The sequence below is a fragment of the Myxine glutinosa genome, chromosome 12, assembly GCF_964187855.1.
Source record: "Myxine glutinosa chromosome 12, kmMyxGlut1.1, whole genome shotgun sequence".
Taxonomy (NCBI): Eukaryota; Metazoa; Chordata; class Myxini; order Myxiniformes; family Myxinidae; genus Myxine; species Myxine glutinosa.
In genome coordinates this window covers 68,853,745-68,925,833 of record NC_136272.1, presented here as the reverse complement: position 1 = coordinate 68,925,833, position 72,089 = coordinate 68,853,745, and the positions used below count along the sequence as shown (strand labels likewise).

Here is a 72,089-nt window from a genome sequence, read left to right as displayed (position 1 = left end):
CGTGTAATTAAGCGTCAGTTTGTTCGAGACGTTGGTGCAACTGATGTACATTACCTGTAATTGATCGGATAATTGGAAGGGAAGAAACACCTTGGACGTCACACGCCGCGCCAAAGCAGGAGCGACAAAGCGAGCCCACGTGTGGCACCTCGTTAAATGGCGCGTCTCGCAAAACACGTGCATGCTAATGCTTTCCGTGCGACGGACAAGAGCCGCAATTAATCAGACGTCATGAGTTCTTTCCTGGAAGTCCTTGCTGTGTCCTTGTGTTTTATACTTCTCCCACCCCACCCCCTTCCCACGCCTCCTCCCCCCAAGCCCTCTTCCTCCCACAGATCTCCCGATGTCCCTGCTCTCAAATGTTGTGTTTGTGCTTCCCCTTCTCTCCCCATCTTGTCTACCGCTCCCCTTATTATATACTTTGTGTGTCTGTTTGATTTTTTTTTTTGCGTGATAAATGTTAGCTCTTTCACGAGCCTCGATCCTGTATCGAAAAAAGAGGAAAGGGATGTGTGATTTAGGGGATAAGAGGTCAATAAATCAGACGTCAATATTACAATCAGTATGACGTCATGCCGCCTCCATCCTTCAACTGTGACAGTAAGCAGGGACGATCGAGAAAAAATTCAGGGGGGCAGGGGAGGGGGGGAGTTCTTAAGGTTAAGATGTTTACAGATTGTGAAATCCACCACTAAACCTTATTACCCTGCGCTCGCGAAGTGAAAAGCGGGGTTAAGCATTCAGGTGTATACATGTCTGCTTTTTAAAAATTCATTTTCTCGGCAACCGTTGGTCCGATTGACACAAAATTTTACCATAGAAGCGCCCCCGCCTGTATAATATTTTTCATTCATAATTATGACGTCATAGGTCACGTGATACGGACGCCATCTAGGAAAAACCTCACACCTCTATATCTCCCAAACCGCTCAATGGAAAAAAATTGAAAGATGGCTCATTGTCAAGTACTCACCATGGGGAATAAGATATGTTGATGGCGATGTCATCGGTGCCTTAATTATGACGTCATAATTCGACAAGTACAACGCTTGATTTGATCAGTATGAACTAGAATCCGGGCACTCGGTAGAGCGCATACCTTCGCCGCAGCTACTGTTCTGTACTTGGCATGGGAGTGTATGCGATGTGAAACTTTATGTGAAATGCGATCGATTTTTAAAAATCAGAATTTGAGCAAATCTGTTTCATTCGTCTGTTAATATGCCTCCCCGATTGACAAATCTGCAATTTGAATTTCATTTGAGGTTGAAATGATTGCGGGAGATCGCGTTATAGTGATGACGTCTTGGATGGACATCCTCTTCTTCAGTCGCTCATAACTTTGAGTGAAATACGATCGAGTTAAAAATAGTCAGAATTTGAGCAAATCTGTTTCATTCGTTTGTTAATATGCCTCATCTCTTGACAAATCTGCAATTATAATTTTTTTTGAGGTTGAAATGATCGCGGGAGATTGCGTTATAGTGATGACGTCCTGGATGGACATCTTCTTCTTCAGTCGCGCATAACTTTGAGTGAAATACGATCGAGTTAAAAATAGTCAGAATTTGAGCAAATCTGTTTCATTCGTTTGTTAATATGCCTCATCTATTGTCAAATCTGCAATTATAATTTTTTTTGAGGTTGAAATGATCGCGGGAGATCGCGTTATAGTGATGACGTCCTGGATGGACATCTTCTTCTTCAGTCGCTCATAACTTTGAGTGAAATACGATCGAGTTAAAAATAGTCAGAATTTGAGCAAATCTGTTTCCCAAAATCTAATCAAATGTGTCCCGTATAATAACCAATCATCCCACCAAATTTCATGCAATTCGGTTGAATACTTTTTGAGTTATGCGATTAACATACACACACACAGACATACAAATAAATACACAGCGATCAAAACATAACCTTCCGCTTTTGCGAAGGTAATAAAGCAAAAATTCCTCTGCAACTGTTAGTCCGATGGGCACGAAATTTTCAGAATATGTGCGGCTCCTGTATAATTTTTTTATGATAATTATAACGTCATAGCTCACGTGGTTCAGACGCCATCTTGGAAAAAATCGGGAAAAGTTGCACCTCTATATCTCCGAAACCGCTCCATGGAAAAAATTTGATTCTGTTGTTGACCCTAACCTACCCTAACCCTACCCTAACCCTAACCCTATCCTAACCCTACTCTAACCCTAACCCTATCCTAAAAATCAAAAATTGCATGCACATATTTGACCCATTTGTATAAAAATATTAAATTTATGACATCACAGGTCATGTGGTTTGGCAGCCATCTTGGATAGAAAAACTAACTTTAACTGATCAACACGAAACTTCACAAACATGATCCCCGACCCATACATATGCAGAGTGTGCATTTTTAAGGTCATATGTCACGTGATGTGGCAGCCATATTAGCTTGAAAGTCTATATTTTAAAAATCCCTTCACCGAAACCACTTCACCGATCGATGTGAAATCTGTCATGTCTGGTAAAAATGTGATACTTGAGAACAGCTGAAGGGATTTAAATCAAACCTTTTTATTATTAAGACGGTAAATGAGCGCATTTCACCATTGTCGTCACGGGCAAGGACTACGCAGAGGCATATTGGCGACGCGGTTGAATTGCTCTAGTTTTGGAAGCAATGGGCTAGATGGATCAGAGGTGGGAGATGCGAACCTCTCAACAATGCAAACAATACAGTACATAATCGATGTTCCAACAATGCATTACATACAGTACACGACACAATCGATACAACAACAATGCATTGCGTACAGTACAGTACGGCACCGTACTGTACATAATACAACAACACATTACATTACTGTAAATAATCAGTACTACAACTACGCATTACATACAGTACCAGTAGTGTAAATAATCGATACTATCATTACGCATTACATATAGGCCTAGTACCGGTAGTGTAAATAATCGAAACTACAACTACACATTACATACAGTACCAGTTGTGTAAATAATCGATACTACAACTACACATTACATACAGTACCAGTAGTGTAAATAATAAATATTACAATTACACATTACATACAGTACCAGTAGTGTAAATAATTAATCGATACTACAACTATGCATTGCATACAGTACCGGTCGTGTAATTAATCGATACTACAACTATAAATACTATAAATAATAGCATTACATATACGATACTTGTTATTGGAGACTCGGAGGACACAGGAGATTCAAAGCGAGATTTTCACAGTTTGAAAATGGAGAAATATCATGATTCGGTAAGATCGATGAGCAATCGCCGCAGCTTTGCAGGTAATGAGCTTCACCGTACCTTTTCCTCCTTCCTTACACATCTTTACATGTTTATGTGATTCGTGAGAAAAATGGCTGAAAATACAAAATCGGCCGCACTTACGAGGTGTGTGTTGTTGTCTCGTTGTATATAATGTATGGTGTGGTCAACAAAGGGAATGCACACCGTGCAGGATGTACAGCGAGACGATGGAGATGGGTGCTGAGTTGTGCGGTTCGTGGTTAGTGGGTTAACCACGCAGTTTCACGTGGAGGCCGATTAAACTTGCAGATGGTGATGAACAGGCCCTCCTGGTGTTCTCGGGACGAAGACACGAGGGATGGATGAAGGAGTCAGGAAACATCGAATAGTCAATCATTCAACCCCAGGCGATGTCACATCGTTTTCTTGTCTTATAAAGGGCCAAATGAGTAACACGAATAAACTGCATTTCCCATCACAAGCGATTCAGGCGGGGGTTTGATGCCTTATATATACGGTACCCGTACGTGGTGCAATGGTTAGGGCGTCTCCTCTGAGTCTGAGGTTTGTGGTTCAATCCCCGGATGAGTCACAAACACTGTATGTCATGTGATGCTTCCTTACTTGACGCTCAGTATTTACTGTATTTGAAAATGGAGAGGTATCATTAAATATATATGACACATATCGTGTCAAATGGGGAGGTAAATATATATTGTTGCGGTTTTGAGTCTGTCAAGTGAGTTTAATAAAGTTTAAAGTCTGTCCCCCATAGTTAGTCACACAAGCAACATGTAGCCTCGCAATAGTATAGTTATGTCTTAGTATTTGTGAGCTTAGTTCCCTTTCAGTGTTAATTCTACGTTGAGTCGGAGCCAGGGAGCTAGGCCTTACTTGCCACCGATTTCCCAGCTACCCTAGCCTCGATCCAGTTTGTTAAGCATTGGGTGATCATTGGCCGAGTTAACACGAGGTAGGCCTAGGAAGGATCGGGGCGGAGTCGAGGTGGAGCGGGTGAAGTAAGCACGAGCCGCCAATCAGAGCTCGAGGGTGGTGGCGGCGGCGTGGCGTCAGAGGGCGTGGTGAGAAGAGTCTGGTGAGTTCCAGAAGGTTCAGGGGGCGTAGCTATAAGAACCCGCTGCGCAAAGCCCTCGACAGGACTTGCATCGGAGGGCTAAAAGGATTTGACTTGCTGCGAGAGAGAGCTAAAAGGACTCGCGTTGTACTGCCTGATGAACTTGACCAATGCATGAGAATGCGCGCGCTAACCAACACCAAGTGTATTGAAGAAGAGGAGTTGGTCGCTACATATACGTGGGCACAGCCCTGCGCATTTATAACGAAATAGCGCATTTCAGCCGCACGAGTGAATGAGGCTGAGTAACCGCCAGCCGCGCTAAAGTCCGCCCTCTACCGTTCCGCCCGATCATCATCCCTTTGTTCGAGAGACACGCTACGAGTCCCTGCCTTCGCCTACCACCATCTTCGCGGGACGTGCCGGGGACCGTGGAGAGCCGGACGGAGGCCGTCTCTGGACGACGACATCGACGCGTGGGGAACACCTGCCCATCTGCAATCCCCTGTGTGAGTGTGTGAGACGGGCCCGTTGTCCCAGGGATAAGTTAAGACTGTTTAAGGCTATTCTGTGTCTCTTCGTCCTTGAACTGTATATACGTGTGGGAATAATTAAACTCTTGTTCTTTCTTTCTGATTCGATCGTTCCTGTGGTTTCCTCTATTGACTAAGCGTGGCACGAATAAGATCGCTCCAATCGGGTTCCACTAGTTAAGACTGCGCGGACCACGTGTACGCAATCCGCTCGGCGTACCAACATCACACCTGGTTCGTGCGAGGCTTGTTTCCTCGCTCCCAGGGCAGCGCGGGTGCTTCGGTATGAGCGAGAAAGTAGTCCTGGAACCCTACTCCGCGTGTGTCCGGGAGGGACGTAATAAGTCTCGGTTCCGCCGGGCCCAGTAAAGACAAGGGGATTAATCCCCCCTTGATAAGGGGAGAAGGCCGGCGTAGAGAACCGCAACAATTGGTGTCAGGAGTGGGGATTTGGAACCTTGGACAAAAATTTTTGGGACAAAATGTTTGGACAAAATTTTGGACACCAATTGTACATATTGGCCGTAACAATTGGTGTCGGGGAGTGGGATTTGGAACCCTCCTAAATTTGTGTTGGACGAATTCGTCCCAAAATCCAGAGCGGCCAAAATTTAGTTTTAAAATCCAAAATTAAATTCGTGCCATGGCTAGCCAAAGTGATCGAATGCCGGTGGGGGTAGAGGAGGAGGTAGATAAGGAGGAATTAATGACCCAGGACCCACGGGAAGAATTGGGAGAAGAGGAGGACATTGATGAGGGACCAGCAGCAGGGGAAGAAAATGGCGGCGCCTCGCACGTGGCGGCGGAAGCTGAGCCCGCGATTCCAGGGTACATGCGATTTTTTATGGACCAAATAATGGCAAAAATGGATGCCCAAAGTGACAAATCCACCCGGAACATGAAAAAAATGGGTGGTCAAATGAAAGAAATGAAGGGCGAACTGAATGCGAAAATGGATGCCCAAAAGAACGACATAAATCAAATAAAAGGGAAGATGGACATCCAAGAGAAAAAAATGGAAGAAATGGGTGATCAATTGGAAGAGGTGAAAAATGAATTGGAAAGCAAAATGGGTGGCCAATTGAAAGAAATGGGGGAAAAAACCACTCGGGAATTGGAAAAGATGAGGGTGGCGTCGGAAAAAGAGATAAAGGAAATGGGGGAGGACATAAGGCGCGGGTTGAGTGAGGAGGTCGTATTGTTACGCGACGAGGTAAAGCAGTGCGAGGAGCGCGTGGAGAGGGAGTTGAGGAAGAGTACGGCTAGATTGCATGGGGGTATAGAGGAATTGACATGGGAGGTAGAGAAGCTGACAGTGGGACAGCAGGAATTAAGGGAGCAAGTGGGTAAGAACACGGATGTAATAGGGGGGCTAAAAGCAGCACAGAGGGAAATAAAGAAACAACTAATAGCGACGAAGAAGGAATGTGAAATGGTACACGAGGGGCTGACGAAGAGGGTAGATGACGTGGTTGAGACGTTGGGGACAAGAGAACGAGAAGTCAGGACCCATATAGAGACGACTAGGGTGGTCTTAGAGGGGGAAATTGCGGGGGCACACCGGGAGATAGAAGAGGTGAAACAAAAGTTGGAGGAAGTAGAAGAAGGGATGAGTGAAATTAAGAAGAGACGGAGGGAGACTAAAAAAGAAATAAAGGAGGAGGTGATGGAATATGTGCAAGGTCTGTGTTCACATCGTGATGACGTGCTTGCTAACCAAATAAAGAGTTTGCAGGTGGCGGAAGAGAAGCGAGGAGGAAGAAGCGCCGAGGTGAGTGGCGATATTGGCGGAAATGTATATGGTGCGAGGGGAGGTTCGACGAGCTTGGGGTTTGGAATAGCCCCAGTCGTTCGTGAAAGGCCGAGTGTAAGGTGTGCGACCGCCACAGAGGACGTGGAGAGAGAGTGTGTGCATGGGTGTCCGACAATGGGGTGTGCGAAAGGTGTTTGTGAGCTGGGGTGTGCGAGTATGGAATGGGTAGCGGGTTGCGAAGAGGCGGCCCAGGCATCGACAGTGACCGGAGTAGTTTTTAGTGGGACGAGTAACACACGCGAGCCCCTGGGGAATAGTGTACTATGGGGGCCCGAACGGTTCAGCCCCGCGGTAACCCCGCAAGGAGCGGCACACGGCGTCCGACCATCGGGCAGCCATAAGGTCCCACTCGCGCCATATGACGGCAAGAGAGATTTGAGGGCGTAGCTGGCGCAATTCGAACACGTGTGTAGGGGTAACGGTTAGAACCCGGACGAAGGTGGGGTACACCTTGTGGCAGCCCTGCACGGCGTGGCGGCGGAGGTCCTAACGGCTTTACCACCGGGTGCTATCACCTTGCCGGACCTCTGTGCGGCCCTAATTAATCATTTCGGCGTCGAACAGCAGAGCGAGCTTGTTAAAGCTCAGCTCGCGGTGCGAAAAAGGAAGCCCCAGGAGACCATCGGGGAATTGGTTTATGACATTCACCGCACAGTGGGGATAGCGCATGCGGACATGGCTGCGACCTCCCAAGAGAGTTTGGCGCTGGACCATTTCATCCAGGCCTTCCCGGACCCCGAGCTTCGGCAACAGCTCGCCATGTGGTGCCCGCGGACCCTGAGCCAGGCGGCCGACGCTGTGGCCCGTTGTGAGGCAGCGAGGCCCCTGGCCCGGGGGAGCGAGCGCCACGCAGTGGCGGTGAGACAGGTAGGGCCCGTGGCTGGCGGCAGGCCCCTGAGAGGGTCCGCCCCCGAAAGGGGCCCTGACCTGGAGAACATGGTCCGAAGGCTGGTGGACCAGCGCCCAGCGGGATCTGGACCATGGCAGGCGGCTCCGAAGGTGGCACATGGTAGGCCACGGACAAATGCTCCAATTAGGACTTATAGGGGGGGGGGGGCAATTTGGAATTCCGGAGGCAAGCACCTTACCAGGTGAGGTGCTTTAATTGTAACCGGGTGGGTCACCATGCGTGGGAGTGTCGAGCCCCGAATCGGGACGGACCCAGGCAGCCGGGACCATCAACTCCGCCTCGAACGGGTCGGGCTAGCCGACCCCAGACACCCCTCCGCCAGGGCCCGGGAAACGAATAGGTGCCGAGCATGCAGGGCCGTGTTCGGCAGTAGGGGATGGAGAAGAGCCCTCATTGACGCGACAGGTCATCTATTGTGGCCAAATTGGTACAGGTAGTTTGACAATTCAGTGCAAAATTGCCGGCGTGGGGGTAGACGCCATAGTGGACACAGGAGCTAGCGTCACGATCATCAGCCCTGTGGTCCTTGATTTGAGTGCAGACGGCTGGGATAAAATCCAGCGTCTGGAAAATTATAGTTTGCATTTGGCTACCGGAGTAACGGCCCGCATCATAGGGCGTGGTTTTGTAACCCTCAAGTTAGGGTCGGTAAAGAGGGAAATAGAAGTTTGGGTGGCAGAGGTGTGCGATCCATGCCTAATCGGGCTGGATCTGTTGACTGCCAGTGGTTGTAAAATCGATTTGTGCCGGGGGACCCTGCAAGTGGGAATAGATGAGCTGCCATTGGACGGGGTGAGCACGGCCGAGAGGACATAGCTGTAGGCTTCTGAGGCCTCTGAGGCCGTGACCATTCCCCAAGGGCCGAGGCCATAGTGCCGGCCCGATGACGAGCTCGCCCAACTTGGCAGGAGTCCTGCGGTCAAGTCGAACCGGTGGCAGCGCAGTCCAACCCGGGTTTAGTCGTGGGCCGCACCCTCATAAAAACGGACGGCCGGTGGTGGCTGTCCAGGTAATTAATGTGAGTACAGAACCACGCACTATATGACGGGGCACAAAGATAGCCGGCTGCACCCCAGTTAATGAAGTTGCGCAGTGAGGGACGAGAACGTCCAGCCGAGCCGGTCCCGGAGGGAGTCTCTAGCAAACAGTAGGAATTGGCCCGATCCCATTTGTGAGATGGTAAACAGGTGTAGCGTAGAGTTGGAGGAGACCAAGCGGGAGGCCTTACACAAATTAATAGAAACCCATTTGGATATCTTCTCCTTGTCCTCTGAGGATATTGGATGTACGGGCCTGGTGAAACATCAGATCCACACCGGTGAGGCCCGGCCTATTCGTCAGCCCGCCCGACGGCTCCCTTGGAGCAAGAGGGAGGAAGCTGATGAGCAGGTAGAAAAAATGCTCAAGGCAGGTGTTGTGGAAAACCAATCAGGTCCACACAACTTTAGTCCAACTTGTGGTTTAATTCCATTTAGATCATGACATCATCCTGTAATGCAGGAAATGCAATAAGTATACGATGTGGCATCACATGGGACCATTCATAACATTCAATGCAAGCAAGCTGAATATTCTATGCTGGCGTACCGTTAGCGAGTCTACCAGATGTAACGTGTCACAGGAGAAGTCCTCGGAGCACCGTCCGCAGCAGCGGGTTTTATAGTCACGCCCCTAGCGGTGTCAACGAGCAGCGAGCATCACCCCGGGTTCAGTACGAATACGATTTCACTACATTCTCCCCCCCCCGTCAGAATTATACGGCGGTGCGGCTAGAAGCGAGCGAGCGTCAGCACGAACAGGGTGCGGAACATCAGTCGACCCAACCGTATTGGGCCGGGCGGCGAATTTCTCTGCCAGCACGCGTCCGAAATTCCCCGGGTACGGCATCACGTATCCCTGTGTCCCCGGCGTCGGAGGCGCCATCAGGGTTGGGTGACGAAGGGGGTAACTCCAAGTCGTCGGGCCCAGGTAGACCCGGCGAGGGGAGAGTCGGTAGACTTTCGGCGATGGGAGCGTCGGGAGAGGCCATAGTCTCATAGATGGGTTCGGTCGGTCCGTCCGATTCCCTACTCAGGTCGGCGACCCCACAAGGGGCAAGGTGACGGACGGAGACAGTAGTCTCACGGCCATCAGTCGTCATCACACGAGCATGCTCAGGATTAGCCTGGGGAATCTGCACTTTGTCCACTAGGGGGTCGTACTTGCTCGCGCGAACCGCCCGTTTAAGGTAGGCCGGCCCGGGCCCAGCGAGCCAACTGGGCAAAGACCGTATACACCCCGTGCTCCTGGGGTGGTGGAAAAGTCGCTCGTGGGGAGTTTGGTTGGTTGCCGTACACAGGAGAGCCCTGATCGAGTTCAACGCCGCTGGTAGCGACCAAGCCCATTTATCGAGGCCCCGGCCGAGGGTCCGGAGGTTGAGCATGACGGCCCTCCAGATAATCCCGTTGAAGCGTTCGATCTGCCCATTAGCCTGGGGTCTGTACGGCGTGGTGTAACTAGAAGCAATGTTATTTTGGAGCAGATAGCCGCGCACCTCCTGAGACAAGAAGACCACACCCCAGTCGGTATGGACATAGGCCGGGTACCCGAACATTGAGAACAAGTTCTGTAAGCATCGCATCACCATGGCAGCAGTCATGTCCGCGCACGTATAAGCAAAGGGGAATCGCGAGTACTCATCGACGATAGTGAGCAGATAGCGAGAGCCGCTCGACACCGGCAATGGGCCCTTGAAATCCATCGCCAAGCGTTTCCACGGTCGCGTAGCCTTAACCAGAGTCCCCATGGGAGGGTTATAGAAACGCGGTTTGATTTCCGCGCAGATAGCGCAGTCGCGACAGATACGGCGGATATCGTCAATCGAGTATGGGAGATTGCCACGCCGCACAAAATGAGCGAAATGCGTTACGCCGGGATGGCCCGCAGTGGCATGCAGCACACGTAGGCCCTCCAAAGAGGTGATACCCGCGCATGTAGCCAGTCGTGATAAGGCATCGGCGGCCCGGTTATCCTTCCCCGGGCGATATTTGATGGTGTAACAGAAGTCGGCGAGTTCGATACGCCAGCGAGTGATTTTCTCATTCTTAATGCGCTGGGCGTGTAAGGTGTCGTACATGAACGCAACGCTTTGCTGGTCCGTGATGATTTGGAAGCACCGCCCGAGTAAGTACGGGCGCCATCGCCGAATAGACTCGACGATCGCATACGCTTCCTTTTCGACGGACGAGTGTCTCCGCTCAGCGGTGGTGAGAGTCCGTGAAAAGAAAGCCACGGGTCGCCCCCCCCTGGGAGAGGGTCGCCGCGATGGCCTGATCCGAGGCGTCACATTCGAGGACGAAAGATCCGCTCTCGTCGATTGTCGCCACGGCGGCTCAGGCGATGTCGGCCTTAAGGCCTTCAAAGGCCGCCAATGCGGCCGGACTCAGTGGGAAGGTGTCGCAGGCCACGAGGGGGCGAAGTTTCGCGGAGAAATTTTGCACCCATTTGGAGTAATGGGCGAATAGCCCGAGGGTGCGCTTCAGGGAAGCCCGATCACAGGGAGGGGCCATGTCGAGCAAAGGTCGCAGACGCTCCTTATCCGGAGCGACAGAGCCATGGGTCACGGTGTACCCCAGAAGATCTATCGTGCGTAGGGAGTATTGGCACTTATCCTCGTTCATAGTTAAGTGATACCTCTGCGCGACCTCAAGGAAGCGCTTCAGATTAGCATCATGGTGCCCTTGGTCATATCCACAAACCGTAAGATTATCGAGGTAGACGAAAACATCGGTTAAGTGCTCCCGCGCAATGAGGTCATCCATGGCCCTCTGGAAACAAGCGACCCCATTCGTTACCCCAAAAGGCAATCGCATAAATTGGTAGAACCGCTGCCCCGACTCAAAAGCGGTATAGATACGATCCGCCCTAGAGATAGGGATCTGGTGGTACGCACTATGGAGATTGAGAGTGCTATAGACCGAATACTGGGACACCTGTTGCACCAGCGCATCCATCCCCAGAAGGGGGTAGGCATCCAGCTGTGTAAAGCGGTTAATCGTTTGGGAATAGTCGATTACCATGCGTCTGCGGTGGGCCTCGCTGCGCACCACCAAGACCTGGGCACGCCACGGCGACCTGCTAGGTTCTATGATGCCGTCTTTCAAGAGCTGAGCCGTTTCGTCCGCAATGAATTGCATGTCTGCGCGAGAGTAGCGCCGTGATTTCACCGCGACAGGGGTACAGTCGGAGGTTAGATTGGGGAACAGCGAAAGCAGCTGGATGTCCATTTTCGCTAGGGCGCACACCGCAAGCGCGTCGTCCGCCCCCACAACAAGCGTGTCAGGCCCACCAAACTCCATTACCAGACGTCCATGCAGCTTAAGAAAATCGTGTCCTAACAGAATATCAGCACATAAAGCGGGTAAAACCATAAGGTGTACATCAGGAAAAACCCGTCCCTTTAGCACGAGTTTCAATCGGCATTCCCCCTTCGTGCTGAGTCGAAGCCCCTGGGAAGCCATGAAGATCCGTCTCGTAGACCTCCAGATCCGCCATCCATGCCTGAGCACAAGTCGCTGGTCGATAAAACTATCCGTAGACCCTGTATCCACCAAGGCCCGAACACAATGGCCTTCGACCATGAGGGGAATAAGGGCTTGAGCCAGGCCAGACGAGGCTGCTGGGAGTGGGACTGAACCCCCCGAATGGGTCGGACAAGCCTCGCGGGTGGATCCTATGCCAGCAGCAGTTTTGCGGTCATGGCCGGAGTATGCGTTGTCCATGGGGAATCCATTAATGCCATCAGAGGGCTTTCCCAAGCATTCCGGTGTTTCGCGATTCAAAATCTGACAATTCTGACGGGAAAAGGCCTCCGTAGTATATGAAAACGCCTTTTGACACTTTTGGCAGGAAAAGGCCTCGGTAGTATTCGAAATCGCCTTTTCCGGGGTGAGGGCCACCGTTAGCTCGTGGACGACACGAGGAGAACGTTCCGCTGGGGCTTGGCGAGGCTTCAAAGCCCCTTGCGTGGCCCGGAGTTTGGTCAAGGACACGTACTTCGTGCCCGATTGAGGATGAGACTGTGGTGGCTGTCCGGTGATGCCCGCCAAGGACGTCTGAGTGCCCCGGGGCCTGCAGAGAGGGGCCCTCCCCTTCGAAGACGGGTAAGGTGCCGGGTTTCGGGCTCGGCTCGCAGGCTCCGCAATGAGCCCATTCAAGGTCGCCGCGACCGCGCGACCGCGACCGCGCGATTCAATGAGCCGCGAGCCGCGTGCCTTTTTCCTGCACACTTTCGCATAATGTCCCTTTTGCGAGCACAAATGGCATATAGCGTCTCGTGCCGGACACATGGGCCGGGCATGGCATGGCCCCCCACAGAAAAAGCATGCGGCCCCGTGTAAGGCCTTGGGTCTGGCCGTAGCGGCAGCCGTCAGGACTGGGTCTTCCTCCGGAGCATCCCGGAGTTCCGCGAGCAGGTCCGCGTCCTCGGCGGTAGCACTCTCCGTCCGGGCGTGTAGTGTAGTGCCCGCCAAGAGGCGCGTGCGATCATAGGTGTTCGATTGCATCCGCGCTTCGGTGTATACTTTCCCTTGCTCGAGTGCCGTAGCGAAGGTCAGGTCGGTCTTCTCTAGGAGCTTGAGCCTTAGTTCCTGGGAGGAGACCCCTGCAATAAAGGCATCTAAAAGAAGATCATCCTGAGACTGCGCGGGAGTCCGTGGCTCCTTGATGCTGTCCAGCAAGAGCTGCCGGAGCTCCTGGGCGTATTGGTCCATCGCCTCGTTGGGTTGCTGACGTCGCGTTAGCAGCAAATATCGTGCATACACCGGGCTTTTTTCCTTTATGTACAGCCGTTTGAGCTCCGCGATCGAGAGGTCATACGTCGCGAATTGAGCGATGGAATTGTACACCTTGTAGTCGATTTTTGAATGAAGCGTTGCTAGCTTCGCTGCAGCCGTCGGCGCGGTCTCAGGCTCCTCGAAATGATTCTCCAATGTTCTGAGCCAGTGCTTCAGTTACAAGCCACCATCCGGGGCTTGCGGGTCGGCGCAGAATACGGCAACCGCCAGCGTCTTGTTGCCAGCCATGTCGGTAGATCTAAATGGAATTAAGTGTTGTGGAAAACCAATCAGGTCCACACAACTTTAGTCCAACTTGTGGTTTAATTCCATTTAGATCATGACATCATCCTGTAATGCAGGAAATGCAATAAGTATACGATGTGGCATCACATGGGACCATTCATAACATTCAATGCAAGCAAGCTGAATATTCTATGCTGGCGTACCGTTAGCGAGTCTACCAGATGTAACGTGTCACAGGAGAAGTCCTCGGAGCACCGTCCGCAGCAGCGGGTTTTATAGTCACGCCCCTAGCGGTGTCAACGAGCAGCGAGCATCACCCCGGGTTCAGTACGAATACGATTTCACTACAGCAGGTATGATTGAGTCCTCGGGAAGTCCTTGGATGTTACCAGTTGTGTTGGTTAAAAAGAAGGATGGGACCACGCGGTTTTGCGTGGACTATCGCCAACTGAACAACGTGACACTCAAAGACTCATATCCCCTGCCAAGAATTGACGATGCCCTCGATGCCGTTGCGGGCTCAAATTGGTTCTCAACCTTGGACCTTAAGAGTGGGTATTGGCAGGTGGAGATGGACAGGGCAGAGAAGGAGAAAACGGCATTTTCCACAGGTAAGGGGCTGTGTCAGTTCACTGTGATGCCGTTTGGTTTGTGTAACGCCCCCGCCACCTTTGAAAGATTGATGGAGCATGTGCTGGGCGGCATGCCATGGCAGTCATGCCTGGTGTACCTGGATGACGTCCTGGTGCATGCTAAAACATTTCCCCAAGCCATAGCTAATTTGGACCAGGTGTTTGGGTGCCTCAGACAGGCAGGGTTAAAGTTGAGAAGGATGGGACCACGGACCGGTGGTGCACTTTGTGCACTTTGTAAGTGTGCACTTTGTAAGTAAGTGCACTTTGTTTGCTGTGCACTTTGTGCACTTTGTTTGTTTTCAAAGTGCACTTTGTTTGCACTTTGCACTGTTTGCACTGTTTTGCACTGTTTGCACTGTTTGCACTGTTTGCACGTTTGCACTGTTTGCAAAGTAAGTGCACTTTGTTTGCTAAAGAGGTGGCCTATCTAGGTCACGTCATTGGTCGCGAGGGGGTAAAAACAGACCCAGGCAAAATTACAGCAGTAGAGGAGTGGCCCACACCTCGTAACATCAAGGAGGTGTGGGGATTTTTGGGACTCTGCTCCTACTTTCGGCGTTTTGTGGCAAAATTTGCAGAGTTGGCCCGGCCCGTTCACCGGCTTACGGAGAAGGGGATGAGATTTAATTGGACAAGGGAGTGCCAGGAGGCCTTCCTAGCATTGAAGGGGTGTTTGACATCCACACCCATTCTAGCTTACCCCACTAGTGACGGGACATTTACCCTGGACATGGATGCGAGCCAGGAAGGATTGGGCACGGTTTTGTCCCAGACACAGGGGGGCGTGGAGAGGGTGATTGCGTATTATAGTCAGGCCATGAGTAGGCCGGAACGAAATTATTGCGTCACTCGTAAAGAGTTATTGGCTATGCTGGCTGCCATGAGCCATTTCCACTTGTACTTGTACAGGCGGAAATTTCTGGTTCGAACTGACCATTCCTCCCTGCAATGGCTCCTCCGGTTCAATGATCCGGAGGGCCAAATTGCAAGGTGGTTGGAAAGTTGCAGGAGTACGATTTCAGTGTGACCCATAGAGCTGGGAAGGCCCATGGGAATGCCGATGCACTCTCTCGACGTCCTTGTTTGGGGGAAAATTGTAAATTTTGTGCAAGACACGAGGATAGGGAACAGTTGGCAGACTCTACCCCTACCCTCGTAGTCCGTGCAACCCGGGTGAGAGGGCCAATCTTGCCACTAACCGCCGATGAAGAATTTGGAACTTTGGCTTGGAGCACGGCCCAGCGGGAGGATCCCGTACTGGGACCGGTGTACGAATGGGTTCGATTAGGGAAAATACCTCATGGGGAAGAGGTGACACCCCTCGGGGTGCCAACAAAGGCATATTGGGCTCAGTGGCAAACCCTGGAATTGAAAAGTAACATCTTGTACCGCAAATGGGTAGAGATTCCCTCTGAAAGAACTTCCTGGCTGGTGATAGTCCCAGAGAAATTTAAAAACACCATATTGCAGTATGTGCATTTTACCCGCTCCGGCGGCCATTTTGGCAGGACAAAGACTACATCTCGGGTCCGCCTGAGGTTCTATTGGGTAAATATGGGGCGCGATATACAGGACTGGTGTCGGAGATGCGACACCTGTACTGCTAAATAGGGACCAGCATGGAGGATAAGGGCCCCCTTTCAATTACACCAGGTGGGGGCCCCCCTTGAGCGGGTGGCCATGGATATTCTAGGACCACTACCCCGCACCCGGCAAGGTAATAAGTACATCCTCGTAGTTATGGACTATTTCACCAAATGGCCAGAGGCCTATGCCCTCCCCAACCAAGAAGCCGGGGTGGTGGCACAGGCCTTCGTGGAAGGATTTGTATGTCGGCATGGGATTCCGGAGGAGCTGCACACCGACCAGGGTCGAAATTTTGAAAGTCAATTGTTAAAAGATGTGTGCAGGCTCCTGTCAATTAGGAAAACAAGAACAACGCCCTTGAGACCTCAATCTGACGGGATGGTGGAAAGGTTAAATCGAACCCTGATCCAGCAATTGGCATTGTTTACCACCACCCGTCAGGATGACTGGGACGAACATCTCCCGTATTTGTTAATGGCCTACCGAACCAGCCAGCACGGGGCCACCGCATGTGTTCCGGCGTTGCTTATGTACGGGCGGGAGTTGTGGGCTCCCGCCGACTTGCTATGCGGTCCCGTGCCAGAGACCCCGAATAGACCACCAGAGGAGGGCTATGCACGTCACCTAGAGGAAGGCATGGAGAGGGTCCATGCCTTCGCATGCCGCCAGCTTCAGCTGGCGGGTGCCAAGATGAAGCGCAGGTACGACCACCGGAGCCAGGGGAGTCAGTATTCTCCGGGGATGAAGATTTGGTTCTTCAATCCCCGGAGGCGGAAGGGCAGGTGTCCCAAACTCACCTCACCCTGGCAAGGCCCGGAGGTCATTCTGGCGCAAATTTGTGACGTGGTCATTAAGATCAAAATGGGGCCACGAGCCCTCCCTCGGATCGTCCATGCCGACCGGATAAGACTACACCAGCGAACAGGCGCCCTCATGGATCGCCTTGGTTTTAGAGGCCGAGGCAGGACCCAGTACCTCAAACGACGGGGGCAGCATAATTCAGAGGACTGGGGGGAGTAGTGTTGGGGAATGGTGCCTGGTGTGAAGGGATGGTAGCTTTACCATTCATCACTTTGGGGCTCATGAGCATTAGATTAGGGGGATGGCAGTGAAATGCACATGGAGGGACCAGCGATGGTTACCTCCATGGGGCACTGAAGCTAGCCGAGGGCGGGCTAGGTTAATGGATAGGGAAATTAGAAGGATGACAGTAGATGACATGAGAGTTAAGTAGTGACATTTGCACAGGTAGAGGGGACGTAGTTAGCTTAGCTGGTTGTTAATGATGAGGGTGTGCTTCGTGTAAGGGAAGACGGGGAAGCACGAGTTTTCGAGGAAGTAGTCAGCTAGATGATGCTGTGTGTGTGAGGATGGTATTGAGCAAATGAGGAATTGGTTGAGAATCACTGTGTGTGTGAGGATGGTATTGAGCAAATGAGGAATTGGTTGGGAATAACCAGGAGATGTGTTTGGAGAACCAATGGAGTTGTGTTGGAATGTATGGGAAAAGGTGTAAGAGCACAAAAGGTGTGCGAATTTGGTGTGCGAGGAAAATGGTGTGTGAGAAAATTTGGTGTGGAATGCTTGGTGTGAAGTAAAAGGTGTGGAATGCATGGTGCGAAGGAGTGAATGGGGGTAGATGGACCCCTTCACGAATACCCGGGGTGGGTAGTTTAAAGCCAGGTAGAGGGCTTAGGTAAATTGTTTGGATATTGACACCTGTGGTGCGGGAAGTAGCAAGAAGTGCTTGGTTGGGTGCATGAGTATGTGGAATGGCTGGGCGTGTGGGCTTTGTTGGTGCGTATGGTTATTGGAGCACTCCGCCACTGGTCGTTTGTCGGCCAGGTGAGGCCGCAGGTAGTCTCTGGGAGCCAGTTAGGGTTGTGAGTAGTTGTTCAGTGGGGCCCAAGGATCCAGGAGAAGGACCCGGGTAGCCCAATGCCAGAGAGGGCATCAGAGGGGTAAAGAGCCAGGAGGGGCCTTCCCCAGTTAGGTAGTCGCAGGAGCAGGTAAGCTCGGGTGGTGACTTCAGTGGCGGTGGTGCGCAGGTAGTTGGACCTGCTAGTGGAGCCACACGACCCAGTCCCCGAAATTGTGCAAGGGCACAGTGTGAAAAATTGGGAAGTGAGACCCAAATTCAGGGGCACCGCAGAGTGGTCAATGGGGAATTCGGTTTTTAGAACCACATCGTTTAAAGAAGGCCAATTGGCAGGGTATGACGCCGGATAGTGTAAGTGAGTTAATGTCATTATAATAGTTAGGAAGAGAATTCCTTTCGCGCCATCCACAAGCCATTCACCAAGAAGGACGAAGCTCCGCACCAGCACCAAGTGACTGATTTGAGTAAGTGAGACGCATCATGACGTGATGAGACAATGTGTTTGTTCCATTCCTTCCTTCCTGGGAGGGATTGGAAGACGAATTTGGAATTAGAGGGGGATATGGGAGACAGAACGTAGTGACGAATTTGTAAATATAAGGAAGGGCTAGGGTACTGTAGTATAAGCCGACGTTGGGGGGTATGGACGGTTAGGGACGAGTCTGCTCTGCTCGCCCCTCCGCGTCCCTCGCGTTGCATTACCTTGTGTTGATGTGTACCTTTGCACCCTTTCTGCTTTGCTGACCATGCTTTGTCTCTTCCCCCACCCCTGGACCCACTTTGGAGGAGGAGTTTGCAGCAGCATCAAACGGTGCAGCTGCACATTGCTACACATGTGCAGCACCCCTGCTGCACTTTGCTACATCTGTGCAGATGAACTGTGCGGCACTTTGCTGCCGTACCCATTGCATTTGTTATAACTTTGCTGCACATGTGCAGCACTTTCTGCCACAGACACTTTGCTGCACATTACCACATGACACATTATGGACCACAGGTTTTGTGGCCTTACACTTTGCGGTGCAGCACTTTGCTGCAGACTCACCTTGCATCTTCGGACCACTTGTTTTGAGTGGCATCAATGTCACGCAGTTGGACCACATAGGGTTGGCCCTGCTGGCAAATAAAACGAACACGTGTTTTTGTACATTTTTATTATTGGTGTGCGAGGAAAGAAGAACTGCAAGTTTTATTGCACAGAGAAGATGCAGGAAGACAGAAGATGCCGGACACCAGCAGCAAATGTGAAATGTGAACTTTTGATGACTGTGTATTTGTGCATTGCTGTGCTTTTCTTTTCCCCTCCAACTTCTTTCCAAAAAGGACAGGTCCTGGGTCATAGAACTGTAAATAAGTTAGATTGTGATTGTATATAAAATTCTGCCCACCGGCTTTATGTTTAGTTTGAAAATAATTCCGCAATTCGGTTAATTGTGGGTGCGAGTCTGATAGTTAGCTACTCAACGCAGTAGGTGGGACATATTTAGTGTTGTAAAACTGTCGCATACACAGGTTAGAGTAAATGTTAGGGGTAACCACATCTATGTGTCGCACATAATTAAAAGTTAGTCCCAACTCCTTCTCAAAACCGGTCGTTCCAGTAGGTTCAACTCGGGGACAAGTCTGACGAGGGAGATGGGCAGTGTTGCGGTTTTGAGTCTGTCAAGTGAGTTTAATAAAGGTTAAAGTCTGTCCCCCATAGTTAGTCACACAAGCAATATGTAGCCTCGGAATAGTATAGTTATGTCTTAGTATTTGTGAGCTTAGTTCCCTTCCAGTGTTAATTCTGCGTTGAGTAGGAGCCAGGGAGCTAGGCCCTACTTGCCACTGATTTCCCAGCCACCCTAGCCTCGATCCAGTTTGTTAAGCATTGGGTGATCATTGGCCGAGTTAACACGAGGTAGGCCTATGAAGGATCGGGGCGGAGTCGAGGTGGAGCGGCAGAAGCAATGACGGTAAGCACGAGCCGCCAATCAGAGCTCGAGGGTGGCGGCGGCGGCATGGCATCAGAGGGTGTGGTGAGAAGAGTCTGGTGAGTTCCAGAAGGTTTGGGGCTTAGCTATAAGAACCCGCTGCGCAAAGCCCTCGACAGGAATTGCATCGGAGGGCTAAAAGGACTTGACTTGCTGTGTGAGAGAGAGATAAAAGGACTCGCGTTGTACTGCCTGATGAACTTGACCATTGCACGAGAACGCGTGCGCTAACCAACACCAAGTGTATTGAAGAAGAGGAGTTGGTCGCTACATATACGCGGGCGCAGCCAGGCGCGTTTATAATGAAATAGCGCATTTCAGCCGCGTGAGTGAACGAGGCTGAAAAACCACCAGCCGCGCTAAAGTCCGCCCTCTACCGTTCCGCCCGATCATCATCCCTTTGTTCGAGAGACACGCTATGAGTCCCTGCCTTCGCCTGCCACCATCTTCGCGGGACGTGCCGGGGACCGTGGAGAGCCGGACGGAGGCCGTCTCTGGACGACGACATCGACGCGTGGGGAACACCTGCCCATCTGCAATCCCCTATGTGAGTGTGTGAGATGGGCCCGTTGTCCCAGGGATAAGTTAAGACTGTTTAAGGCTATTCTGTGTCTCTTCGTCCTTGAACTGTATATACATGTGGGAATAATTAAACCCTTGTTCTTTCTTTCTGATTCGATCGTTCCTGTGGTTTCCGCCATTGACTAAGCGTGGCACGAATAAGATCGCTCCAATGTGGTTCCACTAGTTAAGACTGCGCGGACCACGTGTACGCAATCCGCTTGGCGTACCGACATCACACGTGGTTCGTGCGAGGCTTGTTTCCTCGCTCCCAGGGCAGCGCAGGTACTTAGGTACGAGCGAGAAAGTAATCCCGAAACCCTATTCCGCATATGTCTGGGTGGGACATAATAAGTCTCGGTTCCGCCAGGCCCAGTAAAGACTAGGGGATTAATCCCCCCTTGATAAGGGAAGAAGGCAGGCATAGAGATCCGCAACAATATATATATATATATATATATACACAAAGAATTAAGTTAAGCACCCCCCCCGTTTTTTTACAACCTCGCACATTACAAGTTTGTTGTCGTCAAAACAGTGTAATATACCCATGATATTGCTATATTTTCTGGAGAAGTGATATTATGGTCACATAAAAACATAACAATCATGCCGTTTTCAATATTTTATTCTGAATAATTTAAGGTGAAATTTTTTGGGAATTTTAGGCATATTTTCACCTCAATTTAAGTATGGAGCTATAGGTCCATCACGGACAGTGTGGATGACGTTTATGTTTTCTAACGTACAGTCATTGTTCTGAGAAGACCTCTAGCGATCTTTGCGTCAATAACGTGTGTAGGACCCACGTGATCGGATCACTGACTCAACCCTACGTCTCATAGACCCTGTAAGCCGTCGTATGCGTTGCTGTGGCAGGTTGAACCCCCTCGAGCACGTTTGGGACATGTTGGGACGACAAATTGCGAAGATGGTCCCTCCAATAGCCAATCTGGATGAATTGGAACGTGCATTACATCGGGAATGGAACAACCTGCCACAGCAACGCATACGACGGCTTACAGGGTCTATGAGACGTAGGGTTGAGTCAGTGATCCGATCACGTGGGTCCTACACACGTTATTGACGCAAAGATCGCTAGAGGTCTTCTCAGAACAATGACTGTACGTTAGAAAACATAAACGTCATCCACACTGTCCGTGATGGACCTATAGCTCCATACTTAAATTGAGGTGAAAATATGCCTAAAATTCCCAAAAAATTTCACCTTAAATTATTCAGAATAAAATATTGAAAACGGCATGATTGTTATGTTTTTATGTGACCATAATATCACTTCTCCAGAAAATATAGCAATATCATGGGTATATTACACTGTTTTGACGACAACAAACTTGTAATGTGCGAGGTTGTAAAAAAACGGGGGGGGGTGCTTAACTTAATTCTTTGTGTATATATATATATATGTATGTATATATATATATATATATATATACAGTGGGGAGAACAAGTATTGGATACACTGCCGATTTTGCAGGTTTTCCCACTTACAAAGCACGTCAAGGTCTGTAATTTTTATCATAGGTACACTTCAACTGTGGAAGACGGAATCTAAAACAAACATCCTGAAAATCACATTGTATGATTTTTAAGTAATTAATTTGCATTTTATTGCATGAAATAAGTATTTGATACATCAGAAAAACAGAACTTAATATTTGGTACAGAAACCTTTGTTTGCAATTACAGAGATCAGACGTTTCCTGTAGTTCTTAACCAGGTTTGCACACACTGCAGCAGGGATTTTGGCCCACTCCTCCATACAGATCTTCACCAGATCCTTCAGGTTTCGGGGCTGTCGCTGCGCAACACAGACTTTCAGCTCCCTCCAAAGATTTTCTATTGGGTTCAGGTCTGGAGACTGGCTAGGCCACTCCAGGACCTTGAGATGCTTCGTACAGAGCCACTCCTTAGTTGCCCTGGCTGTGTGTTTCGGGTCGTTGTCATGCTGGAAGACCCAGCCACGCCCCATCTTCAATGCTCTTATTGAGGGAAGGAGATTGTTGGCCAAGATCTCGCGATACATGGCCCCATCCATCCTCCCCTCAATACGGTGCAGTCGTCCTGTCCCCTTTGCAGAAAAGCATCCCCAAAGAATGATGTTTCCACCTCCATGCTTCACGGTTGGGATGGTGTTCTTGGGGTTGTACTCATCCTTCTTCTTCCTCCAAACACGGCGAGTGGAGTTTAAACCAAAAAGCTCTATTTTGGTCTCATCAGACCACATGACCTTCTCCCATTCCTCCTCTGGATCATCCAGATGGTCATTGGCAAACTTCAGACGGGCCTGGACATGCGCTGGCTTGAGCAGAGGGACCTTGCGTGCGCTGCAGGATTTTAATCCATGACGGCGTAGTGTGTTACTTATGGTTTTCTTTGATACTGTGGTCCCAGCTCTCTTCAGGTCATTGACCAGGTCCTGCCGTGTAGTTCTGGGCTGATCCCTCACCTTTCTCATGATCATTGAGGCTCCACGAGGTGAGATCTTGCATGGAGCCCCAGACCGAGGGAGATTGACTGTCATCTTGACCTTCTTCCATTTTCTAATAATTGCGCCAACAGTTGTTGCCTTCTCACCAAGCTGCTTGCCTATTGTCCTGTAGCCCATCCCAGCCTTGTGCAGGTCTACAAATTTGTCCCTGATGTCCTTAGACAGCTCTCTGGTCTTGCCCATTGTGGAGAGGTTGGAGTCTGATTGATTGAGTGTGGACAGGTCTGGAGACGGCTTTGCGGTCGGTCATTGCGGTCTTTGTGGTCGGAGACGGTCTGGAGACGTCTTTTATGCAGATAACGAGTTCAAACAGGTGCAGTTAATACAGGTAATGAGTGGAGAATGGGAGGGCTTCTTAATGAAAAAACTAACAGGTCTGTGAGAGCCGGAATTCTTACTGGTTGGTAGGTGATCAAATACTTATTTCATGCAATAAAATGCAAATTAATTACTTAAAAATCATACAATGTGATTTTCAGGATTTTTGTTTTAGATTCCGTCTTCCACAGTTGAAGTGTACCTATGATAAAAATTACAGACCTTTACGTGCTTTGTAAGTGGGAAAACCTGCAAAATCGGCAGTGTATCAAATACTTGTTCTCCCCACTGTATATATATATATATATACATATATATATTGTTATGTTTCTGGGGGTTGGCATGAAATACCTTAAGAAAGTTCAGAATGTGTAGATTAGCATGCTCCATATGCCGCGTGAAGCCATCTCGATGTATGTAAGTAGGCCGTCTGTCTGGGTAAGAGGGTTTGCATGTCACCATAAGGGGCGTGGCTTTGTGCTAATTAATTGTGGGGCTTAAAGATTAATTCCCCAGTTTGCAATTTTCCCCTATGATCTTCCCTCCATCTTTATTACAATTGAAAAGCCCGCTAAACAACAACTATACCAAATGACTCCATTCGCTCACAACGCCTCCAGGGCTAACCAACACCCTGGACATTTGTTGATCATGCCAGTCAAGCCCTGTCTCACGGCCTTCAACGTCATCTGAACATTCCCGGAGAGAGATTGGACTCCGCCCCCCGACGACTCGTGACGAGGAGGCCACGCCCCAGCCTTCTTGACTGGTTAAGAAGCCATGGAGTGATTGAGTTGTGCTCGGTGATTGGACAGAGTGTGATGTCATCGTGGAACATTCGAGAGCTGAAGGGGAAAAAAAGACACGTTTCGCCATCTCTGTCTCTCTCTCTCTCTCTCTCGCTCTCTCTCTCTTTCTCTCTCTCTCTTTCTCTCTCTCTCTCTCTCTCGCTCTCGCTCTCTCTCGTTCTGGCTCTCTCTCTCTCGTTCTGGCTCTCTCTCTCTCTCTCTCGTTCTGGCTCTCTCTCTCGTTCTGGCTCTCTCTCTCTCGTTCTGGCTCTCTCTCTCTCATTCTGGCTCTCTCTCTCTCTCTCGTTCTGGCTCTCTCTATCTCGTTCTGGCTCTCTCTCTCTCTCTCGTTCTGGCTCGCTCTCTCTCTCTCTCTCTCTCTCTCTCTCTCTCTCTCTCTCTCATTCTGGCTCTCGTCTTGAGTGGACGCTGTTGTCTCAGATGCGTTGGTGAGGAGACGTGTTGGGGCTTTGGGACTTCTGCAACGCGGAAGGAGGAGGTGTTGGTTGACGGTGGTGTTCTGTGGAGAAGGAGGGGGTCACGAGCGAAACAAAGAGGGGTCCTGCCTACTTGTCTCACGCCAGCGGCTGGCTACGGGCGCGGTTCCGCGCCATCTTGTACGCTTCCTGCGCAGTGACTATGGTTTGACGACCAGCAAGCCCTTCCAGCCATTAGGGGACGCAAAGCTCAGTGCCGGCTGGCAATAAGCGACATATAATTTATTTTTACTTTCGTTTTCCCCTTGTGTGTATACGAGTCTGAATGGAGACGTCTCAAGTTAGGAAATAGTTTTTACCTCACATACCTTTTTATTGTTTTTGCATTTATTTTCATTAAATCATTATTTGTGACTTTCATTTCGTGTCTTGTTTCGTTTCTTTGTTTGTGGGTTCGAATTACTCTGTGTGTCCCCAAATAGATAAGGCTCTGGCCTTCCCACATGCACCAAAGATAATCCCGCCAACGTTCGGAGTACGCTTCGGAGTTAAAGCTTGTTACGGTTATCCGTCAGCTCGGGGATCTTAATCCCCAGCTACACGACTATATATATACATACACAGTCACGTGAAAAAGTAAGTACACCCCATGTAAAGTTTTGACTTTTTCAACATACAGCTATTTGATCTTCATTTCAACAATATTGATAGATAAAGGTGATATAATATAACAAATATCATGAAACATTTACATTTTGTAGTCCATTGTATAATTTAAATAAACATAAATGCAAATTTTGCATGTGGAAAAAGTAAGTACACCCCTACATTTATCACTACTTCAAATACCTAAAATTAGAATCAGGTGCACCAGCTCAGGTGCAAATGATTAGAACATCGTGAGAGAGGTTGTTGGAGGAACCTGTCTTATTTAAACCTCAGACATTTAGTTTGGTTTGCTCTTTGATGTTGAAGTGTGCGGCGACACTATTATGTTTATTTCACAGTTTACAGTTAGAAATTACAATTTTCAAATGCTATATATCGATTGAGGTATTTTTTTTTTTACATAATTTTTCATTCACGGATGCTTTTTCTTTATTTTCATTTGCAGACATTATTCTCATGTTTACGTCACAGTATAGAAAATTCAATGCTCAAATAAATAGCAGATATTGATTGAGGATTAAAATTTTTTACAGACATGTTTACGGTCTTTTTACATACATTTTCATCTATGGATTCTTTTTCTTTTTCGTTTGCGGACATTATTATCATGTTTATTTCACAGTTTACACTTATAGAATATACAATTTCTAAATGCTAGATATTGATTGAGGTTTTGGTTTTTTACGGATGCATTTACGGTGTTTTTCTTAAATTTTCATTTGCAGATGCTTTTTCTTTCTTTTCATTTGAAGGCATTATTATCATATTTATTTCACAGTTTACAGTTATAAAAAATACCATTTTTAAATGCTAGATATTGATTGAGGTTTTGTTTTTTTAAAGACTCGTTTACGTTGTTTTTTAAACATAAATTTTCATCATTCCAGCCGCTTTATCTTTCTTTCATTTACGGACATTATTGGCATGTTTATTTCCGTTTACAGTTAAAGAAATTACAATTTTTAAATTCTTCATATTGATTGAGGTTTTTTTTTTTTTAAGGACGCGTTTACGGGTTTCCTTTACATAAATTTTCATCATTCCAGCCGCTTTATCTTTTTTTCATTTACGGACATTATTGGCATGTTTATTTCTGTTTACAGTTAAATAAATTACAATTTTCAAATGCTAGATATTGATTGAGGTTTTTTTTTTATGGACACGCTTACATTTTTTTTTTTTACAGAAATTTTCATCGACGGATGTTTTTTTTTTTTCATTTGTGGACATTGTTATCATGTTTACTGCACGGTTTACACTTGTAGAAAATACAATTTTCAAATGCTTGAAATCGATTGAGTTTTTTTTTTTTTACGGACATGTTTAGGGTTTTTCACGTACATTTTCATTTCCGGACACTTTTTCTTTTTTCATTTACGGACATTATTTTCGTGTTTATTTCACAGTTCACAGTTATAGAAATTACAATTTTCAAATATTGTTTTTTTTATGTATGCAGTTACAGTTTTTTAATATAAATGTTCATTTGCGGACATTATTCGACAGTAGTGTGATTTTTTTTTTCCCGGTGTACGGGCTTCGATGTCCGTCGGCACGCCAAATTTCACCTTTCTACAACACCCAGAAAGTACCGAATATTAATATCAGTCAGTCGATGGATAGAAAGAGCTTTATATATTCGACACATACTAGATGCTTACACCATGCAAGCAACTACTTGGGTTGTGGTGTTTAGGTATCTCAAAAAGATCCTCCATAGTTACAGCAGTTATTTCATTGTTTATATTGTTTCCTTTAATTGTCCAAGATCCTTGTTGTTAGATCTGTGTTGTGATTATGTTGTTAGAAATCCCAAATATCATTTTCCTCTTTCCACATCCTTTTCTACAAACCACATATTTTCCTCACACAAGAGCACCTTACTCTTGCAGCCCCATAAACCGTTTCAAACCACGTCATGAAGGCCTATGACAAAATATTGCACCAAAACCAGAGGCTTGCAAGCCAATTCTCTTTATGAGCGCCCCGGAGGCCGCTTTTGGGCACGTTTCGTGAGCACCGACTGAAGACTAACGTGTCAAGACCCAGCTTGAAGGCAGCTCCTCTCATGGATCAGGGAAGGGGAGCGAAGCGAAGTGTGGAGGCTGTATAAAATGGCTGCGTGTAAAACCCTCTGGGAGAGAATGGAGTAAAGTAACGGAGGTGTAAAAGGGATTGGGTGGACCGGAGAGATTCAAAGCTTGAGAAGGTTATGGACTCTGTTGGGAGCTCGATTATTATTAATCGGACAATGCGAAGGTCCTCTTGTCTTCCCCTCTTTGTGTCCTTCTCTCTGTCATTTATTTCGCTTCGCTTTGTTTGCTCGCATTTGTTTCACACACTGTCTTTTGCACTTTTCCATTCATCATCATCATTCATTCTTTCATTTATCTTCTGTCTCTGTCCTTTCACTCTCTTCTTTTGTTTTTTTTAATACGTACATAGTCGAGGCTCGTGGAAGAGCTGGGGCACAGAGCAAATCAGAGCACAACATAGAAAGGGAAGAGCAGGAGACAAGGGAAATGCCAAAAGTAGGGTGGAGGGAGAAGGTAGATGGAGACAGACAAACAAGGGATGCAGGCAACGATGAGGGATATTGGAGAATGCAAGGAATGGACAAGGTGGATACATAAGCAATTTTTTCGAGGGGTGGGGTGATTTAGCAGGTGTAGGAAAGATCATGGCTTTGGATTGGGGATGACCTGAGATAGTTGTGAACAGCTGTCTTGAATTGGATCAAAGGGAACCTGTAGGTGGTTCCACAGGTGGGAAAAGAGAGGAATAAATGAGTGGAGGTGAACAGTGGTTCTGGATTTAGGCAGTTTCACCAGGAGGGCGTTTGCTTGAGGAGTTGTTGAGTTTTATGTAAAGTTGCAGGAACTGGTAAAACTAGTACTTAAACAAGACGTTTTGATTATTATGGGAGACTGGAAGGCAAAATGGGAGAAACAGGAGCACCAGGGATTACAGGAAAGTATGGCCTTGGTATCCAAAATGAGCCAGGAGAGCGAATGCAGGAGTCGTGTGCAGAGAAAGAATGATCCCATAATTGCAAACAAATAGTTCAAACAACCCAAGCGTACACTGGACACACGGACTCCACTTGATGGGCAACAAAGAAATTGGATTGGCTACATTCTAATCAATAGAAGATGGAGAAGTGTTGTGCAATATACCAATGCAGGTGTAGACTGTGGGACAGATAAATGAACTCCTTGTGGAAAAACTACGAGTCAAATTGAGAAAGGTGAAAAAAAAAAAATCAAAAACTAATTGAAAACATATCTTACACTATATTAAATTTTGTTCATTTCCAAGGTGACGTGATGCGAGAGATCTCATTTTGTCATCCAGCCTGTAATATCTGTCCACTGTTTGCCTATTCACAGTTTGTCCATTTCTCCTGTTTGCCGAGTGCTTGAAACAGGTGGACGAGGGAATTAAATACAGGTAGTCAAAAATCATGATTGATAGAGCGAGATAATAGAGGAAGAGAGGCTGGTATACTCAGTGACTGAAAATGCTAATTTTATCACGAATATAATAGAGAAACAATCTCCAAAATTGTTGCATTACGCATCACAATGTGCTTGATGTAGTTTATTTAGCACAGGTGAGAAAACAACAGGTTATTGTTCTGTATTCGGATTCATGAGGAGCAGTTGTAACAGTGCTGTTTTATAGGCATCTGTAAATATAAATATTTTATCTCACATCTGCATAAAGCATGTTATAATTATATAAACACGTGAGGGAATCAATTCGAAACACACAAACTCATTCATTTGTTTGCATTGTTGTGCTTTTATAAACGGATAGGGAGCACCTGTGCACTCGGAGGATGATATTACTGTAAGGCAAATACAGCAAATTGCCTTCCTCGTGGTTCTTCTTCATTCGTCGTTTATGGAGTGTGTGGACAAAAAATGGCCATGCCCTGATTTGAACAGTTTTGAGTATTTGGCGGTGTTTAAACCACGATCTCACGGTCATTTATATTTACCGGTAAGCTTATCTACACCTGTCTCTCTCTTACACACACACACACACACACACACCCTTACAAACATCCTTACACACACACACACCCTCACAAACATCCTTACACACACACACACACACACACACACACACACACACACACACACACACACACACACACACACACACACACACACACACACACACACACACACACACAATAATTCCAATGGAATATTTGATGTGTTCTTGGTGCAGACACTGTACATACAGTAGAACATGTGTTGGACAACCCCAATTCATTGTTCTTTGTGAAATTAATGCAAATGAAAGTTTCCCCCCCCATCAGAGGGCCATTCCATTGACGGTGCCGCCTTCAGACAGACAGTCATCTGTGGAGCGAAGCCGTCTCAGTCCTGACCTCTTGCACTTTGCAGCACCAGCGGTGCCGGCTTGCCCGTGAAGAGCGACGCGTAGGGCACAAAGCCCGAGCTCCTGGCACTTGCTGGGGCGGTGTTGGTCACGCAACCTCCCACGGAGGGTCCCAGCTCGGGGGGGGTCTGACCGGGCGCTCGCGACGCGGCTGTTGCGCTATTGACGACGCGGCAACTGAGACAGGAACAGCCCGACACCGGGTGTAGAGTGGAGGAAGCGTTAGTTGGGTAGAAGCGTGGTGGACGGAAGGCGCACAGAAGGTCGGGTCGCGGGTACGGATGCGAGAGAGCTCGGAAGGGGTCCAGGGGGCGAAATGAGGCTGCCAGGAACCCGCTCCCCGACGCTCCACTTGGACCAGCCAGGCCTACAGGAGAGTAGTAAGGTAGCGGAAGGTGCGGTGGGAATTGGTACTGCAAAGTACCTGATGCTACCGCAGCTTGACTCATCAGGTATGTATAGAACCCGGGGTCTCCAGGATGCGGCCAGCTCATTGCCATCCGTTGTCGTTTGTCCTTCATGCGCCGGTTTTGGAACCACACCTGCGAAATGGTACAACATTGTCGTCACATCGTAATCGTTACAAGTACTGATCTTTAACCTGGTCCGGTATATTCACGTAAACATTGGATGATACTACCAAATACGCCCCTTTTATTCGCAACCGGAGGAATACGCCTCACCCCCCTTTCCCTCAACAACCTCACGTCTCCACATAAACAAGCCCCAACGATTTCCATAACAAGCCCCTCCCCTCCACATAACAAGCCCCTCCCCTCCCCATAACAAGCCCCAACCTCCCCATAACAAGCCCCTCCCCTCCCCATAACAAGCCCCTCCCCTCCCCATAACAAGCCCCTCCCCTCCCCATAACAAGCCCCACCCTCCCTATAACAAGTCCCTCCCCTCCCCATAACAAGCCCCCCCTTCCTCCCTGTAACAAGGGTCGTTGCTTGTTCATAGAAAGGTGACATGTGTTCGTTTGAGGTACCCAGGGTATAATAAATTATATTTCCAGGTTTAAGGTGTACATGCAGCAAACACCACATGGTGATCTTTTTGCTGTTTCGTTTTGAGTCTTTGAATGTTCACATCAATGGTGCCACAAGATATTAGGCCTCCTCTAAATGGCCTTCCACATCCAAGTCATTGATGTCATACAAAATTTTAAAGAGATGCTTCACCATTGAAAAGGGACAAAAACGTTATATAGCATGATGTTTCATGCTATATATATCGTTTTTGAAGAGTCCAAGTTATCAATAAAATATTCTCCAAGGTGAATCCCTCGTATGTTTAAAGTTTATCATCGATCGGCCAAGCAGTTGCAGAGAGAGACAATTTAAAGCGAAAATACACACGCACACACACACACACACACACACACACACACACACACACACACACACACACACACACACACACACACACAATACACCGAGAAACACACATACACACAGAAACACACACACACAAAGAAACACACACACACCAGAGAAACACACATACAACAGAGAAACGCACAAACACACACACACACACACACACACACACACACAGAAACACACACACGTGTCGCCACTCGCGTTTGTAATCCCGTGTGTGTGTGTGTGTGTGTGTGTGTGTGTGTGTGTGTAATTCGACGTAAGAATCGGAGGATCGTTGCACATAAGAATTGAAAATCACAAGAGATAGAATTGTGAGAAACAAAAATAAAAAAAAACAAGATGTGTGTGTGGAGTATGTATATGTGTACATGTGTGTGTGGATGTATATATGTGTATATGTGTATATATGTGCATATATATATATGTGTGTGTGTGTGGATGTATGTGTATGTGTGCATGTGTGTCTGTGAATAAGAGAGAGACAGAATTGTGAGGAACAGAAATGAAAAAACGAGATGTGTGTGTGTGTGTGTGTGTGTGTGTGTGACCCACTCCCGGGTGTGTGTGTGACCTACTCCCCTCTTCCCCCCCCCCCCCCGTGTGTGTTACCCACTCCCGTGTGTGTGTGTGTGTGTGTGTGTGTGTGTGTGTGTGTCTGCGTGAATAAGAGAGACACAATTGTGAGGAACAGAAATGAACAAACGAGATGTGTGTGTGTGTGTGTGTGTGTGTGTGTGTGTGACCAACTCCTGGGTGTGTGTGTGACCTACTCCCCCCTGTGTGTGTGTGTGTGTGTGTGTGTGTGTGTGTCTGTGTGATTAAGAGAGACACAGAATTGTGAGGAACAGAAATGAAAAAACGAGATTGTGTGTGTGTGTGTGTGTGTGTGTATGACACCCACTCCCCCTCTCCCCCCCCCACCCCATGTGTGTTACCCACTCCCCTGTGTGTGTGTGACCCACTCCACTCCCCCCCCCCCATGTGTGTGTGTGTGTGACCCACTAACCCCCCCCCCCGTGTGTGTGATCCACTCCCCCGTGCGTGTGTGTGTGTGACCCACTCCCCCCCCCCCCCCCCCGTGTGTGTGTGACCCACTCCCCTGTGGGTGATCCACTCCCTGGTGCAGTGTGCGTGATGTGGGAGGGATGGGGGTGGGGAGGGAGAGGATTTGAGCTCTTGAAGTCACATTGTACATGCGATGTAATCACACATTTCAAACTGTATTTCCCATGTGCACACACATGCATTCACATGTTATCAGAAGTAAATACATTGTGTAGATTACATTATTTGTGGATCTGATAAATTTCCAGTGACCATTTCGTAAAACTGAATGTGCAACATCTAAATGAAGATGTCCAAATGTCACACGTCCATGCCCGTGGGATTCCCACGGGTGACCCCACTGGTATAATAATACGCTTGTTCGTCTGTCCGTCTGTCTGTGTGTAACATTCCCTTCATTTGTTGGACAGCTCGACTGACTACACCCACAATTCCAACTTGAAAAAACAATACAGTCACCATGTTGGTGATGACTGAAGTCAAAGACATCTTCGGAGCAGTCATATTCACAATCGCCATACCCTCCCTATAAGTTTTCCCCTATAAGTTGCCCTCCCTATAAGTTTTCCCTGCAGTGTAAAACGACCAAAGCAACAGTTAAAAGGACACAGATAGGCGTCAAGGGCCTTGTGAAGATAGGCCTCAATGATCGAGGGAGCGGTCTGTTGCCTTTTAGACCTCCCAAATAAATATGCGGCATTCTCTCAAGCAAGGCCTAATCCCATGTCATTATGAAGGTCTTTGTCCTTTATATTTATGAAGATAAAGATCAGAAAGGAGTTAATTGTTTTCAGGCCGTGTATTGGCACAATTAACCTGCTCATGGGTACATATCTTTTCCTCATATCTCGTGGGATTGCGAGTTGGAAAGGCGACTGTGACAGGCCATGACACGTAGGAATTGTTTCTGTAAAGTCGTTTTCATGCATTATAGGGGAGGGGAAAGTGTTAAATATTCCACTGTTTCCATGCGGAAATGCACGTTTGTTTATACGAGCCACGAGAGGGTGTGGAGGGGAGGACAGATTTGGGAGGTTGAGGCTTTGAGAGAGGGGGGGAGGATGAAGACTTTCACTTTGGGGTGGGTGGGGGAGGGTTTGAGCAGTTGTGGTTGGGGGGGGGGGGGGGGCGGATTTGAAGGCTGGAGTGGGGAAGAGATTGACGCCTTCGGGTTGGGAGGGGGAGAATGAGGACTTGGGGTTTGTGAGAGGGGGGAGGTTGAGGACTTAATTTTTTTTTTGTATACATACAAGATCGAGGCTCGTGAAAGAGCTAACATTAATCACACAAAAAGTGAAACCGACACATAAAACACAAAATAAGGGGAGCGGGACACAAGATTGGGAGAGAGGGGCAAGGACAGACACAAACATAACATTTGAGAGCAGGGACATCGAGAGAACTGTGGGAGGGAGAGGGCTTGGGGGGTGAGGTGGGAGAGGTATAAAACATATGAACACTGCAAGGACTTCCACGAAAGAAGTTGGAATTTCAAAAAAGTGTATCTGGGGTGAATTAGCGGGGGTAGAAGAGATCAAGGTTTTGGATGGGGGAAGATAAGAGATGGTGGTGAACAGCTGTTTTAAAGACCTGGAGGGAGGAGTGGGATTGAAGGGAGTGGGGGAGTTTGTTCCAGAGGCGGGAGAAAAGAGGAATGAAAGAGTGAAGGTGAGTAGAGAGCCGAGATTTTGGCAGTTTAACCATAAGAGGGTTGCTGGCAGACTTGGTCACATTTTACACTTCACGGATTTTACACCTGTTAAGGTGTAGTGTTAAGCGTCGAGCAGGGAAGCAGCACGTAGCACGTTAAGGTCTTTGGTATAACTCAGTCGGGATTCAAACCACTGACCTCCCAGACTCAGAGCGGACAATCTTACCATTCATTACACCAACGAGTCTGGGAAACAACAAAGTCAAACAAGCTTGCACGTGCGACCCGGGTCTGTCTCGGAGTCATTTGGTCCAAATACGTCATCTTGCAGTGAGCAATACGAGCCTCCCCTTATCCCTCTCCCACTCAAATAATATCTGGCTTTCATAATGAGCAGCCAGAACATGAGTAAGAAGATGTGATCCTGGTATAAATAAATAAATAATTTTATTGTTTATACAATTCAAGTTTTCAACTTCTGCAATATGACCCAAACCGAACTTGTTATTCCATCTCCTACATACAGAAAGCTAATTGGCCGTCTTAAAGCAGATATTCAGCCAATAGGAATGTGTGTGAGGTCATTTGAAGTTTAACCCACAGAACGCTCAAAGTTTCCTCCACCTATTACTCTGACATGCCTTGTAGTTACTCTGATAAAAGTGTGAGCCTGCAAATGAAACCGTGTCATAGTTACTCCTGTACAAAATAATATATACTAAAGTACGTCAGAGAGTTAACTTGAGTGTGGAACCTTGTGGCACAGCCCAAACTGAATTAGCAATATGGCATACGAGACTTTCAAAATGATGGATGAATTTTAAACGAGGCCTTTTGTGCATCCGCTGCATGTGTTTAGACTGACTTAGTTCTGCGCACCGGGCACTTGTAAACTGCCGTTGATAGCGCAAAATCTATAATTCAAATAAGCTTTTTAAACATAACTTTCAACATTTATACGAAAGAGTGGCAATTTCAAAATAGATAACCATAATTCTTCTGTTCCTGAATGTAAATTGCACTCATGGACATATAGGAAATGCGAGAAATATCTATGGATAAGAGATATCGGGTTCATACCATTTCCTGTTGGCTAGTAGTATAGGCGAGCGGCGACAGTCGATATAAAACACAAACAAACACACACACACTCCTCACTATCCACAAAATGTTCTACAAAGATCAATGCATCCCAATAATCTACCTGCCAAGGAAAGAACTAGGTGACGACCTGATGGAACTCAATGAAGTGCACCAAATTACAACTGTAGGATTAGCAGAGTACGTGAAAAGTTCAACAGACTACCGATACAATTTGTGTACAAGCATGAACATAACAAGCCAGAAAAGGTATTTCTCACTCACATTACAAAAAACTTCCAAAAACAGGTGGAATTAGAAGAGGTCACGCACCAAACCGAAAACAGTAACGAATACAGCCTCAACGATTGCAAAAAAGATAAAAGAAAAATACAAGATGAAATACCAGCAGATATACAGTGACAACTGGGAGAAAGACAAAAGAGAAGGGAAATATAGCAAAAAAAAAAAGTTGGACAAATTGGGGATAGACAATGAAGGATCACTGGAATGGCTAAGAAGAGGTCAGCTCAACTGGGATGGAGAACAAATCATTATTAATGCCCAAGACTAAGGACACTACACCAATGGATTTAAGAAGATGGCGGGACTGAGTCATTCGGACAAATTGGGGACTTCTGCTTCCAGTTCCTCTGGCGAGGCAGCGCCCTTCAAGGTCTCCACGTCATCAAAGTTAAGTATTTTGCCAATCGTGTCATTGTCAAATTTACACTGGTTATTTTACTGTGCATGTGTTACTGTGTGCTTCTAGTTAGATCTTGGTTTTGTGATTCGTGCAAACCTGTATGTAATGAGTCGTCTTGTTCGCACTGCATGTGGGGCCTGTACCTCGAGGCTTCCCTCACCCCATCGGTATTTTGTAAACTCAAGTTCTTTCTTTTGCTGCATTGATTTTTTCTTTGATTTTCTCTTCACCACCTATTTCCTTCCCCCAAACATCTTACCCTTTGTTTAAAGACTTAAATACAATTTTTTATTTATAAATAAATTATTACCTTCTCTCCTCGCAGTCCCCTCCTCCGCCCACGACCTCGTGCGTGTTGTCTCGCCCCAACCCCTTTATCTGCTTTTTCTTCTTCTACCTCTTCTACCTCTAGCCATTACTCACCTTTCCAATTCCATTTCAATTTCAACCCATTCTCCTGCTTTCTCAGATCCACACCCTCACTTCAGGGAATTTTACCAGATTGTTTTTCATGGTTTTGTTTAAATATGTTTAAACTTTCTCCTGCAGTGTTTTATTCAGTGGTATATTACAACACGCTGTTCTTCTTCCTACTTAAAAGGTTTTCTTAAATGTCCTCATCAAATCATTCCATTTCAAAATAAAATTAAATCTCTTATAGTTCTTCCTTTCTACATTCTCTAAACTCACCTAAATTACACTCTAACGTTTTCAAACGGATCTCTGACTTGAAAATCACAATAAACCCAGTTTGTAATAAATGTTCGTTTTTCATTAATCATCCACTTTCTAAACTCCCCCCTCCACCCTCCCCTCCTAAACTCCCCCCTCACCCTCACCTCTCCTTTTCAAATCTCCCCCCTCACCCTACCCTTCAAATCCCTCCCTCCCCCTACCATCTTTCTCCAATTCCCCACTCTACCCCCCCTCTTCCTCAAAGCTGCCTCCTCCCCGCTTCCTCTCCCTTCCATCTCATACCTCCACCTCCTCCAACCTTCTACTTCGCTCTGCCCCCCTCAAACAACGCCTCACTGTTCCTCATCCCATCACCATCAAACCTTTTGTCCTCCTCATCCTTCCCTTTCTCCGAGCTCTTCTGCAATCTCTGACATGCTATCAACAGCTCTCCCTACCTCACCCTCTCACCCCTCATCTTACCATACACCTCCCCTCCCCTGTCCTGTACCTGTAGCTCCCCCTCCCTCTTCCTTAACGGTATGGATCTCAACCATCCGGGAACATCACTCAAACCTGATTGATCTCTCCATCCATACAGGTTGCTTCTGACAAACCAGACTTAATCTGCTTAACATAAACTTTCCTCCTTCAATATGTCTCTGATTCCTTAATATCTCTTCCTGGTTACTCCCTCCTGCAGTATGACTTACCTGAGCCTCGTCCTGGTGGCAGTGTTGTTACCTTCATCAAAAACTCTTTTCCTCACTCTCCATCCCACCCCCAGGAGTACCTCTGGCTACGGCTTCCTCTCCGCTCCCACCTTTTGTTCATATGTGTGTTGTATCGTCCTCCAAACAGTGATGACTCCATTCACATCTCACTGTCTGACAACATGGACCAACTTCCATGCACTTATCCCATCTCTCTCTTCCTCATTTGGGGCAACTACAACTGCCATCATGCCAGCTGGCTGGTTCTGGGTACCTCTAAAACCTTCTATGGCACCTCAGCAAAGGACTTCTGCGACTCACTGGGACTGACACAATCTGCCAATTTCCCGACTCGGATCTCAGTCAACGGAGCATCTTCTCTTATACACTTGGTTATGACTAACTTCCCTGCAAATGTCTGCTGCTCTTCTTCTGCTCCAATCGGCTCATCTGATCATGTGTTTGTTAAAGTGGACATCTCTCCGACCATTCTCAGAGAGCCTCCTCAGCGTCGACGAATCTGGCATTTCACTCAGGCCGACTGGCACCGTCTTCAAGCAGCCACCAATCTTCTGGACTGGTCTCCCATCACTATTGCCTCTGGCATCAATTCTTCTTGGGAATTCTTCCAAAGTAAACTGCTCTCTCTCTCTCATGCACAGATTTATCCCATCTCGTCTTTAGTTGTCATACCCTTCCTCCCATCCATGGTACACAGAATTTTGTGGTAAGGCAGTTGCCCTGAAACAACTTCCCTTTGCCTCATGGAAGGCAAATCCAAATGAAGGCAATCTCAGTTCCTTCCACCAAGCTCGGAACAAGTGTGTGTCTACCCTCAGGAGAGCCAGAAAACACGATATCTTTAATCTCAAAACTGAACTCTCAAACCTGTCTCCCTCCTCCAAATCCTGGTGGTGTCTGGTCAAATCTGTTTCTGGTGTTTGTGCCCCTTCCATCCCCTTTCTTACCTCAAACGGCTGGCTACACAGCTGACACTGCACGTGAAAAAGCCGAATGCCTCAACTCTGTGTTTGCCTCAAAATCTTGTGTCCCAAACCCATCTCTCTCTGTACCCACCTTACCCAATCGAACCCAGTTGCTCCTGGACTCTGTGTCCTTCTCTCCTGACAAGGTGGAGAAGTTTCTGACAAACTTTGACTATGATTCTACAACTGAGGGGGTGATGCTGACGGCATCAGCCCACGGGTCCTAAAAGCCTGTTCTTCCGCTCTTTCACTCCCACTCTCTGTTCTCTTCACCCTCTTTTGCTCAAGGTCATCTGCCATCTGCTTGGAAATCAGCCAACATTACCGCTTTACACAAAAATGGTGCAAAAACAGATCCTTGCAACTACAGACCAATCAGCCTGCTCCCAATAATCAGCAAGGTCATGGAATCCATCATCGTTTCTGACATCAAATCCTTCCTCTTCTCCAATGGCTTAATCTCTGATCATCAATTTGGATTCAGACCAGGTCACTCTACTCTCGACATGCTGCTTCAGCTGTCTCAATAATGGATGGAGCTCCTCAACGCCAAACAGGAAATCAGAACTGTCTCACTTGACATATCTCGTGCCTTAGATACGGTCTGGTACCCCACCCTGCTCACCAAACTCTCCTCTTGTGGTATCCATGGAAATCTCCACGCATAGCTTGCAGACTTCCTCTCTGGTCGCAGTCAACGTGTGGCCCTGAATGGGTTTCTTTCATCTCTCCTTCCTGTTCAGGCTGGATTTCCTCAAGGCAGTGTTCTGGGCCCTGTACTTTTTCTGGTCTTCATCAACGATCCATCTGATTCTCTGGAAAATCCTCTCTATATTTTTGCTGACGACTCCACTCTCTGCCGCTCCATTCCTCATCCCTCAAATCGGCAGTTTACAGCCTCCTCACTCTCTGCAGACCTAGACAAAATCACAGACTGGTCAAACAAGTGGAACATGTCTTTCAATCCTGACAAATCTCACTATCTCACTATGTCTCTCCAAAAAGACCATCTGGACAACCCTCCCATCTACATTTTCCACAATCCTCTCAAAGAAGTTCTGTCACTCAAGCATTAGGGTCTCACTATGTGCCATGATCTTTCCTGGGAAAATCACCTTTCCAAGCTGGCCTCCAAAGCCAGTCACCGACTGGGCATCCTCTGCCATGCAAAGTCCTTTCTGGGCACTTCTGAGCTCCTCACCACATACAAAGCTTTCATACGCAGCTTGACGGAGTACTGCTCTCCCCTCTGGGCTGATGCTCCTGCCTCACACCTTGCTCGGCTTCACATTGTAGAAACCAAAGCTTTCACGATCATTTATATCTCCCACGATGAAGCTGACTCTGAGGCCCTTTCATTTGCTCACCGCAGGCATGTTGGTCCGGGCTTTCTATCGCCTACCGACTCTTCTCCGGCCTTGCTCCTCCTGTTCTGTCTGTGCTCTGTCTCCCAAATATTCCTGCAGGATGCACAAGATCTGCCAGCAACCCTCTTCTGTTTAAACTGCCAAAATCTAGACTCTCTTCTCACCTTCACTCTTTCATTCCTCTTTTCTCCCACCTCTGGTACAATCTCCCACACTTTCTTCAATCTCTCCCCTCCCTCGAGGTCTTTAAAACAGCTGTTCACCACCATCTCTTGTCTTCCCCCATCCAAAACCTTGATCTTTTCTACCCCCGTTAAAACACCGCAAATCCACCTCTTTCAATCTCCAACTTCTTTCCTGAAATTCCTAGTAGTGTTCATTTGCTTTATACCGCGAACCCCCACCCTCCCTCCTCCCCCAGCCCTCTCCCTTCCACAGATCTACCGACGTCCCTGTTCTCTACTCTTGTTGTGCTTGTGTGCTTTCCTCTCTCCCCCTCTTGTCTCCCGCTCCCTTCATTGTATGTTTTATGTGTCAGTGCATGTTTTCATGTTTAATGTGTTAGCTCTTACACGAACCTTGATTCTGTATACAAAAAAAGAGTGTAGGTTCTGCAAGGTAGAAACAAAGTACGAGTCACCTCCTATTGGGGTGTAAGAAAACTCATGTCAGAGCAGCTGTACACCCAAAGGCACAACAATGTATGTAGAGTAATTAACTGGCACATATGCAGAAATTTCAATGTCCTCTTGGAAACTTGAACCAAAAGCAATAATTGAAAGCAAGGACAAAATGCTCATGTACGACTTGATGATCCCATCCAGCTTGAAGAGAGAAAACAAAACATTGTGACCAGACATAGTACTCAGGAACAAAAATGAAAAGACAGCATTGCTGATTGAGGTTTCAGTACCCAGTGACTTTGGTCTAAATAATGCAGGAATCATGAAAAAGATCAAATATCAACACCTCAAGAATAAAGTGAAAATATCCTGGAAGCTGAAGAATGCCAAAATTGTACAAGTGACAATTGCGGCAATGGTAATGATAAAAAAGAACCTTACAGAGATCTTAAAACCCATCCCTGGGAACATTAGGACAAACAAACGACAGTTGGAGGCTGTATGGGGCTCAGTGACGATCCTGAAAAGAGCCCTTGGAACAAAACTCTGAGAACAAGAAAACTACACAACTTAGCCCATGAATCGCAATCCTTCACACAAGCGGAGGTGGATACTTCGAGTCCTGGGAGGGGTCCGTTCCACCTTCTGAAATCCAAATTATGGAGATAACAATGAACATCACACACCGCACACACCCAGACAAGGACGTTTCTTCTTTTACCAATATATGCAAACATCTCGTATTTTTTTTTATCTCGCGGCCCCGGAACCAAACAAAAAAAATATCAATAACGGTGTTCACAGCCCACACACACCACCCCTCCATTCCAAACATGACTAATAGTAAATATCATCATTTTAAACTTACTCTGTGCATTCACAAGCACTGGATCTGACCTTACCATCGGTGTTAAGAAGCGTACAAACCAGATACGGTGTCTTCCTGTGTGAAGTCTGCCTGAATGTTGGTAACTACGCATCGGCTTTAAAATTGAAGACTTCCATTAAATAATCACCAAGCCTGCCATGTTCTCACTCCACGAGGTAATTCCACAACACGAGGTAATTCCACACGAGGTAATTCCACAAGAGTCAAAGTCCACTCACTGACAAGGATGATCACAAAGGTCGGGTAGAACGCGCCTGTCCACAGGCCTTACACATCGTCGGGAGTTTTTGTAATACGGGCTACAACATATTAACTTTTTGGGTGAGTTTATCAGAAGGTTCTCCCAAGTATTTTGTTGTACAGAGACAAACCCTTTTGTTTCAGGTACTTTTCCAAGTATTTTCGACTTCTTTTAGAAGCTTTGTGAGACATTTTATGTTACAATCCTTATCTGGCATGCATGATATACGTTCGGCCACCACCATGAAAGTTGTTGCCAGGGGTTTCTGCGCACGTGCGCAGAGCATTCTGGGGCTGAATACATCATTTTGAAAGTTCCGTATTGGTGTAGCTGTGATGGATGTGCAAATTAAAGACAAAATCGTTTCTCCGTCTCCTGCCGTCCATCCACCCATGACTTACTTCCTTTTGGTGTAATCTGGTTCCCTGCACAATTATAAAGGAAAAATGGACCTAGTTTTATATTTATTGATAAGTCAGTTGCGATGACTGCTCAGTTCGCTTCTAATGATTCCAAACACGAACAACTATACTTTGCTCACAGAGGTTGCACCAACTGAGAAGTGTCTTGAGAGATTTCATCACCAAACATTTTAATACAGAAGATTGAGTTTTTCCTAACATTGGTGAACAAAAGAGCCTTTTGGAAGTATCACTGTGAAAATGCCATGATTTTGATGGGATATTTTACGAAGACTTGATTGAAGCCAGGATTGGGAATCTCCCCAACAAATAAAAATGTGTGTTAACAAAATAAAGAACGTTCATCGAGGTATGCTAACCACGTGGGAAGGAAGGAGTATCTGATGTTTAAGGGTTAACCTTCGTCGAGCAAAAGAGGATTAAAGCCCAAAAAGCGAGCTTCTCCTTGCCTCCTTTGGTTGTTAACGTACCATTATTATACCTGTTGATTCCATCCATTATTATACCTGTCCACGATACAGACGGACACAAGGCTTCTATCAAAAAGAGAGATTTCCTCTAACATGACGTCACGCTCTGTCATGTCTGCAAGACGAGTGTTGATCTATCCGGGGTTAAAGTTCAAGCCTTGAATAGTTTCTCGACTTGTCGTGAATGCCCTGAAGCTTTGTTATAAATATGGGCCTCCATTATTGTTATTATTACCTCCGGTTTTCACCCCGGTTTGTTTGTCTGGGAGCAGGATATCTCAAAAAGTTGTGAATAAGAAATTTTGTGGACTTGTTGGGTGTGTGACAAGCATGAAATGATCCGATTTTGGTGGTGAAGATTTTGGCTCAGGTTCGAATCCAGATCTAGCCTAACAGTGGATACAAAATGTAAACTGTTCAACCGGGCGAAGGTAGGCCTATGCGCTCTACCGAGTGCCGTTCTATAGTTACCTCGGGCAGGTATATGCAGGGTATATTTTCACCCATGTCTGTTTTTTCTGTCTGAGCAGAATATTTCAAATAGTTGTGGACGACCCGGACGAAATTTGGTGTACAGATTGGCGGAGGTAACAAGAAAGGGAAATTCATGTGTTAGGATAATGGGGTTCGGGCTTTAAACAAAACGTGATGGCTGTCAGGTATTCCCCCACCTATCTTTGTATACACGGTGTGGGGAAGGGGAGAGAAGGCTGGGGCGACGGGGGAGGGGGTGTTGGGTGGGGGGGGGGGGGGGCGACAGGGGGGGCACTGGTGAAGCAAATAACGGTTGACCTGCAGTTGTTTAAAAAAATAAACGGTACATACGGAAATATGATCCCAAAGAAAGTGACCCAGATAAATATGTTTTAAAGCGAATTTCGCATAGTTTGCGTAGATAAGATATATAATATAATATCCAAGTTGACAAAATGGTGGTGCGTTGTGGGACATCCCCTGGAACAGCTTGGCCAACGTGTAATTGTTGGAAGTTAATATAATGGGCCAAGAACAGCTGCTCGAGGGGATGTCCCGACGTGTCCCCTAATTGAGATGTACATGACAGGAGGTTTTCATGATTAAGAGTTATTGCGACACACAGATGTACTACACGTGTAAACCTAGTGTTGGTGTAACGGTTAAGGTGAGATATTAAGGTCTTGCATTTGAGTCCCTGTCGTGCCGTGGGTTGACTCAGATTATATCATCTTTAGGAATTCGACAAAATGAGCACCAGCTTACCTGGCAACAGGGACACTGCATCAGTGACACAGCCACACTTCCAGAAATGATGTAACGAGCAACCACAGGCTGCATACGACCAACAATAATAACACGTGTCCTTAACATGGAAGGAAACAAGGCCTTCATTAAACCAGTGTGAGTTATCAATAAAAAGCGGTTAATGTCATTTCATATATTTTGTGAAATGGTTTTTGAAACGATCGGTAACGACGGAATAGAATTTAAAACACAAACTAGAAAGCATTTCAAAATGCAAAGCCCATCTGCTTTGTATTCAGACTCTTCGACTTCTTCTTCCGTCTGCTAAACATGACAAAAACAGCAAAATAAATGAATAAATCAATGAAAATTGACGATTTTGTGCAACTTTGACCTTTTCATCTAGAAAAACAAAAGTCTTCTGGCTTTTCATTGGTGAATAAACTCCGCGATACAAAAAGTAAATTCTTAAAATTTCAAGTCATTCAGATGAAAATTGATGATTTTAGGTGATGCTGACCTTTGACCTTTTGAAAATTTGATGACAAAAGCTCAAATGGCAAATTAAAATTACGGGTCAATTTAATGAAAATTGATGATTTTAGGTGATGCTGACCTTTTGACAAAATGCTTAATTTGTCTTGTCCATATTCTCGTAATAGAACTTTGTTGAACATTTGATGAAAACCCATCTCCTGTTGCGCAGGGATGGTGGGGGTGGGAAAAGGTGGGACGGGATAATAATACAAGGTGGGCACCCCGGCGCTCGGTAAAATGTCGTTGTCCCATAAATCGTGATACCTGTAAGTCGATACCAGTGACAGATACGAAAGAAGTTGTAAATTGTAAAATATTAATACGGTTGTTAAGTTTCAAAACTTACACCTAGTGCGCAATAAGTCGTCCCCTCTGTTCTATACATTTTCTTATTCGCAGTGACAGGTTACCATCACTTTATGAACGGTGTGTTGCATAACTCCAGAGATAAGGTGAATAACTTTAAAATTCAATCTCCCCTTCCCCCCCCCACCTCCTCTATCCAAACCATCACCTTTTCAACACCTGTTAAATCCCCCTCCATACCCCAAAAAAAATTGGTCGCTGTTCTGTATCCATGTTAACGACTCCTTACGTTATCCCCTACCCATCATCGTTACCCGCATCCATTGTCCGTCTCCGCTCATTTTGTCCTTCGGCCCTGCTGTTGGCGTTTCCCTCCGCTCCTCCTGCAGTTCCTTTTGTTCTGTTGCGTCCTGATCTGTTTTGTGTTATAGCTCTTCCATGAGCCTCGACTCGAGAAAAAAAATTCGTAGATAAACAAGGATTGAAGTGAAATAATAAAATAATCAATATCTTTATAATAATATCTTTAAAATAATCGATATCAAAATCAACAAAACAACAACAATAATAATAATAATCCAAATAAAAAGTCCGGAGCTCAACAATGTATTCATTCATCCTTCATACCATCAGCTCCAAAGCCAATTCCAATCCACGTGCACAGTATGTAGCAGGTTGTATTTGAAACCAGCACCAGGTGCAAAATGAGAGATTAATCAATGTTGAAGTACACGTTACACTCAGAGTGATCTCAGACCTCTGTTCTTCACATGTGTCCATTGTCAGTGCACCTGTGCTCTCGCTTCCATTATTTATTTTATCATTTTGTTTTCTCCCCTCCAAAAGGAATCGAAAAGAGAATTCCCATTACAAGTATGAGTAACCATGAGCAGATTAGAGCTTACAAGTTTTTACAAGAACAAGGTCAGGTCGTGTCAGGTATGGGGGCATGCGCCGGAGCACAGGTATGGGAGCATGCGCCGGAGCACAGGTATGGGAGCATGGGCCGTAGCACAGGTATGGGAGCATGCGCCGGAGCACAGGTATGGGAGCATGCGCCGGAGCATAGATATGGGAGCATGCGCCGGAGCAGCGCGTCTCCACATCCACTTGCGACGGTACTCCAGGTTACCGGTGCCTCCGTCTGGCCTATCCCTCAGGCTCATACCTGGCCCATCCCTATCTCCTTGAGATGCCGATCAATCTGCTGCAACAACGAGGCCCGTTAGCCTCCTCCACTCACGAGGCTACCTAGCTGAGAGTACCTGGTGAGCTGGATCAGCGTCCGGATAACGAGCCACATGTCCAAACAGCCGCAGCTGACGCTCACGGACCATACAGGTAACCAATCTCACCTGAGTCTCTCTCAGCAACCGCTCGTTGGAAACAAAGTCCGACCAGTGATAGCCAAGGATTCTCCGAAGATACTTCGTTCCGAAGGAGTTAACAACAAGAGAAAAACCCTCAAGATATACAAGAACAACCCTCGAGGATATCACACCGGTTTATTATAAACACTGGTTTAACATGAACACTGGTTTAACTCTAGAACGGCCCTCGGTAAAGAGCATACCTCCGCCAGGCTGAACAGTTTCCATTTTGTATCCCAGTGATTCGTCGGATCTGGATTCGGACCTGAACTAAAATATAATCGGCTTGTTCTTGTCACCTGACCAACTTATCCACCAAGTTTCATCCGAATCCGTCCATAACGTTTTGAGATATTGTGCGATATATTGGTTTTAGCCCCATCTCTCAACGAAGAATCACTTTAGAAATTCTCTGATCCAGATCCAGATTCAAATCTTCACCAAAACGGAATCAATCCCTACATGTCACAAACCCAACCTCTCCACCAAATTTTGTCCAAATCCAACCACAACTTTTTGAGATATCCTGTTCACAAACAAACAAACAAACAGACAGACAGAGGTGAAAACATAAGCTGCACCCACCCTCGGTTTTATAGGTAATGAACGCTGGTTTAACATTAACAACCCCCAAGGATATCACACTAATCTATTATGAACGTCAGTTTAACATGAACACAGATGTAACACGAACATTGGTTTATCATGAACACTGGTTTATTATGCACACAGTTTTTACATGAACACAGGTTTAACATTAACACCCCCCAAGGATATCACACTAATCTATTATGAACGTCAGTTTAACATGAACACAGATGTAACACGAACATTGGTTTATCATGAACACTGGTTTATTATGCACACAGTTTTTACATGAACACAGGTTTAACATTAACACCCCGCCAAGGATATCACACGAATCTATTATGAACGTCAGTTTAACATGAACACAAGTGTAACACGAACATTGGTTTATCATGAACACTGGTTTATTTTGCACACAGTTTTTACATGAACACAAGTTTAACATTAACACCCCCTCAAGGATATCACACTAATCTATTATGAACGTCAGTTTAACATGAACACAGATGTAACACGAACATTGGTTTATCATGAACACTGGTTTATTTTGCACACAGTTTTTACATGAACACAGTGTAACACGAACATTGGTTTATCATGAACACTGGTTTATTATGCACACAGTTTTTACATGAACACAGGTTTAACATGAACAACCCTCATCCTCAAGGATGCTACTTCTACCTGCCCAAAGTGTCACCTGTCCCATGCACCTGTTACTTCTGCATAGCAGGGTATCAATTTATTTATTTACTTTTCTTTTACTCGACGATTAAGCCGAACCAGTGTGGACGATATCTTTGCCTAGTTACCTGTGTCACTGAAGGTGGACGGAGGTTATATTTTCATTCCTGTTTGTCTGTCTATAAGCAGGATGTCTCAAAAAGTTATGGACGGATTCAGCCGAAACTTGGTGAATGAGTTGGTCAGGTGACAAGAACAAGCCGATTATATATATTTTTTTTTTTTTTTTTTTTTTTTTGTATACAAGATCGAGGCTCGTGAAAGAGCAAACATTAATCACACAAAAAGACAAACCGACACACAAAACACAAAAAACAAGGGGAGCGGCAGACAAGATGGGGAGAGAGGGGGGAGGACACAAAAGAGAGGGGGAAGAAGGGGAAGGACACAAACACAACATTTGAGAGCAGGGACATCGGGAGGACTTGGGGGGAGGTGGGAGAGGATTAAAACATATGAACACTGCAAGGACTCTGGGGTGAATTACCGGGGGTAGAAAAGATCAAGGTTTTCGATGGGGGAAGATAAGAGATGGTGGTGAACAGCTGTTTTAAAGACCTGGAGGGAGGAGTGGGATTGAAGGGAGTGGGGGAGTTTGTTCCAGAGGCGGGAGAAAAGGGGAATGAAAGAGTGAAGGTGAGCAGAGAGCCTAGACTTTGGCAGTTTAACCATAAGAGGGTTGCAGGCAGATCTTGTGCGACCTGAAGGAATATTGGGGGGACAGAGCACAGAGAGAGCTGGGGGAGCAAGGCCGGAGAGGAGTCGGTAGAAGACAGAAAGACCACCAACCTGCCTGCGGTGAGTGAGTGAAAGGCCCTCGGCGTTGACTACATCGCAGGAGATTCCAATGATTCTGAAAGCTTTGGCCTCAACAGCGTGAAGCCGAGCAAGGTGTGAGGCAGGAGCACCAGCCCAGAGGGGGGAACAGTATTCCATTGAGCTGCGGATGAAAGCCTTGTATGTGGTGAGGAGCTCAGGTGTGCCAAGGAAGGACTTCGCACGACGGAGGATGCCCAGTCGGCGACTGGCTTTGGAGGCCAGCTTGGAAATGTGGTTTTCCCAAGAAAGATCATGGCAGATAGTGAGACCCAAAAGCTTGAGCGACAGAACTTCTTGGAGAGGATTGTTGAGAAAGTAGATGGGAGGGTTGTCCAGTCGGTCCTTTCGGAGAGACATTGTAAGAGTGTGAGATTTGTCAGGATTGAAAGACATGTTCCACTTGTTTGACCAGTCTGTGATTTTGTCCAGGTCTGCAGAGAGTGAGGAGGCTACATTAATGGGATAATGGGATGTGCATTTCGGTTCAGGTCCGAATCCATATCCGGCCTATCAGTGGGACACAAAACATAAATTGTTCACCTGGCAGGTGTAGATAGATGTAGGTAGATGCTCTACCAAGTGTCGTGAGTAATTTCCATGAAAACAATCCAGCGGTGTCAAGTCAAGGGAATCTGGGAATTCTGTTCTGTGAACTGATAAAATGTTTCTCTCACTCAAGTGAGACATTCATTTGAGGTGCGGGATGTGGCTCCATCTTGTTGAAACCGTAGATTTTCATTATCTCTCAACCTGACGCTCGGTAAGTCTTCATTGTGTGAAGATAACGATATGACGTCACACGTACTGTCTTTCCTTATTAAAACCTTCATTAAACCTTCATTAAAAGAGAGATTTGTGACGAACTTGATCCACACCAGACGGTGATTTTCGGAGAGCGAAGTGATGCTTCTTCTTCATGTTCTTGTGTATTGTACAATCCCCAAAATGTGCAATTCCGTTTATGAATTATCCCATTAATGTAGATACGTCACTCATCAGAGAAGATGATGTCATTGATACTGGGGTCCTCATTTTTCAGTGTTAAATTTTTTAAAGGAAAATGTCCTTGCAATGTCTTCCTTCAGTATTCGTCGCACTGGTGTGGGATTGAAGGTTCTGCTCTGATGTTAAATTGTCCCATTATTACCTGAATAAAAAAATTAGTGTCCCAGGCAATTGAATGAAATTTGAAATTTATTCACACCTGCATTACAAAGAAAATCTCAGGATGATCAAATGTTTTCCACCCTGTATAATAATAGACTTACCACAACAACAGCAGCAACAACAACAACATCAACGACAGCAGCAGCAATAGGAGCAGAAGGAAACAACGCGTCCAAGGAGGTAAAAATATTGACGGACGACAAAGACCGAGAAAGGGAAAAACGCGAATGTAGAAAATGAACGGCACAATCATCATTCCCAGAATGGTCTCCGGTCGGAGCAAATATCGGTCGGAGCAAATGTAGGAACTAATCGAGGAACCCGAAACAGCCGGTTACAAGAAGAGCAGATGATCGTATTGTGAGGATTGACGCACATTGTTCGGAAAGTTGACATCACCGGGGGATCAATTCAATGGCATCACTAGGGATCAATTCAATGACATCACCGGGGATCAATTCAATGACATCACCAGGGATCAATGCAATGACATCCCCGGGGATCAATTCAATGACATCACCGGGGATCAATTCAATGACCTCACCAGGGATCAATGCAATGACATCCCCGGGGATCAATTCAATGACATCACCGGGGATCAATTCAATGACATCACTGGGGATCAATTCAATGAAATCATCAGGGATCATTTCAATGATATCATCAGGAATCAATTCAATGTCAGCATCAGTAATCAATTCAATGTCATCACTGGGGATGAATTCAATGACGTCACCAGGAATCAATTCAATGACATCAACAGGGATCAATGCAATGACATCACCGGGGATCAACTCAATGACATCACCAGGGATCAATTCAATGACATCACCAGGGACCAATTCAATGACATCACCAGGAATCAATTCAATGACATCACCAGTAATCAATTCAATGTCATCATCAGGAATCAATTCAATGTCATCACTGGGGATGAATTCAATGACATCACCAGGAATCAATGCAATGACATCACCAGGGATCAATGCAATGACATCACTGGGGATCAATTCAATGACATCACCAGGGATCAATTCAATGACATCACCAGGGACCAATTCAATGACATCACCAGGAATCAATTAAATGACATCACCAGGAATCAATTCAATGACATCACCAGGGATCAATTCAATGACATCACCAGGGATCAATTCAATGACATCACCAGGGATCAATTCAATGACATCATCAGGAATCAATTCAATGACATCACTGGGGATAAATTCAATGACATCACCAGGGATCAATGCAATGACATCACTGGGGATCAATTAAATGACATCACCAGGGATCAATGCAATGACGTCACCAGGAATCAATTCAATGACATCACCAGGGATCAATTGAATGACATCACCAGGAATGAATGCAAAGACATCACCAGGGATCAATGCATTGACATCACAAGGGATCAATTCAATAACATCACCAGGGATCAATTGAATGACATCATCGAGAATAAATTCAATGACATCACCAGGGATCAATGCAATGACATCACCAGGAATCAATTCAATAACATCACCAGGGATCAATGCAATGACATCACCAGGAATCAATTCAATAACATCACCAGGGATCATTGCAATGACATCACCAGGAATCAATTAAATGACATCACCAGGGATCAATTGAATGACATCATCAAGAATCAATGCAATGACATCACCAGTGATCAATGCAATGACATCACCAGGGATCAATTCAATAACATCACCAGGGATCAATGCAATGACATCACCAATTAATCAATGCAATGACATCACCAGGGATCAATTGAATGACATCATCAATAATCAATTCAATAACATCACCAGGGATCAATGCAATAACCTGTACGTAGATAACAACTATGGCAATAGTTTTGCAACAGTTGAGATTTTTAATCTCCAACGTTTTGTGAAGTTATAATATAAATGATGATGAAAAATATCGTTATATAAACGATATGGAATGGCAGGATAGACTTGGAGATATGCATCCTCTGCACTGAGCGGTCTAGCTGGGGTTCGAATCCCGACCCAGGTATTAACTCCTATCCTGATGTTTCACAGGCAGGGTGATTCATCAACGGTAAATAAATGTGGAAGATCCCACGTTGTCCATCGTGAAAAGTAAGCGATTATCGCCGGCATCCTGAACAATTTACAAATTCCTGCACACACGCTTGTATATCCTGCGTCGGAGTGGCGACCCGTCCCTGGTCGTAACCCTACCCAAAGGAACTGCTTCGGTAGCACCGACAACCTGTATAGAGAAAGTCTGGTGCATGGTGACGTCAAAACACCAATACGCGAAACATGAAATGGGGAAAATCAGAGCAGCAAAGTGAATTCAGATGCCCAGACCGACCACTCTCTGTCTGTACCCTCCCACTCCCATTCCTCCCTCTCACCTTAATGGTTGTCTCAGGTAGGTTGAGCGCCGCCGCCAGCTCGCAGCGTCTCGGCCGCGACACGTAGTTCTCACGGTAGAACTCCTTCTCGAGCCGCGCGATCTGCTCGCGAGTGAAGGCAGTCCGGTACCTGCGCGCTTGGTCGGACCCCGGGGTAGGTGGGACGACCCCATCTCCAGGACTCGGACACAGAGCAGAACGGGGGGTTTCGACTCCTCTCTCGTTCCGCGTGGACACTTTTCGGACGTCGTGCGAGGCTGTGTCGAAGCAGGGAATGGGAGGAGGGTGGGGGCGGTGGGGGGTGAATGACGTCGGACACGGGACGGATGCGCACCTGTCGGGGTTGCACGCAACAAGACGTGAACTAGATGCGTCGCAAACATCGGTTGTGTGCGTTGCACGAACCCCATAAATAAATAAAACCACCGTTTAATGAAAATCGTTAACGAAAAACGAGGAAAACTTTCCGCATTTACAGCACAACGACAAATCACAAACACATTTTCGATCGGATTTACGAAATGTAGGCCGACATATAATTATTATTAAATTAATGATTATTATTGGTCTCAACCGATCATTATATTATTCTAACGTTATATATTAAAAATACGAAACAAAGTTACGAAAATCCAGTAAATTGCTCGTAAATCGATTTATCAAAGGATCCGAAAAGGTTCACGAGAGGAAAAAAAACATGTATTTACATTATTTTATATATAATGATAAATTAAACCAAACACAAATTAAAATACAAGAACATTTAAAATAAATTACCGGTGCAATGTGTCCGAACGTTTGCTTACAAAAAGATTGAGTTTACGTGAATGGAGTAAATTGGGTTCAATGGACATACCGGTACTGGTACCTGTGCCGTAGCTCGGCGACCTGCTCACTGCTCCGCACGAACCGAGCGACCGGTGATCTTCTTCTTCTGAACTCTCCTCGGTCTCAGGCACCGCCTCGGGTCCGTCACGCCGTCCCCCAGGCGAGACCCTCCGGTTCGAGAGGGACGACCGTTCGGGTGAAGAAGATCGTCCGTATGCACTGACCCTGCCCCGGTACCCGTGAGGGTCCGCACGGGTACCCGCGCTCTCCGCGCCGTTGGGTGTGATGCACAGGGCCGCGCAGGCCGAGCGCTCTCCGTTCCGACGTCCGGCCTCTGTGGACAGAATGTCGGACAGCACGGACTGGACGCGACCCGCCGCGTCGCTCAAAGGCCAGTCGATGGCGACTCCGTCTCTGCGGGTTGTCCACATTCCCGGTCCGTCTCGTCGACGTCGGACATTGACACTCACACCCGGGAACCTAGCGAGTACCCAGTGCCGCCGTTTTATCAGCGACCTTCGGTACTTGTAGACCGTGGGCGCGTCGAGGACCCATCGGACCCGGGGTTCTTATTTTAACTGCAGAGCACAGTCCGAGCTTGTCCCAACCGTGCGAAGGTGGTCCGTGGGCAGGAGGAGGAACGGGAGAGGTATGGCAGGAGAATGGATCGGGTTCCCAGCGCAATGGTGTCCCGAGGAGCCGGGCAATGACAGGCAATTCATAACCAAGTTCCACCACCCTCGGACCTTCCTGGGATTGGGCCCCAAGTTTCCGCGCTCGCTCGGCTTTTGGGAAACGCACCCTTTGCGTGCCGACTTATTTACACTATTACAACATGATATCATAAGAGAACACTCACTTACACTACTACACCATGGTATGATATCATCAGAAAACACTCATTTACAATATTACAATTTATCAGAGAACACATTCGAATTTACACTACTACATGATATCATCAGAGAATACTCATTTACAATATCACAATATATCAGAGAACACTTATTTACACTATTACAACATGATATCATCAGAGAACACTCATTTACACGACTACACCATTATATCATCAGAAAACACTCATTTACAATATTACAATTTATAAGAGAACACTCATTCGAATTTACACTACTACATGATATCATCAGAGAATACTCATTTACAGTATCACAATATATCAGAGAACACTTATTTACACTATTACAACATGATATCATAAGAGAACACTCATTTACACTACTACACCATGATATGATATCATCAGAAAACACTCATTTATAATATTACAATTTATCAGAGAACACTCATTCGAATTTACACTACTACATGATATCATCAGAGAATACTCATTTACAATATCACAATATATCAGAGAACACTTATTTACACTATTACAACATGATATCATCAGAGAACACTCATTTACACGACTACACCATTATATCATCAGAAAACACTCATTTACAATATTACAATTGATCAGAGAACACTCATTCGAATTTACACTACTACATGATATCATCAGAGAATACTCATTTACAGTATCACAATATATCAGAGAACACTTATTTACACTATTACAACATGATATCATAAGAGAACACTCATTTATAATATTGCAATTTATCAGAGAACACTCATTCGAATTTACACTACTACATGATATCATCAGAGAATACTCATTTACAGTATCACAATATATCAGAGACCACTTATTTACACTATTACAACATGATATCATCAGAGAATACTCATTTACACTACTTCACTATGATATCATCAGAGAATACTCATTTACACGACTACACCATTATATCATCAGAAAACACTCATTTACAATATTACAATTAATCAGAGAACACTCATTCGAATTTACACTACTACATGATATCATCAGAGAATACTCATTTACAGTATCACAATATATGAGAGAACACTTATTTACACTATTACAACATGATATCATCAGAGAATACTCATTTACACTACTTCACAATGATATCATCAGAGAATACTCATTTACACGACTACACCATTATATCATCAGAAAACACTCATTTACAATATTACAATTTATCAGAGAACACTCATTCGAATTTACACTACTACATGATATCATCAGAGAATACTCATTTATAATATCACAATATATCAGAGAACACTTATTTACACTATTACAACATGATATCATCAGAGAACACTCATTTACATGACTACACCATTATATCATCAGAAAACACTCATTACCTTCGCAAAAGCGGAAGGTTATGTTTTGATCGCTGTGTATTTATTTGTATGTCTGTGTGTGTGTGTGTATGTTATTCGCATAACTCAAAAAGTATTCAACCGAATTGCATGAAATTTGGTGGGATGATTGGTTATTATACGGGACACATTTGATTAGATTTTGGGAGCAATCGGGTCAAAGGTCAAGGTCAAGGTCACGAAAAGGTCAAAATCGTATTTTTACCAAGTACAGAACAGTAGCTGCGGCGAAGGTATGCGCTCTACCGAGTGCCCGTTCTAGTTTACAATATTACAATTTATCAGAGAACACTCATTCGAATTTACACTACTACATGATATCATCAGAGAATACTCATTTACAATATCACAATATATCAGAGAACACTTATTTACACTATTACAACATGATATCATAAGAGAACACTCATTTACACGACTACACCATTATATCATCAGAAAACACTCATTTACAATATTACAATTTATCAGAGAACACTCATTCGAATTTACACTATTACAACATGATATCATCAGAGAATACTCATTTACACTACTTCACTATGATATCATCAGAAAACACTCATTACTCCCGCCAGGGAGTAATGTATTCGATCGTGTCCGTCCGTGTGTGTGTGTGTGTGTGTGTGTGTGTGTTCGTGTGTTTGTGAACAAGATATCTGGAAAAGTTCTGAACGGATTTGGATGAAAGTTGGTGGGATGATTGCCCTTGGGATAAGGAAGAATTGATTAGTTTTTGGTAAAGCTCAGGATATTATTCCGGATCCAGGAATTTTCTGAAGGATTTTTTTACCATTGGAAGATAGGGCTCATTTTTTTTTTAAACATTATCTTCTATATATTCTATATTTAACATTGTGATATGAAAATAGTTTTCATATTTGTTGTAAATGTAGTTTAAACTCGTGGTTATGCGTTAGAGCGGTGTATTTTTTTTTAGCAGCGTCGTCTTCAATGTTCTTTTTCTTTCTTTCTAATAAAGACATATTCTGTCATTTTAAAACCACCAAAGTGTGTATTAGGTTTCCCCGTTTCATAAAATGTATCGTTTGATACGTATAATGCTTTAAAACTGTTTTTTTGTTTGTTTTGTTTTTACCTCAGAAGAGATATTGTGGCTTGTGGGGGTTACCCCATTGGGACATAATCCACAGGCACGGGACCAGTGGGCTATTGATGGTATGGGCATGGCGTGCGCTCGGTTGTTGGAGCCACGCCCCATTAAGAGTGAGTTACGTTATAAAAGATGCGTGAGTTCCGGTATGTGTTACTGTGTTAGTTCTGTTGGAATAAAGGAGCTTTGATTAAGCTACGAAGCGTCTCGCCCTCTCGTTATCCGCAACTCCTACAGTATCGTTTTTAATAAACCATTTGATTGAAGGAGAGTCCTGAACTTACTACATGGTGGCAGCGTGGGATCGTGAAGATCAACAAGCAGTTTGACTTTTGGTCTTGGTTTTCTTGGTGGATTACCACGGCGGCACGTTCCGTGTTTTTTCAACATGGCGAAGTTCCCGACATTGGACTGGTCCAGCTCGGAGCTGGCGGAGACCTTCAAGTTATTCAAGCAACGAATGAACTTGGTGCTGTCGGACGAGGGCGTCGATACTAAAGCCAGACAGGCCATCAAGATTCAGATTGCTGTGGGAGATGAAGGACTGCGGCGGATCAATGCATCGATTCTGAGTGAGGATGATAAAAAGGATCCGGGTAAATCTATCTATAATTCCAGTAATCTCTGTGTGTATGTGTGTGTGTCTGTGTGTGTGTGTGTGTCTGTGTGTGTGTGTTTGTCTGTGACCGCTGTTTCTCGACAACTACCGGTCCGATATACTTGAAACTTGCCAGGTATATTGCTGGGGACCCGAGGATGTGCCTTTTCAAGGTTTGAAATTAATCGGACAAGTGGTTCCCAAGGTATGGTCCCAAGGTATACTCGCAAGCCGTTCGCTTTGGCTTTGCGAATGGACCAAACCATTTCATGTAAATAGAGGGGGGGGTTGTCACCGTACTCGCAAGCCGTTCGCTTTGGCTTTGCGAATGGACCAAACCATTTCATGTAAATAGAGGGGGGGGGGATATAATTTTAGATATATATATAGTACGGGCACGCCCTAGTTATATAAATTATTCGAGGATCAGTTGGGCATTCATGTAAACTTTCGGATTCACCGGCTGGAAATGATGAGATTCCGGCAGCAAGAAGGAGAGTCCATTGATGATTTCGTCAACCGATGCCGACAGAAGGGAAGGTTGTGCAATTTCTCCGAAGCAGATCTCTCGGAACGGATTCTCGAGTTAATTGTTGCGAGCACCCCACATGATGCTTTTCAAAAGCATCTGCTCGACCAGGAGGTCGGGTACGACATGGACATGGTTTTAAGTGAGGGACGCAAGTACGAAGCAATGGTAATGGGAAAGCAGGCCATTCAGAAGATGGAAGGGCCTTCATCGTCTGTGAATGCCATGACACATCGACAAAAGTGCAAAAGGTGTGGACTATCACATCCACCACGGAACTGCCCAGCATACAATGATTATTGTAAGTATTGTGGTGAACTGGGACACTGGGCCCGTTGTTGTGAAAATCCCAAATGGAGCACGAGATATGCTGATGGATACGAGTGGAGCCGCCGTCCTGCAATGGGTGGAAGAGGCCGTCGAGTCAGCAGAAGCAAGTTGAGAGGTATGCTTCGTGAACGTAACAATAATGGGACCTCGGTGAATGAAGTGTCGGGGTATTTTACTGAAGGCGATGATGACAGTTACGAAAGTGACACTGACACATATGAACGCACCAAGCCATTTCACGTGATCAGGGTATCCGCACTGTGTATGAAGGAGACGAGGGATGAAGTGTACACATTGTTGAACATTGTATGCCCTGGCATGAAAGGTGTATACAAACTGCAGTTGAAAGTAGATACAGGTGCGTCAGGGAATACTTTGTCAACATGTATTGTGAGGACATGTATGGAAACAAATGGATGTCAAAACTGACTTTGCTTGGTGGGACCAAGCTCACTGCTTACAATGGCAGTGAGATCAAGTGTCACGGAATCCTCAAGCTCTTGTGTCGATATAAAGACTCGGATTGGTTCAAGTACAGGTTCTGTGTGGTTGAAGTACCTGGACCAGCAGTACTTGGACTACCAGCGTGTGAACGGCTCTACATTGTCACCATAAACAGCATTGCTGGACAACAGAGGACATTGCTGAAGGCTGCACCTCCAGCATCAAGGATTGCGAAACCAATGCGCCACGAGGAACAGCCCTACAAGGTGAATTCCGTGGATGATTTGAAAAGGCTATTCCTGGACAGGTTTGACTGCATTGGGAATTTTAAAGGAAAAGTGAGGCTTCATCTAAAGCCTGATGCAAAGGCATCGATTGACGCACCAAGGAAGAGTAGTGTTCACATCAAAGGGAAGTTGAAGGAGGAACTAATGGAAAAACAGGGTATCATCAGGAAAGTGGACTATCATACGGATTGGTGCTCTTCCATCTGTAATAGCGTAAAGAAAGATGGGAGCTTAAGAGTATGTCTCGATCCGAAACGCCTGAACTCTTGGCTGAAGAGGTGTCCACATAAAATGCCGACATTAGACGAGTTGAACCCAGAATTTGCTGATGCCACGATATTCTCAAAATTAGATGCTCGGGCTGGCTATTGGGCTGTGCATCTGGATGAGGAAAGCCAGGATTTGACCACATTCCGCACACCTTTTGGGCGCTGGTGCTTCAAGAGATTACCTTTTGGGTTATGTGTCAGCCAGGATCTGTTCCAGCAAGCCATGGACCGCATACTTGAGCAAGCACCAGGCTGTATTGGTATCTCCGATGATGTGGTAGTATCAGGATGAACTGATGAGGAGCATGATCGTAATATTCTGAACCTGATGAAAGTAGCACAAAGAGAGGGTCTGGTTTTCAACTCCTTGAAATGCATCATCAAGACCGACCATATCAACTTCTTCGGCTCGATCTACAGCAAACAAGGAATCTCACCTGATCCTGGGAAGATCTGCGACATCCGGAAGAAGCCGTCACCGCAGGATAAGGAAGACTTGAGCCGATTCATTGGACTGATGAACTATCTGACATCTGTCACCACATATTCCCCACTTTGCGGATAAAGTGGCACCCCTCCGAGATTTACTGAAGAATGGAGTGCCATTCATGTGGCAGGAAGACCATCAGTTTGCATTTGAGCAACTGAAGCGGAGTGTTGACGCAGACACCTGTCTGACATACTATCATCATGACAAGGAGACAGTTTTGGAAGTGGATGCATCACAGAAGGGACTGGGTGCATGCCTTTTGCAGGATGACAAGCCTGTTGCTTTTGCTTCACGAACTCTGACACCCACTCAGTCTGCATATTCAAACATTGAACGAGAAACCCTGGCCCTTGTTGCTGGCATACAGAAGTTCCATACTTGCATGTTTGGGAAACGCTTCAAGGTATACACAGACCACAAACCATTGGTCATGATCATTAGCAAACCTCTTACAAGTGCCCCTCCACGGCTCCAGCGCCTTCTGAAAATCCAAGGCTACGATTTTGATCTGGAGTATAAGGCCGGCCGTGAGATGATGCTATCAGACACGCTGTCGAGGCTACTGAACCCAGAGAACAATCAGGAACTGCAGTGTTGGACACACGTGTAGATGGTATTGAGCTTGATGATGTGGATGATCATCATCGCTTTGACCTCTGATTTCAGCTCAAGGAAACAGGACCAACTCAGAGTGTGTGGAAAGGCTGATATAACCTTTCGAGCATTGCAGCAGGTTGTTCATCGAGGGTGGCCTGCTAGGATTACAGAGCTGCCTGTGGACCTACGTCTATACTGGCCATACTGTGATGAAATTGGTATTTGTGACGGTGTTCTATTCAAAGGTCGACATGTACTAATTCCAGAGCAGCTACGTAAGGATATCCTCGACCAGCTCCATGAGGCACACATGGGGATCGAAAAGACAAAACGATGCCAAACGACAAACACGAACACGAACACGAACGAAGACAAACGACAAACGATTGCATTTCTGGGTTCGAATCCCGGTCGATCTCTGAATTAACGCCAGGGGGGTTGACTCAGCCTGTCATCCTTCCGAGGTCGGCAAATTGAGTACCAGTTCACTGGTAATTCCCTGTTTGTCGTTAAAGGCGGCAAAAAGGGTTGGCGTCAGGAAGGGCATCCGGCCGTAAAACATTGCTTCAAAAAGGGGACCGAAAAACAACAACAACCACGGTCCCCGAAAAAGGCCAACCCCCGCTTGTGGGGAAAAATGGCCTCTAAAGGTGTTTTTTTATATTTTTTATCATCGTTTGTGTCAGTTCAGCTGCACTTGCGAAAAATGATGCTTGTGCAGAAGCAGAGTAATGAAAGCAAGGCTCAATAAATGCCTCTATTATGGAAAATATCTGCAAGAAGTTGGAATTTTAACCGGGATTTTTTTACCGAGAAATTGCGTCAATCAATTTATCTCGGGACCGTCCCGAGACCGTCTCGAAAGCCGAAACCGCCGGGATTTCGTCCCGGTCTCGGCTCGGTTCACAGCCCTAGTTCAAACAGTGAAGAACATGATCAAAAAGTGTATTAGATCAGGGAATGACATCGATATTGCACTACAACACCTGAGGTGCACACCTGTAGATTCCCACCTCCCAAGTCCAAGCGAAATGCTGTTCAACCGGGCAATACGCACCAACCTGCCAAGCCGTCTGTTGGTTCCTGCACAGCAAAGGCATCAGGAAATTCAGGAACGATTGAAGGAACGTGGAGACCGGATGGCGAAGCAATACAACAGAACGGCTGGGCCGGAATTACCTGAATTGGCTATTGGACATCGGGTTCGGATTCTGAACAAGGACACGCACCAATGGTACCCCGGGAAAGTTGTGGCCCGCTGTAATGAACCCCGTTCGTATATAGTACAGACGCCTAATGGGACGCATCTTCGAAGAACCAGGGCACACTTGCGTGAACTTCATCCACCCGATTGTGGCGCCAAGTGGAAGGACAAACCGACCCAACCAACACATCAAAGTCTACCAACTGCTCGACACGTACATTTCAACAACGACGCTTCAGCAATGGAAACTAACGGCTGCTCCAGCTCCAAGGATGACGAGAGTGCTGAGACAACAAGGCCGGACAACTCTCCGTACTCGACCAGATCAGGCCATGTGATTCGAAAACCATTGAGATATCGTGGTAGTGAATAACGACCATCAGAAGTCGGCCCTTGTAATGTTGGTGCAGAGACAATCCGTTGATTGGAATGATTCTGTGTTTTCTCTGTTTTAGCTAATCATACTGAGCAGGAATTACATTTTGGTTAAGAGTTATAACAGTAACCCCAGATCCCATCTATGTGTGGTTCAAGTTGTGTCTGATTGTGTTTATTGTTTTGATTTAGTTTAGTAGTGTTTTTTTGCATACAAACATAATAATTTCAAGGAAACGGAGATGTTGTGATTGGTACTTCGTACTGCGTAGTGACGTCTGGGGGCGTGGCTTCAGTGGTTGCTGGCGACTCGTCATGATGGCCGTGTGCTCTGTGAGAGCTTGGTATCGTCTTTAATAAACCACTTAATTGAAGGAGAGTCCTGAACTTACTACAAGCATTATCACGGAATAATCTTACGTACACAAGATGAGGAAATTTCTTCTTCTTCTTCACTCGTGTTCTCAGATCTATTGTTTTTTAAAATCTTATGTAAGTTATAATTTATAATATAGCTTTTTAATTATAGTGCGATAATTTATAAATCCAATTTTGTACACTTCAATTTTGAAATCACAGTGCAGTACTGCATATCAGAATTATAATTACTAGCAACGGTACCCGCCCTATTGGTCTATTTTGGGAGGCCCAAATGAAAAGGCAAAATATCAGAAATTGAAGGCTTTTTTATTTTAAACGATTCATATAAACACGTTGAATCATATCACACGCAAATCAAAATCTAAACAGTACATGGCGCCCATTTTGAAAAAAGATTGAATTCTGCAAAACGGAAGCGGCCGCTGCACGTCTTTCTCAGTCGCACGTTTATGTGTGAAGAGTGCGCGCCGAATCTGTAACACGGAAGCGGCCGCTACACTTGTTTCTCAGTCGCTTTGCACACGCTGTCATGTTACTTCGGAGCCGCACGTTTATATAGGAAGAGTTCGTCAGGAGTTGATCTACTCTCTCCTGGTACTTAAATAAACTATTTGTAGAATTTCAACAAAAGCCACATCACTGTTCATATTGGTAAATATTATTCCATCGTGTTTGGAAAAACTGGAAAATTGGAAAACTTGGAAAAATTGGAAAAACAATATAGCCTATTTTACTCCCAGGGGTCCCAGGAATACCCACACAAAATATCGTTGCGATCGGTTGAGCCGTTTTTGCGGTACCTTTGAACGGACGAACAGACATTTGGTGAATTATAGTAAGATGGCATATTTGAAGTACGTATTTAGTTTTTTTTTTTTTCTACCGCACACGAGTACCTGCGACCCAGGTATGCAGACATGTGATTATAGTAATTTTATGATTCAGAACAGATTACCAAATTTGGACAATGTTCAGCCAGTTATTTTCATTTGTAAAAAGAGAAAGGGTGTAAAAACATTTTATTCACTGAATTTTTTTGCACCGGACAAGATCTGGGGCCAGGGATAAATAACTCATTTGCCCCCATTATAATCCGCTATGACCAGCAACCATGTGTTGCATATGAAACTAGGTGGTATTCATAGAATACTTACCCTGTGCAGTCAACTTATTGCGAGCCAACTCTTCTGTTTTTGAACATTTTTTTCCTTTGATCCAATATGGCTGCCAGATCACGTGAGCCATGACATCATAAATTTATATTCTCTAATATAATTGTTGCATAGATCACGCTCAATACATTTCAAACTGATCAGACGAAGCGTTGTCCCTGTCGAATTATGACGTCATAATTATGGCACCAATGACGTCATCGTTAACAACACCTATTCCCCATATGGAGTTCTCCACAATGAGCCATTTAAAATTTTTTTTCCATGCAGCGGTTTTGGAGATATAGAGGTGCAACATTTTTCGGTTTTTCTAAGATGGTGCCTGTAACACATGACCTATGATGTCATGATTATCATTAAAATAAACTACATGAGGAGCCGCTCCTATGGTGAAAATTTCGTGCCCATCAGACCAACAGTTGCTGAGAAAAAAAAATTCACAATGATCGGATAAGTGTTGTACTTGTCGAATTATGATGTCATAACTAAGGCACTGATGACATGATAATTAACATATCTTATTTCCCAAGGGGAGTACTTGACAATGAGCCATGTTTCAATTTTTTCCATGGAGCGGTTTTGGAGATATAGAGGTGCAACTTTTTTCGATTTTTTTCCAAGATAGCGTCTGTACCACGTGACCTATGACGTTATAATTATCATTAAATAATTCTACAGAAGGAGCCGCTCATATTCTGAAAATTTAGTGTCCATCGGTCTAACAGAACAGCAACTTTGCAGAGGAATTTTTGTTTTATTCATACTGATCAGATCAAGCGTTTTTACTTGTCGAATTATGACATCATAATTAAGGCACCGATGACATCACCATCAACATATCTTATTCCCCATGGGGAGTACTTGACAATGAGCCACGTTTCAATTTTTTCCATTGGGCGGTTTAGGAGCTATAGAGGTGTAATTTTTTCCAAGATGGCGTCCGTACCACGTGACCTATGACGTCATAATTATGAATAAAAAAAATTATACAGGAGGCGGCACCCCTATGGTAAAATTTGGTGTCAATCGGACCAACGGTTGCCGACAAAATGAATTTTTAAAATGCAGACACGTTCGGCACACGGCACACGTACGGCACATGGCACACGGCACACAGCACACATTCGCACCTGAATGCTTAACCCCGCTTTTCGCTTCGCGAGCGCAGGGTAACTCGAACGGCCCTCGGTACAGCGCATGTGCCGAACGTGCCGAACGTTACCGAACGTTCGGAACGTTGCAGACACGTGCCGAACGTGTCTGCATATCGAGGGCCGTTCGACAATTCGACAAGTAAAAAGTCTAATTTCGTCCAGGTTGAACAGTTTATGTTTTGTATCCTCTGATAGGCCGGATCTGGATTCGGATCTGAACCAAAATCTAATAGACTTGTTCTTGTCGCCTGACCAACTCATCCACCAAGGTTAAGCATAACTTGTCCATAACCTTTTTTTAAAATATCATGTTATATATCGCTTTTCGCCGGATCTCTCAATGGTGAAGAATCACTTAAAAAGTTCTACTAGCCGGATCCGGATCTGGATCTTCACCAAAGTCTAATAATTTCGTCCTTGTCACATATAGTCACGTGAAAAAGTAAGTACACCCCATGTAAAGTTTTGACTTTTTCAACATATTTGAACATACAGCTATTTGATCTTCATTTCAACAATATTGATAGATAAAGGTGATATAATAGAACAAATATCATGAAACATTTACATTTTGTAGTCCATTGCATAACTTAAATAAACATAAATGCAAATTTCGCATGTGGAAAAAGTAAGTACACCCTTGGCTCTAATAGGTGGTATTGCCCCCTTTGAAAGAAACAACCACAAGTAGGCGTTTCTTATAACTGTCTACCAGTCTCTGACATCGACTGGGAGAAATTTTTGCCCACTCCTCCATGCAGAATTCTTTCAGCTGTGCGATGTTCAGGGGTTTCTTGCATGCACAGCTCGTTTGAAATCCCCCCACAACATCTCGATGGGATTTAGATCCGGGCTTTGACTTGGCCATTCCAGAACCCTCCATTTCTTTCTTTTCAGCCATTCCTTGGTGGATTTACTGGTATGTTTAGGGTCATTGTCATGTTGCAAGGTCCACCTTCAGTTGAGCTTAAACTTTCCGAAAGATGGCCTCACATTATCCTCAAGCACCCTCTGGTACAATGAAGAATTCATAATGGATTCTATGATGGTGAGCAGCCCAGGCCCTGATGCAGCAAAGCTGCCCCACACCATAATATTTCCACCACCATGCTTTACAGTTGGTATCAGGTTCTTGTGGTCAAATGCTGTCTTTGGTTTTCGCCAAACATGTCTTCTGGTACTGTGGCCAAATAGCTCTACCTTTGACTCATCTGTCCAGAGCACATTGTTCCAAAAGTGCTGGTCTTTGCCCAGGTGTTCAATGGCAAACTTTAGTCTTGCCCTAATGTTCTTTCTGGACAGCAAAGGTTTCCTCCTGGCACACCTCCCATGTAGATCAAATTTGTGCAGCCTCTTTCTAATGGTAGACTCGTGCACTTTGACATCAACAGTGGCAAGAGCTACCTGTAGGTCCCGTGATGATATTCTGGGGTCCTTAAAGACTTCTTTCAGCATCTTGCGGTCTGCTCTCGGTCTGAACCTGCTGGGGCGGCCTGGCCTGAACAAGTTGGCAGTTGTTTGGAATCTTGTCCACTTGTAGATGATCTTCCGGACAGTCGAATGATTGATTTCAAATTGTTTGGAGATCTTTTTAAACCCCTCCCAGACTCGTAGGCATCTATCCACCTTCTAGCTATCCAAGAAAACCCAAATAGGGTCCAAATAGGTATGTACAAATAGGGAAAACCCAAACCCAAATCAACCTTCTTTCTGAAGGCCCCAGAGAGCTCTTTTGATCTAGGCATGGTGATGCCGCACACTTCAACAACAAGGAGCAAACCAAACTAAATGTCTGAGGTTTAAATAAGACAGGGTCTCCAAGATCCTCTCTAACGATGTTCTAATCATTTGCACCTGAGCTGGTGCACCTGATTCTAATTTTAGGTATTTGAAGTAGTGATAAATGTATGGGTGTACTTACTTTTTCCACTTGCGAAATTTGCATTTATGTTTATTTAAATTATACAATGGACTACAAAATGTAAATGTTTCATGATATTTGTTATATTATATCACCTTTATCTATCAATATTGTTGAAATGAAGATCAAATAGCTGTATGTTGAAATATGTTGAAAAAGTCAAAACTTTACATGGGGTGTACTTACTTTTTCACATGACTGTACACTACCTCACTGCCAAATTTCATTTGAATCCGACCACAACGTTTTTTTGAGATATCTTGTTCATAGACAAACAAAGAAACAGACAAGCAAACATACAGGTGTGAAAACATAACCTCCATCCACCTTCGGTGGCAGAGGTAATAATAAGGAAACAAACTTGTGTTAACGAGCCAAATTCTCGTTTCAGAAATGGTCCTTTGCTTTGGAACTCCGGTTGCAATGCCAACGTACCATCTCCCATTATCAAACACAAACGACCTTTTTTAGGGTCACGTGACACCAAATGAGGTACGTCCCGTCATGGTGTTGGGAATACCACACTTTGTGAATTGAATTTTTAAAAGTTCAGTTTGATACTGTATATAAGTTTTTTTTTTAATGTAATGCACAAAGTGTTGTAGATGAATCTCACAAACAATAAACTTCGCTTCAATAAAATAAATTTATTATAAACAAGTAACGTACAATATATTTCTTCACGTCCTGAAAAACTTTGACTTTTAGCTTGAGTGTTTTGATTATTTCAAAACTGCTGTATATTTTGTGACTGTAAGAGCAGTATTTCACATTGTTTGTATTGCTGATTTTTTTCATTTCGTAATTTTGTTTAGGAATGGGAAAACGATAGAAAAAAAGTGTGTGCTCGTTTTATATATGTTGCGCTTAGATTATTCTGGAATAGTCTTTGCTTGTTTGGCAGGCATTAAATTCAGTGGTGGAGAGTCCTTGTTTGACTCCTTTTTTGGTAAACAAAGATGGCGGATGGTGTCATCTATGGTCAGTGTTAAGCCTCCAATCCAGTTAGTAGATAGATCAGCGGTTGCCATGCGAGTGAAGAGAGGCGATCGAGCGACGCATAGTGCATGAGCTCATCATAATCCTCAAGCACCAAGAGGAGGAGCGGTTGGACTTACAACCGAAACACACATACAGTGCATTCAGAAAGTATTCAGACCCCTTCACTTTTTTCACATTTTGTTATGTTGTAGCCTTATGCTGAAATCGTTTAAATTCATTTTTTCCCTCATCAATCTACACTCAATACCCCATAATGACAAAGAGAAAACAGGATTTTAGAAAGTTTTGCAAATTTATTAAAAAGAAAAAACTGAAACATCACATTTACATAAGTATTCAGACCCTTTGCTAGGACACTTGAAATTTAGCTCAGATGCCTCCCATTTCTCTTGATCATCTTTGAGATGTTACTACACCTTGATTGGAGTCCACCTGTGGTAAATTCAATTGATTGTATATGATTTGGAAAGGCACACACCTGTCTATATAAGGTCTCACAGCTGAGGATGCATATCAGAGCAAAATCCAAGCCATGAGGTCGAAGGAGCTGCCTGCAGAGCTCAGAGACAGGATTGTGTCGAGGCACAGATCTTGGGAAGCCTACAAAAAATTTCTGCTGCATTGAAGGTTCCCAAGAGCACAGTGGCCTCCATAATTCTTAAATGGAAGAAGTTTGGAACAACCTGGACTCTTCTGCGAGCTGGCCGCCCGGCCAAACTGAGCAATCGGGGGAGAAGGGCCTTGGTAATAGACGTGACCAAGAACCCGATGGTCACTCTGGCTGAGCTCCAGAGATCCTGTGTGGAGATGGGAGAAACTTCCAGAAGGACAACCATCACTGCAACACTCCACCGATCTGGGCTTTGTGGCAGAGTGGCCAGACGGAAGCCTCTCCTCAGTGAAAGACACATGAAAGCCCGCTTGGAGTTTGCAAAAAAACACTTAAAGGACTCTCAGACTGTGAGAAACAAGATTCTGTGGGCTTTCATGTGTCTTTCACTGAGGAGAGGCTTCCGTCTGGCCACTCTGCCACAAAGCCCAGATCGGTGGTATGTTGCAGTGATGGTTGTCCTTCTGGAAGTTTCTCCCATCTCCACACAGGATCTCTGGAGCTCAGCCAGAGTGACCATCGGGTTATTGGTCACCTCTATTACCAAGGCCTTTCTCCCTCGATTGCTCAGTTTGGCCGGCGGCCAGCTCCAGGAAGAGTCCTGGTTGTTCCAAACTTCATCCATTTAAGAATTATGGAGGCCACTGTGCTCTTGGGAACCTTCAATGCAGCACAAATTTTTTTGTAGGCTTCCCCAGATCTGTGCCTCGACACAATCCTGTCTCTGAGCTCTGCAGGCAGTTCCTTCGACCTCATGGCTTCGTTTTTGCTTTGATATGCATTGTCAACTGTGAGACCTTATATAGACAAGTGTGTGCCTTTCCAAATCATGTCCAATCAATTGAATTTACCACAGGTGGACTCCAATCAAGGTGTAGAAACATCTCAAAGATGATCAAGAGAAATGGGAGGCACCTAAGCTAAATTTCAAGTGTCATAGCAAAGGGTCTGAATACTTATGTAAATGTGATATTTCAGTTTTTTCTTTTTAATAAATTTGCAAAACTTTATAAAAGCCTGTTTTGTCTGTCATTATGGGGAATTGAGTGTAGATAGATGAGGGAAAAAATGAATTTAAACGATTTCAGCATAAGGCCGCAACATAACAAAATGTGAAAAAGGTGAAGGGGTCTGAATACTTTCTGAATGCACTGTCTACACACATATACATATACATACACACGATATATATTTATATATATGTACATATAATATATATATATATAATATATATACATATACATATATATATATATATATATACATATATATATATATATACATATATATTTAATTATATATATATAATATATATATATTGTTACAGACGTGGCTTGGATGTTATTTACCGAGCGGTTTTATGGTATGACCACGTCTGCACAAGTTACCCGATTGTGCCCGAACGTTGACTAGTCGCGCGATGCTGGCTCAATAAGAAAAAGAAGACACCCGGCTGGATTACAATAACACAATACGACACCAATGTTTCAATTCTCAAGACCTCCGGAGGAGATTATATTCGTACGGAAAGGTCAGATTACAGGGGCTAGAGGTATAATCACAGAAAGACAGGCACTTAGACACACTCTTATATTAACCCCGGACAGACGACAGACAAACGGGACAACGGCTGACTCACACGGGGGTTGATGACAGGAAAGCGGGTATCGATGGCTCCAGGTCCTCCTGGGCTCGGGGCAGGGTACAGTACGGTCCGGTCCGGTCCAAAGATGCGGGGAGGTATCGTCGCGCTGGGGGTGGCGGTGGCTTCTCTCTCCAAGCTGAGGCGCATCTCACGTCACATCCGGCGCGGGGCCGCGTATATCCGGCGGGGAGTGACACGCCCTCGGCTCGTTAGCTCCGCCCCAGATGGAATCGGCACGTTGCTTCTCATTGGGTGCGTGGGGGGGTTACTGGCTCCGCCCCTGACGAGGAGCTGACAGCCAGCCCCTTCGGGGTAACGCCGTGGAGCGCATGGTCATGGCGGGTAACCGAGCCGGTGTGAGGACGCACACTCCCCGCCCCTCTGTTGTTGTAGTCGTAGTTGTAGTTGTAATTGTTGTTGTAGTTGTTGTTTGGGGAAGAAGATGGGAGGAGGTATGGGAAAGGTCCTAAACTCACTACTGATGCCATATAATCACATTCTGGTGCAACGAAGAGTCATAATTAATGGAAACGAGGCCTTAACTGACATAGATTAAGAATAACTAGGAAGATGTCCGAAAGTTGTCTACGTGTGGTGCGGTGGACCTGGGCACGACATTTATTGGGGGAATAAGGGGAAGGTCGGCTCTACTGATTGTTATTTACATGCAATGGGACTAGGGAATGGGGGATTGGGGAAAGTTGGGGAGTATTGGAGAAAATAGGGGAATATTTACAAGCGGATATGGAGGCCAAATTCCATATTCGCAACATTGCACCCTTCTCTACCCTCGGGGCGTCCCGACCCGATAAATTTTTACCTACTTTAGTGTGGCACGCAATGTAGTTCCCTCTACTATTAACTCTACCCTGAGTGCGACAGTTTTACAGATATTCACAAATGAGTAAATATGTCCCCCTGCGACGTTGCACCCTTCTCCTCACAGAAACACACCCACAGGATAACCGAATCCGGAAAGAATTCGCAAACTACACATACAGCCGGTAGGGAGCATTATTTACACGACTACGCTGCTATTTACACTACGATCCAGGACCTGTTTTTTTGGAGGAACACATGCAGATGTTATGCATAGAGAGAGCGCGCTTGCCAGCATCGATACACCAACCCACGAGTGCTCTGTGGCCGACGGCCTTTAATAACGTGCAGAGCACCCTTCCCGAGCATCAAAAGCACCACCCCACCACCAATCGGTGCAGTCACCATTGTTCATTGGAATAAAAATAAATTCGACAACCCCTAACCCTGCAGGTGTCTCTTGCTCTTCGTGTGGCCTTCAGTGGTGTTAATTAACAGTGGTTCACCTTTATGGCATAGGTGCCACGTTGACCCATAGGTCCATCCCCGGGTGGTGCTTGGCCGCAAACGAACTGCGGTCCATTGTGGGTGGCCACAAACATTGCGGTCCATATGGTGTATCGATCCCGGCAGCAAACAGCGAAAGTGCAGGCCCACAACTGCGCAGCCAGCACCTCTCTCTCCTCTCTCTCTACCCCAAAGCCAGATCCTCGGAGGTGGGAGACAAAAGAAGAACCAAGTGAGTAAGGTGGTAAGGGCGCAAAAGTGCACGCAATATAAGGTAATGCACCCTGGGGGCACATGGGAACCAGGTGAGACAGGTACGTTCCTATCGTACGCCCCCCCCCCACCAGGTAACCTACATGGCCCCTCCCTTACCCCTTACTGTATCCACACAACACAACACTACCCATAAACATCTACTTTACAAATCAACAAACATCCCTACTGTCTTCCCCGTTCCTCCCATAAACCAAATTCGTCTTCTCTCCCTCCTAACCAATCAAATTTGCCATTTTCAACTCTCATCAAAATTTGCCATTTTCAACTCAACATCAAAATTTGCCATTACCAATTCATCATCAGTCCCTCCTAGGGAGGGAGAGATGGAATCACCCCAATGTCTCATCCACGTCGTGATGCGTCTCACAAATCCTCACAGCAATCTCATTTTCTGCAACAAAACAAAGAAAACACAGGTGTGGAGTCATCATCATCACCACAGGTAAGTGGCTGCGTATGGTGCGACAGGTTCATCAATCCTAACTATCGCCTAAATGACTTTAACAACTTTACACTACCCGGGGTCTTTCTCCGGCCAAACCATTGGCCCTCTTACACTATGGGTTCTAAAAACCAATTCCCATTGGCCAAACTGTGGTGCTCTTCAATTTGGGGTCTCACTCCCCCGATTCATCTCCCGGTGCCCTCGTACAATTTCTGGGCTGCGACGTGTACCTCTCCCAGTGGGTCTACCCACCTGCACACCTCCACCACTGCAGTTGCCTCCGAGCTTACCTGCTCCTTACCCTAACCTAACTACCAGGGGAAGGCCCTCTGGCTCTCTCCCCACTCCGTGCCCTCTCTGGCACTGGGCTGCCCGATCCACACCCGGGATCCTCAGGCACCCACTCACAACTACCAGCTCCCAGAGCCCACCTGCGGCCTCACCTGGCCGACATCCTCACAGTGGTGGAGTGCTCAACCAACTACACACACTAACAGGCTACACGCCCAGCCATTTCCACAACACTAATGCACCCATTCACAACACCATTCTGCAACCGCACCACAGATGCCAATATCCAACCACAATTTACCTGCACCCTCTACCTAACACTTACACTACCCGCCCCGGGTATCCGTGATGGGGGTCCACTCTTCCCCCATCCACACCTTCGCACCATGCACACCACTCCGTACCACTTACTCCAACTTTCTCCACACACCTGTACTTGCACACCTGTGCTCTCACACCTGGTGCCACCGGCACCCTTCTCTCCCCAAGCGCATTCGCGCTGATCCACAACACTCACTACTCATACACTGCTCCACACACCTGTCCAGTTGCACACCTGTGCAATCACACCTGTTCAATTCTCACAAACACGGCATCATCTCAGCTAACTACTCCCTTCTGAAACTTGCGCTTCCCAGTCGTCCCTTTAAACTATTGCGCTCCCTCGTCATTATCATCCATACTAATCTACCTGCGTCCCCACTACAGGTATCAGTCACTAACTAATCTTAACGTTACCTAATGTCATCTTCTAGATCCCTACACACAATATCCTAACCCACCCGGGCTAGTTTTCACTGCCATACACCCCATAAGCTATTGCTCCTTTGCCCCCCCGTCTGTGAGGGATGGTGGACTTGCCATCCCACCACATCGGGGGTCTCTCACTACCAATTTCGCTCGTCCAAATCCAACAATTCAAAAATTTTCTATTTACTGCCAATTCTATTCACTTTTCTAAATTTTGTATCAAATCACTACTATCACTATCACCATTACCCGTCTACTTATTACATCCTCTCAGTGCGCCAATTCACATCTACAGCCCGGCTTCGTACAGCCGAGCAATGAATGCGAATTCTTTTGTGCTGGCGGCTGGATGCGTCCCGCATTCGGGGCATGGGCGGGGGCTTACCCGGGCCGAGATCCCACGCATCACCTCGGCGTGGGGCCATCCAATGTCCCGATCTCGACCTGCCGGCACGTCTCAACAAAACGTGGTCGCCATAACGACCCTTCCTATCCAGCTGCCCGCTCCGCCTAGTGGAGCCCGGCCGCGGCCGTTCCAAGCGAGGCATAGCGTGGATCGCGTACGGCGGCTCTTTCGAAACCGCCGTGGTTCGGATCCCCGCTGATCCTCGCGGCACGCGAAGCTGCCCGACGCGCACCGAGGGCCTGATTCGGCTATAAGTCGTTCTAAACTCTTCCCCGTCTAACGTCGATGCTTCACCTGGACGCTTACACCCCGCAGCCCGTTCCTTGCTCACACATCCAGCCGTGCCCATGCTCCTCGTACCTTTCCTTACACACCCAGGTACACCCATTCCACTCACAGCCTTGGTCACACACCTGACCACCGAACACTTTGGCACACATTCGTCGCTCGCACACCTCACCAATACACCTCTTCGCGCCCCCTCCTCGGTCACCTCCTCTGTGACAATCACAGGTGTGCTCTCATTC

At 46.0% G+C, this 72,089-nt stretch overlaps 1 protein-coding gene across 1 annotated transcript; it reads right to left on the bottom strand.

Annotated features, from left to right (window-relative positions):
- Nucleotides 1-29,108: 29,108 nt before the first annotated feature.
- On the bottom strand, nucleotides 29,109-52,109 carry EVX1 (even-skipped homeobox 1). The gene is made up of 3 exons (XM_068131548.2): nucleotides 51,707-52,109; nucleotides 50,851-51,107; nucleotides 29,109-29,966 (listed from the first exon to the last, which is right to left on the bottom strand). The coding sequence occupies exons 1-3, from the start codon at nucleotides 52,107-52,109 to the stop codon at nucleotides 29,403-29,405; spliced, it is 1,224 nt and encodes a 407-aa protein (XP_067987649.2). The 3' UTR covers nucleotides 29,109-29,402.
- Nucleotides 52,110-72,089: the final 19,980 nt, after the last annotated feature.

Excerpts from the sequence above, each read along its gene's own strand:
- EVX1 (XM_068131548.2), bottom strand. The coding sequence starts at position 52,109 with ATGTGGACAACCCGCAGAGACGGAGTCGCCATCGACTGGCCTTTGAGC. Across the intron at positions 51,108-51,706 it reads CGGCACAGGTACCAGTACCG|CCTCGCACGACGTCCGAAAA; the intron begins GTATGTCCATTG and ends GCTTCGACACAG. Across the intron at positions 29,967-50,850 it reads TACCTGAGACAACCATTAAG|GTGTGGTTCCAAAACCGGCG; the intron begins GTGAGAGGGAGG and ends ACCATTTCGCAG.